General features: G+C 40.6%; 8 protein-coding genes and 1 long non-coding RNA gene across 10 annotated transcripts in view; 1 reads left to right on the top strand and 8 right to left on the bottom strand.

Annotated features, from left to right (window-relative positions):
• Nucleotides 1-880, bottom strand: part of LOC135943767 (papilin-like) — a 5,091-nt gene extending 4,211 nt beyond the window's left edge. The window contains exon 1 of the mRNA XM_065490430.1: nucleotides 858-880. Within this exon, the coding sequence (XP_065346502.1) occupies nucleotides 858-880 (23 nt within the window). The remainder of the gene's footprint in view (nucleotides 1-857) is intronic.
• Nucleotides 881-2,787: 1,907 nt separating this feature from the next.
• Nucleotides 2,788-6,198, bottom strand: LOC135944063 (uncharacterized). Of its 2 annotated transcripts, XM_065490759.1 has the most exons (6): nucleotides 6,095-6,198; nucleotides 5,105-5,178; nucleotides 4,613-4,697; nucleotides 3,985-4,203; nucleotides 3,812-3,906; nucleotides 2,788-3,182 (listed from the first exon to the last, which is right to left on the bottom strand). In XM_065490759.1, the coding sequence occupies exons 2-6, from the start codon at nucleotides 5,162-5,164 to the stop codon at nucleotides 3,105-3,107; spliced, it is 537 nt and encodes a 178-aa protein (XP_065346831.1). In that variant the 5' UTR covers nucleotides 5,165-5,178; nucleotides 6,095-6,198; the 3' UTR covers nucleotides 2,788-3,104. The 2 variants fall into 2 exon arrangements, with proteins under 2 accessions (XP_065346831.1, XP_065346830.1); XM_065490758.1 differs by having other exon boundaries at nucleotides 3,812-4,203.
• A 3,196-nt stretch (nucleotides 6,199-9,394) lies between these two features.
• Nucleotides 9,395-11,308, bottom strand: LOC135943766 (putative ankyrin repeat protein RF_0381). Its single transcript, XM_065490429.1, has 4 exons — nucleotides 11,257-11,308; nucleotides 10,599-10,941; nucleotides 10,258-10,478; nucleotides 9,395-10,146 (listed from the first exon to the last, which is right to left on the bottom strand). Exons 1-4 carry the CDS (start codon nucleotides 11,306-11,308, stop codon nucleotides 9,395-9,397), a joined length of 1,368 nt encoding a protein of 455 aa, XP_065346501.1.
• A 5,769-nt stretch (nucleotides 11,309-17,077) lies between these two features.
• On the bottom strand, nucleotides 17,078-18,616 carry LOC135942350 (uncharacterized). The gene is made up of 3 exons (XR_010575089.1): nucleotides 18,535-18,616; nucleotides 17,568-17,641; nucleotides 17,078-17,162 (listed from the first exon to the last, which is right to left on the bottom strand). It is a non-coding gene; the product is annotated as an uncharacterized LOC135942350 (long non-coding RNA).
• A 3,065-nt stretch (nucleotides 18,617-21,681) lies between these two features.
• Nucleotides 21,682-23,591, bottom strand: LOC135943765 (putative ankyrin repeat protein RF_0381). The gene is made up of 4 exons (XM_065490428.1): nucleotides 23,540-23,591; nucleotides 22,886-23,228; nucleotides 22,545-22,765; nucleotides 21,682-22,433 (listed from the first exon to the last, which is right to left on the bottom strand). The coding sequence occupies exons 1-4, from the start codon at nucleotides 23,589-23,591 to the stop codon at nucleotides 21,682-21,684; spliced, it is 1,368 nt and encodes a 455-aa protein (XP_065346500.1).
• Nucleotides 23,592-28,378: 4,787 nt separating this feature from the next.
• Nucleotides 28,379-29,952, top strand: LOC135943764 (putative ankyrin repeat protein RF_0381). The gene is made up of 2 exons (XM_065490427.1): nucleotides 28,379-28,433; nucleotides 28,496-29,952. Exons 1-2 carry the CDS (start codon nucleotides 28,379-28,381, stop codon nucleotides 29,950-29,952), a joined length of 1,512 nt encoding a protein of 503 aa, XP_065346499.1.
• Nucleotides 29,953-30,507: 555 nt separating this feature from the next.
• Nucleotides 30,508-31,877, bottom strand: LOC135943763 (putative ankyrin repeat protein RF_0381). The gene is made up of 3 exons (XM_065490426.1): nucleotides 31,844-31,877; nucleotides 31,338-31,785; nucleotides 30,508-31,282 (listed from the first exon to the last, which is right to left on the bottom strand). Exons 1-3 carry the CDS (start codon nucleotides 31,875-31,877, stop codon nucleotides 30,508-30,510), a joined length of 1,257 nt encoding a protein of 418 aa, XP_065346498.1.
• Nucleotides 31,878-32,587: 710 nt separating this feature from the next.
• On the bottom strand, nucleotides 32,588-33,901 carry LOC135943762 (putative ankyrin repeat protein RF_0381). Its single transcript, XM_065490425.1, has one exon. It carries the CDS (start codon nucleotides 33,899-33,901, stop codon nucleotides 32,588-32,590), a length of 1,314 nt encoding a protein of 437 aa, XP_065346497.1.
• Nucleotides 33,902-54,746: 20,845 nt separating this feature from the next.
• Nucleotides 54,747-55,430, bottom strand: LOC135941726 (uncharacterized). The gene is made up of 2 exons (XM_065487406.1): nucleotides 55,364-55,430; nucleotides 54,747-55,306 (listed from the first exon to the last, which is right to left on the bottom strand). Exons 1-2 carry the CDS (start codon nucleotides 55,425-55,427, stop codon nucleotides 54,828-54,830), a joined length of 543 nt encoding a protein of 180 aa, XP_065343478.1. The 5' UTR covers nucleotides 55,428-55,430; the 3' UTR covers nucleotides 54,747-54,827.
• Between the last annotated feature and the right edge of the window lie 13,947 nt (nucleotides 55,431-69,377).

Genomic DNA, 69,377 nt, shown 5'->3' with positions numbered 1-69,377 from the left:
CTGGCACACGTCTCGTCTCCCTAGCCAGGGTAATTGGCAGAGCAACATTTCAGGGCGCATTCAAACCAAGCCAAAATGAGGCTCTCGACTGCTCTTTAATTATCCATACAAATGACGCGCAAATTGAAGCATAAATCCAAGAGCTAGCCACCTCGTAACATCTTAAAATTAATATTTCATTAATTAATTCTTAAATTATTCGCGAAGAGTCAATTTTTTTACTCGCCTAGAAATTATAGCGAATATTACACAACCTCCAGTATAAGTGGGTGTCAGACTTCCGTCGATAACACCGCCGTCAATTCTCAAATCTCAGCCGGCGCTGAAATATCACACGGCGAATCACTTCCTTGTAAAATATTGTGCATAAGTTTGCCGCGATAATTAGGGCACATTTTTCCGCCTGGAATAAACTCGAATCTCTGAAAGGGACTAGAGAGCCTCTCGGCCGCTTTTTTCCCTCAAGAGCTGCTGACTGAAATTACTATTTCTTCTTGGAGGGCCGTGCGGCTGCAGGGAAATCATGCGTCGACGAGTATGACTGATGTGTGGTGGACACATCACCTTGCATAATTGATTTTTCTTTATAAAGTTGGTGGAAAAAAATGAATCACTCAAACCGCTAAGCTGAGTAATAAATTTATATTTTGATTTCAAACACGTTTACTTTTAATGCGATTTAAAAAAAAGTGAACAACATTTTAATGCAGTTAAAATTTCCAAGGATGATTATCAAAAAAATCAAAATCAAATCTCATTCAGCAGTAAAAGTTGCAACTTCCTATATATAATCTCCTCAGGAAAAATTGGCGCAAAAAATCTCCATTGAGAATGGTGAGAGAAGAAAAGGGGCTTACCTGAGATGCCGGTGAAGGTCCATGGTGGACGCGTAATCCCTGGTGATGCTGGCTCGCCACCGCTCGAGACACACACTTCGACTGCGGCCACTGCCGGAGCAGAGAGATCCCGAGAGGACGCCGCGCCTCCGCGAGACGCTGCGGCCCCCTCTTTCCCCCATGAGCGAGCGAGAGCGCTCGGCAAATTCTGTATTGAGTGTGAAATTCGCCGCACTCGGCGGAATTTTAAGCTGCAGAGAGTGACTTGCATTTCCTTATAAATAAGACCTTTTTGCTCAGCCGGCACGGCGCGGCGCTGCATACACGAGCGTAAAGTGTATAAATAAGTGAAGCGGAGTAAAAAGTGGGCTGGGCTGTAGCACTACTCGGCTTTTTCTCCCTATGCTGGCCATGCAAAATGCCCTCGCGCAATCGCCTCCCAAAGCACTCTCGATTCGCGAAAAAAATTTTCGTTGGTACCAATGGATAGCTGAAGATTTGCACTTCAACATGTGTCAAAACCAAAATCGAAAAAATGAACAGGTTTTGAGAAATCGGCGATTACTTTTCATGCTCTTTCGCGCGAGAAGGCTCGGTCACGTGACTCGGGCGAGCGCGCTGATTGGTTGCTGGTCGCAGCACATCTGTCCTGCTGCGACTGGAAGCTCAACAGCTGGAGGAAAAGCATACGTAGAAAATGCGCAGAGTGGAAAAAGAAAAAGGAATGATGAATCAAAGCCATCAGAACCCCGGAGTAAGAAAAGATAGATTGATAAAAGGAAGTAACCAGGTTCGAGGACATTTATTTCATGTAGATTGTTTGCCTATTAAAATTTGTACTGTAATAACTTTCTCTCCCGTTATTTTTTCATGAGCCCGTGACTCTCTGTGTTGCAAATTAAATTTTATTGCTTGATTTTTGTTCAGAATATTGCCATTAAAATATTTTTCCTTGCCTCATGAGCAGAACTTTTTGCTGGAGTCTTAAAAATATTAGAGATACACCGGAGATGCATACAAACAGACGTACCGATTTAAGCGAAAAAGTCTTGCAGTAACATAATTACTATTTCGATATTTTTGTATTTTTCAGTGTAAACATGACGCACATACATAATCAGTTTATAAGTTTGCCTTGGGCAGGGTACAAAAATACAGGGCACGGTCGTGCCGTGTACAAAATTAGAGCCGAAAATCTGACTGAATAATATGTAAACACTGCCGAGACTGTGTTGTGACTGAAAATGTAGGCGCGACCAGCAACCAATCAGCGCGCTCGCCCGAGTCACGTGACCGAGCCTTCTCGCGCGAAAGAGCATGAAATGTAATCGCCGATTTCTCAAAACCTGTTCATTTTTTCGATTTTGGTTTTGACACATGTTGAAGTGCAAATCTTCAGCTATCCATTGGTACCAACGAAAATTTTTTTCGCGAATCGAGAGTGCTTTGAGAGGCGATTGCGCGAGGGCATTTTGCATGGCCAGCATAGGGAGAAAAAGCCGAGTAGTGCTACAGCCCAGCCCACTTTTTACTCCGCTTCACTTATTTATACACTTTACACGAGCGCGGTTAGCCAAATGATCTGCACTCGTTGATTGAATTAGGATTGTATTAAATTTAAAATAATTATGACCTGCACGCCTGCAGGCTGAAAATTTCTTAATATTTCAGAATGGTGTTGGTTTCGGTTGTCAAAAATTTCTCCACTCAGGAAAATATCCGTAATTTGGAATCGTTGAAATCGACGGAATTTAAAGTTCAGGTTTTAAATATGAACCATTAAGTTCAGGTTTCGATTTTTCTTTAGATTTTTATGAATTTTACCCCTCCGCGCAGTGATCAGTTAAAAGCTAACTTTCTGTGCTTTAAATAATTTTGCATTATTACAAAAATAAGCATCACGTCTTTCAGGATTAATATATTAAAAAAATTGCAACGATTCAAAGGCTGATTAATTGATCTAAAATTATATTCAGGTTTCATCGTAGTAGTTTGACAGGATTAAGGATTATTTTTAAAATTTCATCGCGGAATAGAAAATTATCGAAAGCTGTTCATCCATATTGAGAGTAAAAAACTGGCCGTCTGCATGCTCACTTAGGATAAAGCTGCTGAGGGTGGCAGTGCTGTGTGTTGGTGGTTTTGAGAGCGGCAGAAACTCTTCCTTGGATGCTTCCGCCGCGACAGTCTCCAGCGCCTCTTTCGTAGGTTTGGGCTCATCAACCGGTCCGTCCGTCTATCTACGATCACAGGCGCCAAGGCCGGCTCTTAGGGTTTTGAGACGTCTTTAGCAGCGATTTCCACCTTGGCGGCAAAATCGGCTGACAAGTCGTCATCCACCTGATCCTGCGTTGCAAACAAAGAGAGTCAGGTCAAAATATTTATAGGAATTCAATTAAAATAAATACGATCAGTAGAGAAAAATCTGCTCATTCTAAAGGGATTATTTGTTTTAAGGGAATAAACCTTAGAATGATGGGAATCAAAGACAATGGATGAGGGGGATGATTTATTTCAGGATAAAATACTTCAAACCTCCCTCATGTTTGCCATGAGCCTCTTAAAGAATGTTTTCGACGAAGTATGTATCTGAGCACTTCAATCGATTCTCGAGGGCTGAATTGGGTTAAGTGGATGTTTTTCCCGCCAAAACAATATGAATGAGAGAACTGCGCATGCGTGAGAGCTGGTTGAATCTGAAAAAGTAGCCATTCGTACAGGCGGTCTCTCTGCAAGTGCTCAAACCCGCTCTCACGCATGCGCACTTCTCGCAAGTGCGTTCATATCGATTTGGCGGGAAAAAAAAGCATTTTTTGATCGGAAAAACATCCACTTTACCTAATTCGACCCTCCAGAATCGATTGGTGTGCCCAGAAACTTCGTCAAAGACAGGGTCCTCAAGTTGATAGAGCAAAGAATTTCCCAATCGAGGAATTCAACTACAGCCTAATTTTACATTCAAATTTGAAACTGACCGGCTCAGGAGTCTGCCTGTCGCTGGAGTCTGCAGAGCTGGAGTCTGCAGAGCTGGGCGGCGTAGATTCGTCTGTGTCCGTTTCACTCTCAGTATCTAGTGAAACAGGTTCGAGAGTTAACGGAAAGATGATTTCCATCGGACGGCGCCGTGGTGTAATGGGCAGGTTCCTACCACTGCGACTTAGACTCGGGGGAACACTGTAGCCAGGCGGTGTGGGAGGTGATAAGTCTGTAGGTTCGTCTCTGTCCGTTTCACCCTGAGTATCAAGTGAAACAGGTTCGAGAGTTAAGGGATCGATGATATCGATCGCACGGCGCAGTGGTACAACGGGCTGGATCCAACCACTTAGCCTCGGAACACTGTAGCCAGACGGTAGGGGAAGTGCTGAGTCTGTAAATGAAATATACTTCATGAGACGTGAAGCTAGCGAATGTGCCGAATTTGATTCAAATTGGGAATTCATTTTAACCATCAACAAACACACGTTGCTATTTTTTTGTTGACTGCGTAGAATAGCTTTCTAAAAAAACTTGGAAGGAAACGGCCGTTCTTTAGAAATTAAAAAGCAATGAATTGTTTAAGGCATGCAGAATTGCAGACTTTTGTTTTTCCATTTAAGTATTAATCTATCGCACTTCTTGTAGCTCCAAAAGGTTTCTTCTGTGGACAGGAGTTGTGATGATAGTGATAGTGATTAAATTTGTTCATATTAATCTGGTGGTCAGTCCTTTGACAAAGGCGGCCAATAATTCTCATGTTTAAGGGTTTCAGTTGTTCAAATGTTAAGGTAATCACTCACAATACGGTTGATGAACCCTCGCATCCATGGTGGGACCATCTCTTATCTGTTTTAAGCAACATTCTATCAGCGGTTGGGGTGCATTCTGGAATCAGATTACATTTGGCGATTTAGAAGAGATTCTTCAACGTACATGTGTGGTCCTTGTAACCCAGCGTGCCACTACCACGCATGGTCCATGGCGCGGCCTTTATATCCAAAAACCAAGATTTAAGGGAAGAGTGCCGGGCGGCCTCAGGCCGTTGCGACGCCTAGCGTTGAGATTGCGAGGTGAAAGGGGAAGCGGGGTGGGAAGGGAGGGCTAGAGCGAGCGGGCAATGCACTGTGTGACGTCAGGTTCGTCGCACGGTGCACTGAACCACCACAAGAATTTAATAATTGCGTAATAATAGAAATCCTGCCATATTGTTAACATTCCAGGAGGCAAAATAAAACTAAATAAGCCTGGTAACACACTATTTTCGGTTTGAAGCTATCGTCGAGCATACTAACCGAGACATCTTGGGAATTTTGCGAGTCCGCAGTTGCTCCGGAATTGACCGTATCGCTCATATTGATGGCGGCAACTGAAACAGGATAACAGAGAGGACGCTATGAAATTTAGTATAAAAGAGTCCAGGTTAAGGAGAGTATTAAATTTGGTAACAGAGCTGATGCCCTACTATATGCACGTCAGCTTTATTTGCACAGTGTTAGTGTGTTGCTAAGCAATGCGACTGATTGTAAGTAAACAATCCCTGAAATCTCACATTCGGGACGGTGATAGACCTTCGGACAGTCGGATGGAACTCGTCAATAACCTGGACACTAAAGCTGTTATTGGGGAGTTCCATCCGACTGTCCGAAGGTGTGTCACCGTCCCGCACGCGAGGTTTCAGGGATTGTTTACTTGCAATCAGTCGCATTGCTTAGCAACACACTAACACCGTGCAAATAAAGCTTACGTGCATATAGTAGGAATACCAAAAAATGTCGCCTTATCAGAGGCGAGAAGCGAAAATATAAATTTAATCGCACAGCACGCCACAAACTAAATTAAAATAGTCAATAGAACCAACAGCAGGGCACTGAGATAGAAAAAAAGAGTGGCGACATCCTAAAATTATATCACGTGATGGGAAGACGGGCTGCAGGTTTTCTCCTCTTATGCACACCAACTTACGTGCAAATAACAAATCCGTATTTAAAAACGTTATCCCGAATATCCCCTTGAATCCAATGATTTCCCTGACTTTTATCCTTTCGCTGATGTAATTCCTTCACTAAACATAATATCTACGGAGAAAAACTGCAGTAAAAGCCTCGAATTACTAGAAATTTCGGCTTTCTGCCGTCCGACATCACGCACATAATGGTGCGTAAAGTCGAGACGATTTTGATCCACTAGGCCAATATTTGACGCCGCAGGAACCCGGCTTCACGTTTTTAGCAATCACTGAGGCTTAACGGAGTTGATTTTATCAATATTAATTGAGAACTTACCTTATATTCTGTTGAAATCAAAGAAATTCGAAGCCAGACCAGCGAACAAGCACGCGACTCTCGGATAGCGTCAGGAGATGATGTAAACAAAAACAAAACACAAACGGTATAGTTACGACTTTACAACTTGGTGGCGCTGCATGGTGAGAGCAAGGGATCTAGGGTTGCCTTTAAAATCTGAATTTGCCAAGTGATTAAATCCTGAAACCGGGCATTTTACTGTCAAAACTGGAAAATATAATTACATCGAGCAGATTTTCGGGCTTTTGCTTCAACCTTTAACGATTTTGAGAACACTTCATGCTGATTTATACATGTGGCATCCCTAGGATTGTCACGCCAGTTGTTTGCCTGAGCTTGATGGGCGGGAAAATATAAGCCGCATTTTACCATCGCAACACCTGGAAGCCTCTATATTATTGATATTTTTCATTATTCCTGCAGAAATTTCATGCTCACACTGTGTTTTTGCTTCTGGTTAAGTAGGAATTTTCTGTAAAAATATAATGAATAAAAATAAACACCGAGGAAGCTGCTTCTAATTTTAAATGAACGTATTACGACGACTCTGAGTGCATCTTTTGCCTTCATTGGCAACATATATTTACAAAAAAATATATTTTTTTTTATTAAATGAGCAAAATATTATTTTAAATAAAAACACCTAACCAAATATTAAGATGTTTTCACTGCAACATGTATTGTCAAGCTAAAAATGCCATATGGTGCGGCATATAGGGCGCAGGTCGGTTAGCAAAATTATAATTCAAGTAAAAATTCATTATGCCTGAACAACATTAATTATTAGTTTATCCTTATATCTTTTTTGTAAATAAATATATTTATGTATTTATCTTATTCAGGTAGCAAGCAAACATTTTTTCCTTTATTTAATTTGTTTCTGTTGAACTTCTTGAACTCGTCGAGAATATTTGTGGAGGCTCTCGTCTTTCCTGAGTCCACCGAATAAAGGACTGAAAGGGTAAGAGGAAAGCAGGCACTTCATCACAGAGAACTGGACGTCAATCAGGTTGGGCATAAAGGCCGAAGCAACCTTTGCCAGAGAAACAGAAGGCGCCGAATTGATCAGATATGGTTTGCAAGTTATAATGGCGGAATTCTCTCTGGAGAATGTGCTGCCTCAGGATCTTTCTCTCCCTGATCTGAGCAGTGACCTTCTCCAGGGCGTCCAGGTTGAATACCACCTCCAGGCAAACCTTCTGCAATCAGGGCGAAGTCAGGATACTGGCCACCACCTCGCAGGCCTCACTACTGCGTAATTTAATTATTTCAATTTCAAAACCTTATTAACTAAATTAAACCAACGAGGACACTCTTCACGCGAACTCTCCAAGCTCAGGAAAGTTGTCCACGTCAGTTTCCTCTATGAGCAAGACGCCTTCCAAAGTTATAACTTTTCCGGTCGAGGACAGAGCTTCATGAGACAACACACTATTGTAGCCAGTCACCAGTTTCGGACGCCAGCGGCAGGTAATTGACACGTAGCGTGTGCAGATTCGGACCAAAGGTGGCCAGGAAGCGGTCCATGGTCCATGACGTACTGGTCCACAGACAATTTTCAGCGCCAGGACCCAGATTTTGGTCAGCTGCAACACAGACTCGGGCCGGTACTTTTCAAACCTGGCGCAGATGATCTGAAAATAAATGGTTTATTAATTAGAAATTAATATAAAAGGGTGAAATAAACAGATGCCTTCAGATGAGTGCTTGATTTGCTCGTCTCCGCCTCCATTGTGGGAATGGTCCAACGTGTAGTGTGAAGGTGAAGGTGGTGCTCCGTCTCCGAACAAAATCGAATCAGGTGTTTTTCCTGAGCATCATCTCGCCGCGGCTTCAGATTTTGCGACCTGGCCCTCTTCATCCGACGAGTCAATTTTATCCTGCTCGAGACGACCTGAAAAAAAAGGGGTGAGCACACGAAATTGCACTATGTAAATGAATATTTTACTGAAAATTCGTAGGCTGCAAATACATGCATAGAAGTGCACAAAAATAAATCACGACATGAAAAATCAAAGATGGACGAAAGTCGAGTCGATTTCATGAGGATGACGGCGCCAGGAAGGAATTTTGCTGCGATGTAAATTGAGAATACTGCAGGTTCAATTTATATTAATTTACGTTTTATCTCTTTGGGTGTTTCCGAAGTATCATTAATCGCCTCTTAAATCCATTATTTTCTTCCGCGGCCGCACTCATAATCAGGGCTCAGGCCGCGCTTTACCGTGAATAAGGAGAGTAAAGGTAGGAGATGCGAATAAACAGACAGAGTCACCAAAAGTGGGGAAGGGGTGGGGGCGAACAACCAGCGAACAAGCGACGTTCACCCCCACCCCTTCCCCTCTTTTGGTGACTCTGGCTGTTTATTCGCATCTCCTACCTTTACTCTCCTTAACCGTGAATACCGGCACTGTGTCCGTGTCCCTGTGTTTTGGTTTTCATCAGCTGACAGCAGGTTCAGCCAATGGGCGTGGCCTTAGCGTCACGTTCTGACGTTCTCATTGGCTGGCTTCAGGGAAATAATTGCAGGAAAATGCTCGCGGCGCCAAAACCTCTGCGTCACAACTAACAGGGCGCATAAACGCATAATTATTATGCCACCACGCATGGCACGCACCACGCCTACGTGGCCAGACAAGAGTGCAAGTGAGAAGTGAGCCAAGCCCAGGCCAAGCCGGCAGCGCGGCAGCGTCAGCTGATGGTCAACTATAAACAACAACATTTTACGAGGGGTATTAATCATTAGGGGCGGTCTGCCCACGTCCTTACCTCGCTTTGATCCAGTCCAGCAGCTCTATGATCATGTTGAAGGAGAAAGTCTATTTTCAAATAAAAGGTTCTTAAACGTCAAATTTATAATAATCTTCCCGATAAATTAGTTGAAATATAAATATATTTAATTTTTATAAAACAAATTGGAATTTTGGTCTCATCTCTGCTCAGAAAATACTCGTTTTTTTTAAATTTATGCAAAATACCCATTTCTTATCAAAGGTTGATTCTAAAAAAATCAAAGATATTTATAGAAAGGTACACAGCAGGAAGTAAATATTTTTCAAATTTCTGAAATATCCTCCGTTCGGGCCACGCATTCATCCAATCTATACGATTCTGCGCTCAGTAGAAAAGTTAAACTTTACAATTTTACTGGTGTTGATTTAAAAATAATAGTTTAAAATATTTTTTATCTTTTATTCCAGTACAGTTAATCAGAGAACATCATTATTTTGAATCAGAACAGTGCGATTTTATTAGTTGAATTGATTCTTGAAATAATTTCTACTTCTTGGTTGTGATCAACGATTCAAGGCCCTTCTTGGCCTCCTCGCTGGAAGTAGATTCAAGCACCGATTTTCCTCCGACGGTAATTTCTTGGGGATCAGCTCCCTCGTCCCTCACCAGCCATGCGCATATTTCTTCATTAAAGTTGTCAGCAGCAAGGTGCAGTGTGGTTTTGCCTCCTTCTCCCTTTTCCTTGATCTGATTTTTATCCTTGGCATGCACGAATTTTGCACATTCCAACTTGCCCAAAACGATGCAGAAGTGAAGAAAGTTGTTTCCTTTCCTTTTCACGCTCAAATCAGCACCGAGTTCAAGCAATACCTCTGCAACCTCAACGTGTCTTTCGTTGAGTATGGCGTAATGGAGTGGAGTGTAGACGTTTTCGTCGATTTGGTTCACGATTCCGCGCAAGTTATGTCCAAATTCTTGAATGATCGAATCTCCAAAAAATCTGTTTTGAGCAGCGTAGTGGAGAAAGTTGGCAAAGGATTGTTTGTTCACGGCGTTGATGTCTTGGCCCTGATCCACCAGCCACTGGCACACATCGACGCCTGCAAATCGTGCTGCGAGGTGGAGAATTGTCGCTCCGTCTTCATTGATCTCATTGATGAGGTCTCCGTCCTTTTCGTGCACGAATTTTGCAGCGTCTAAAGTAAGCACAGTCTTTGAAAAACAATGGTGCAACAAACTGTTGCCCTCTATTTTGATCTTTGTGTCAGCAACTCTCTTGAACAACTCTTCTGCCTCTTCTGCACAGAAGGGATATTCACCTAATTTATATAAAAAAGCTGACTTATAGGCATTCCTTTGTTGATCACCGGTGAATTCAAACTTTGAGAAAAAGTATCGAAGGATCTTACTTGCTTCGTTTTTTAGATTATGGGCAACTTGGTCAAGAACTTGGTCTTTCCAATTAACCTCATTAAACTTGTTGACGTCGATTTTGACTTCTTCTAGCAACCACTTGCACATCTCCAGATCTCCAAACTTGCAAGCCGTATCAAGCATGGAAAAATGACTTGGGCGTTTGCTCAATATCTCACATCTCTTATTATTGTACAAGAACTTCGCGAAGTTCAAGCTATTTTGCATCAAGCAAAAACGTAGAACACTACGAATACTTGCTTTTCCTGAATTGCGTTTCTGAGAGAGCATATGCATTCGCATTGCAAGCTTGAAATTTTCAACTCGGAGGGCATACTTGATAGCTTTATCATAATGAGCATCTTCTACATCAATGTCGCACCCTTTTTCAAGGAAATAATCGATCAGACCTTCTCCGTGGGATGCGTTCATAGCGGCGTAGTGCAGGGGAGTGGCGCCTCGAACGCCGTATTTTTCGTTGACGTCGGCGCCCTGCTCCACGAGGCGCCGACAAACGTCAACATCGGACACCCTTGCCGCGAAATGGAGAGCGGGTATCTCACCTTTGTTCTTTTCGACAAATTTCAGCTTGATCTTGATCAGCTTTTCGTACTGCTCATCTAACGTCATTTTCTTCTCCTCTCGCGGAGTTTGTGGCTCTGTCTCATGTTGTCGTTTTCCTGAAATAATTAACTAATTTAAACTATATATGAATCTTTGATAAAGCCGCGAAGTTTTGGATGCACTGAGATAAGCTTAAGCCAAATTCATCCCGGATGTGATATCAAAATCAAATTTATAATTTTTTATTTTACGTTTTATGCTACTGCCAATATAACGTCACAGAGGGCCGGAAATAAATGTATTCCTGGCTCCTGGGTCATTTTTCCGCGGTATCAAATTTTAAACCCGCTTATCAAACCATGGTTTATGGCTGACCATGTTGACCAAAAATAAACCTTTGTAGTATAATGGCTATAAAAATCGATACTCACTGCTTGTGCTGGCATTTTCTGGACTTTCTACTTCCACTTTTATGTTGTTCATTTTGTAGTTTTGTCAACTGGGAACAAATGGAATTAAATTATTAACTTAATTATCAATTATTACACGTTTTAAACTGAATATTTATCATGTCTAAATTATTTAAGTTCCAAAATCAATGTCAAAAAATTGCACTGTTGGGGAGATTTCCCTCCTACGATTTATTTTCAAAACAACCCACTATAAATTGGGATTTTCAACGTACCAGTAACTTAAAAACAGGCACATATATTATACTAGTAAAACAGAATATAAATGTTAATTTGAGTGAAACATACCCTAGCTGCTCCATTATGAACAAATTACAAGCTTTATGCGCTTGCGCATGGGGGTGGGTAGTTTGTCGTTTGGTTTTTAACGATAAAAGTTAGCGGAGTTGCAAAAGTGCATGGTGGTGGTATCGGAAAAACCGCGAAAAGTGGCCCCTGAACAGACCTCAGGGTGGGGTACCCTGAATAAGATCATCAGGGTGGATCAAATAAATTTAGGAAAAAAGACCTGTCCGATGAGAGGTCATGGTCAATGATGCGAATGCGTACGAATTATAATAATAAAAATAGACATTGCGGCAGATCACGGCAACGTTTTCTAGCGTGACCTTCAAGGTCGAGCTAGAGGGTGATTTTTTTTCTCCATTTACTTTCATTGTTTACCAAAAGGCGTTGATGGCCGCCCAGGCGAAAATGGTTTACCTTTTATAAAAATTCGTCAGATTGATGGATTTCAAGTCACGAAGTCTCAAACGAAAGGTCTCGCAAACCCTTACCACCCGACTTACCCTGACGACTATTTTCAGGGTAACCCACCCTGAGATCAATCCCGGGGCCATTTTTCGCGATTTTTCCGACGCAGCCACCCTCCTATATAATCGCCAACAGTTTTTCGTTAAAAAACAACACACCTACCCCCACGAACAAGCGCGAAGAGCTTGTTTTTTTAATTATTGAGACGGAAATTATATATTAAAAAGAAACAATAATAGTTAGAGAGAAGCAGATGAATTAAATTAAAAACTGTAAAGAAAAATTGACTTACGAGTATAATTGAGGCCGCGACTGGCGAATAGATGTAAACAGGGAAGAGGCGATAGCTGCTCGAGGCACACAGGTTGACTGCTGACTCTAAAGTGTGAGGAGAGAGGAGAGAATTCTCCTGAGCCGACGGCAGCGGTGGCGAGAGCGATGAATGAGGGTTGAGGAGAAAAGCCAGCGCTCCGCTGGCTTCTCACGATCAGGCTATTATGCTACAAAGCCAATAGAGTCGATTCAGAGTCACGCGCATTCGTCCTGTGCAGATCCACAAAATCAATCTTTTCCCATGTTAAAAGACTTTTCGTTTTTGGCCCAGTTTCAAAATGAGGACTCTAGAGGAAGCACTGAGCTGAGCAGAGATCATCTCTTTGGGCTCTTCCGCCTTCATTCCTACCTGAAAGGAATCAGTTTTCTTAATCCAACAAACCACACCACGCCCTTGAAGAGGAAAACCTTGAGGCATCTTAGGCGTTGATCAAACTCTGAGTGAAACTCCGGGTAAAAGAACGAAAACAATAAAAATCGTGCTCGTGAAAGGCAAATATTTGATCAGGGAGAAGGATTATTAATTCGCTCAAGATATATTTGTCCGGAGATGTAATTATTAGATTTTGTTTCAATTTTTAATATTACTTTGAAACTAAAATGGATAAAAAAATTACATTTTATTACTAGCTTTTCTATAAAAATAAATAAAAAAACTGGTCCCAGATGTGTATCGAGATAAATTTACATTTTTTGTGCAGTTATAGTAGGTCAATTAAAAATACCAAACTTTAATCAGGAATATTAAAAAACAAACTATTTTCCCTATTTTCATGTGTTGCTGTACATAAATAAGTGCAGCACGCGAAGGGAAAAAATGATCTTTTATGTTTCTATTCCTTGAATTCCTTCTTCCCACGGTCACACGGCCTTTTATTCTTTTTTCCTCTTTTATCATTCTCCGTGAGGGTTCCTTTACCTGAGTGTAAGAAGATCTATTGTCCAGTCGCTTTTGTTCCAGTCAGCATTTTCAGCCCAAGAAAGCGCATCGGCACGGCACGGCACGTCTCGCTGCCGTAAATGACTTCCAAGATAAATGGCCAACCTTGAGGCAAACGAATTTTTTTTCACGAGCCTTCTTCTACCTGCGTTCTGCGTTGCTCAAGCAGCCGACTTTCGCCACGGCTGCAGCGACTTGAGCGCATCTGGAGGTTTTTCTCCTAACTTTTTGCCGGCCAGCCAGCGGCCACACGGCCTTACCTCTGCCGGATGCTGTTAAGGAGTTAGCAACAGCAGAGCCGGACTGGCGTTGTTAAACGATGGCGCAGTGACTGCATCTTTTATTCATTTTTTTTGACAGGTTGCGTTATTTCCGTGATCCGCCACATGGACATCGATATTTTGAAGACGATAATATTGATATTAAAAAATTGGCCATAAAAATAACACGATTAGTCATCACTCATCACCAAAATGTTTCTGACTATCGATATAAATCGATATTTATCGTCTGAAAAAATATCGATATTGCCTTCATTGGGGCAAGAATAATTTAATTCTTAAATTATACACCAAGTCAATTTTGTTTACTCGCCTTGAAAATATAATAGCGAATATTACACAACCTCCAGTATTAGTAGGTGTCACGATTTCCGTCGATAACATTGCCGTCAATTCTCAATTCTCAGCTGGCGCTGAGATATCACACGACGAATCACTTCCTCATGAACTATTATGCCGCGATAATTAGGGCACATTTTTCCGTCTGGAATAAACTCGAATCTCTGAAAGGGACTAGAGAGAGCCTCTCGGCCGCTTTTTCCCCCATGAGCTGCTGACTGAAATTCATATTTCTTCTTCTTGGAGGGTCGTGGAAAATTTGCTTGCAATGAAACCCGCCTCGCGTATTCATGCGTCGTCGAGAATGACTGATGTGTCAATTTAATTAGGATGTGCCGGAAATTAACGCCGTCGGGTTTCAGATGGAATTATTTACTAATAATTGATTCATTCGCAGCATCCAGAAGGTGGAACATCACCTTGCATAATTGATTTTTCTATTTAAATTGGGTGGAAAAAATTAACTCACTCCAACCGCTAAGCTGAGCAATAAATTTATATTTTAATTTTAAACGTTAATTTATAATGCGATTTGAAAATAAAGTGAACAACACTTTATTGCAGTTAAAATTTCCAAGGATGATAAACAACCCCATTGAAATCGAATCTCATTCCCTTAGATGAAGCAGTAAAAGTTGCAACTTCCCATATAATCTCCTCAGGAAAAATTGGCGCGAAAAATCTCCATTGAGAATGGCGAGAGAAGAAAAAGGGGGCTTACCTGAGATGCCGGTGAAGGTCCATGGTGGACGCGTATAATCCCTGGTGATGCTGGCTCGCCACCGCTCGAGACACTGCCGGAGCACAGAGATCCCAAGAGGAAAGAGGACGCTGCGGCTCCCTCACTCTCCCATCAGCGAGCGAGTGCGCTCGGAAAATTCTGTATTGAGTGTAAAATCCTGCTGAATTTTAAGCTGCTGTTTCCTTTAGGCGGTGCAGAGAGTGACTTGCATTTCCTCATAAATAAAAAGATCTTTTTGCCCAGGCAAGGCGCAGCGCTGCACACAAAAACGCGGTTAGCCAAATGATCCACACTCGTTGATTGAATTAGGATTGAATTGAATTAAAATTATGCCCTGCACGCCTGCAGGCTGACATTTTCTCAATATTTCAGATTGGTGTTGGTTTCTTGGTTTCAGTTGTCAAAAATTTCCAATTAGGAAAGTTTACGTGTTTTGGAATTGAAATCGACGGAATTTAAAGTTCAGGTTTGAAATAAGAGTTTAACTCCTCCGCGCAGTGATCAGTTAAAAGCTAACTTTCTGTGCTTTTGCATTATTTAAAAAATAAGCATCACGTCTTGCAGGATAATTATATTAAAAAAATCGCAACGATTCAAATGCTGATTAATTGATCTAAATTATATTCAGGTTGTATCGTAGTAGTTAGACAGGATTATTATTAAAGTTTCATCGCGGAATAGTAAATTATCGAAAGCTGTTCATCCATATTGAGTAAAAAAAACTGGCCGTCTGCATGCTCATTCAGGACAGTGCTGCTCTTCGTGGAGGGTGGCAGTGCCGAGTGTTGGTGGTTTTTCCTCTTCCTTGGATGCTTCCGACGCGACAGTCTCCAGCGCCTCTTTTGTAGGTTTGGGCTCTTCAACCGGTCCGTCCGAATATCTACGATCACAGGCGCCAAGGCTGGCTCTTAGGGTTTTGAGACGTCCTTAGCAGCGATTTCCACCTTGGCGGTAAAATCGGCAGACAAGTCGTCATCCACCTGACCCTGCGTTACAAAAAAAAAGAAAGTCAGGTCAAAATATTTATAGGATTAGGGACTCTATAGCGACTTGAATTAAAATAAATACGAGTAGAGAAGATGCCATGGCAAGAATGATGGGAATCAAAGACAATGGATGAGGTTGATGATTTATTTTTAGATAAAAAACTTCAAACCTCCCTCATGTTTGCCATGAGCCTCTTAAAGAATGTCTTCGACGAAGTATCTGAGCACTTCAATCGATTCTTGATGGTCGAATTTGATAAAGTGGATTTTTCCCCGCCAAAACAATATGAATGTGAGAACTGCGCATGCGTGAGAGCTGGCTGAATCTAACAAAGTAGCTATTCGTACAAGCGGTCTCTCTGCAACCAGCTCTCACGCATGCGCACTTCTCGCAAGTGCGTTCATATCGATTTGGCGGGAAAAAAGTCACTCTTTGATTGGAAAAACATCCACTTTACCTAATTCGACCCTCCAGAATCGATTGGTATGTCCAGAAACTTCGTCAAAGACAGGGTCCTTAAGTGTCAGAGCAAAGAATTTCCCAATCGAGGAATTCAACTACAGCCTAATTTTAGTTTCAAAATTTAAGTTTATTATGGGCTTACAATTTTACATTCAAATTTGAAACTGACCGGCTCAGGAGTCTGCCTGGCGCTGGAGTCTGCAGAGCTGGGCGGCGTAGATTCGTCTGTGTCCGTTTCACTCTCAGTATCAAGTGAAACAGGTTCGAGAGTTAAGGGAAAGACGATTTCCATCGGACGGCGCCGTGGTTTAATGGGCAGGTTCCTACCACTGCGACTTCGACTCGGGGGAACACTGTAGCCAGGCGGTGTGGGAGGTGATAAGTCTGTAGGTTCGTCTCTGTCCGTTTCACCCGGAATGAAAATTGAAACAGGTTTGAGAGTTAAGGGATCGATGATTTGGATCACACGGGGCTGGAGCGTGCGACTTAGCCTCGGGGGAACACTGTAGCCAAACAGTGTGGGAGGTGCTGAGTCTGTAAATGAAATATACTTCATGAGACGTAAAACTAGCGAATGTGCCGAATTTGATTTAAATTGGGAATTTATTTTAACCATCAACAAACACACGTTGCTATTTTTTTGTTGACTGCGTAGATTAGCTTTATAAAAAAAAACTTAGAAGGAAACGGCCGTTCTTTAGAAATTAAAAAGCAATGAATTGTTTAAGGCATGCAGAATTGCAGACTTTTGTTTATCCATTTAAGTATTAATCTATCGCACTTCTTGTAGTTCCAAAAGGTTTCTTCTGTGGACAGGAGTTGGGATGATATTGATAGTGATTAAATTAGTTCATTTTAATCTGGTGGTCAGTCCTTTGACAAAGGCGGCCAATAATTCTCATGTTTAAGGGTTTCAGTTGTTCAAATGTTAAGGTAATCACTCACAATACGGTTGATGAACCCTCGCATCCATGGTGGGAGCATCTCTTATCTGTTTTAAGCAACATTCTATCAGCGGTTGGGGTGCATTCTGGAATCAGATTACATTTGGCGATTTAGAAGAGAATCTTTAACGTACATGTGTGGTCCTTGTAACCCAGCGTGCCACTACCACGCATGGTCCATGGCGGCCTTTATATCCAAAAACCAAGATTGAAGGGAAGAGTGCCGGGCGGCCCCAGGCCGTTGCGACGCCTAGCGTTGAGATTGCAAGGTGAAAGGGGAAGCGGGGTGGGAAGGGAAGGCTAGAGCGAGCGGGCAATGCACTGTGTGACGTCATCTGCGTCGCACGGTGCACTGAACCACCACAAGAATTTAATAATTGCGTAATAATAGAAATCCTGCCATATTGTTAACATTCCAGGAGGCAAAATAAAACTAAATAAGCCTGGCAACACACTATTTTCGGTTTGAAGCTATCGTCGAGCATACTAACCGAGACATCTTGGGAATTTTGCGAGTCCGCAGTTGCTCCGGAATTGACCGTATCGCTCATATTGATGGCGGCAACTGAAACAGGATAACAGAAAGGACGCTATGAAATTTAGTATAAAAGAGTCCAGGTTAAGGAGAGTATTAAATTTGGTAACAGAGCTGATGCCCTACTATATGCACGTCAGCTTTATTTGCACAGTGTTAGTGTGTTGCTAAGCAATGCGACTGATTGTAAGTAAACAATCCCTGAAATCTCACATTCGGGACGGTGATAGACCTTCGGACAGTCGGATGGAACTCGTCAATAACCTGGACACTAAAGCTGTTATTGGGGAGTTCCATCCGACTGTCCGAAGGTCTGTCACCGTCTTAAACGCGAGGTTTCAGGGATTGTTTACTTACAATCAGTCGCATTGCTCAGCAACACACTAACACCGTGCAAATAAAGCTGACGTGCATATAGTAGGAATCAGAGGCGAGAAGCAAAAATACAAATTTAATCGCACAGCACGCCACAAACTAAATTAAAATAGTCAATAGAACCAACAGCAGGGCACTGAGATAGAAAAAAAAGAGTGGCGACATCACGTGATGGGAAGACGGGCTGCAGGTTTTCTCCTCTTATGCACACCAACTTACGTGCAAATAACAAATCCGTATTTAAAAACGTTATCCCGAATATCCCCTTGAATCCAATGATTTCCCTGACTTTTATCCTTTCGCTGATGTAATTCCTTCACTAAACATAATATCTACGGAGAAAAACTGCAGTAAAAGCCTCGAATTACTAGAAATTTCAGAAATTTCGGCTTTCTGCCGTCCGACATCACGCACATAATGGTGCGTAAAGTCGAGACGATTTTGATCCACTTGGCCAATATTTGACGCCGCAGGAACCCGGCTTCACGTTTTTAGCAATCACTGAGGCTTAACGGATTTGATTTTATCAATATTAATTGAGAACTTACCTTATATTCTGTTGAAATCAAAGAAATTCGAAGCCAGACCAGCGAACAAGCACGCGACTCTCGGACTGCTCTCGGATAGCGTCAGGAGATGATGTAAACAAAAACAAAACACGAACGGTATAGTTACGACTTTAAAACTTGGTGGCGCTGCATGGTGAGAGCAAGGGATCTAGGGTTACCTTTAAAATCTGAATTTTCCAAGTGTTTAAATCCTGAAACCGGGCATTTTACTGTCAAAGCTGGAAAATCTATTTCCATTGAGCATATTTTTGGGCTTTTGCTTCAACCTTTAACGATTTTGAGAACACTTCATGCTGATTTATACATGTGGCATCCCTAGGATTGTCACGCCAGTTGTTTGCCTGAGCTTGATGGGCGGGAAAATATAAGCCGCATTTTACCATCGCAACACCTGGAAGCCTCTATATTATTGATATTTTTCATTATTCCTGCAGAAATTTCATGCTCACACTATATGTTTCGGCTTCTGGTTTAGCAGGAATTTCTGTAAAAATATAATGAATAAAAATAAACACCGAGGAAGCTGCTTCTAATTTTAAATGAACGTATTACGACGACTCTGAGTGAGTGCATCTTTTGCCTTCATTGGCAACATTTACAAAAAATGCAAAAAAATAATAAATTTTTTATTAAATGGGCAAAATATTATTTTAAATAAAAACACCTAACCAAATATTAAGATGTTTTCACTGCAACATGTATTGTGAAGCTAAAAATGCCATATGGTGCGGCATAGGGCACAGCTCGGGCAGCAAAATTATAAAATTCAAGTAAAAATTAATTATGCCTGAACAACATTAATTATTAGTTTATCTTTAAATCTTTTTTGTAAATAAATATATTTATGTATTAAATTTATCTTATTCAGGTATCAAGTAAACATTTTTTCCTTTATTTAATTTGTTTCTGTTGATGAACTTCTTGAACTCGTCGATAATATTTGTCGAGGCTCTCGTCTTTCCTGAGTCCACCGAATAAAGGACTGAAAGGGAAAGAGGGAAGCAGGCACTTCATCACAGAGAACTGGACGTCAATCAGGTACTGGGCAAAAAGGCCGAAGCAACCTTTGCGAGAGAAGCAGAGGCGCTGAATTGGTCAGACATGGTTTGCAAGTTGTAATGGCGGAATTCTCTCTGGAGAATGTGCTACCTCAGGATCTTTCTCTCCCTGATCTGAGCAGTGACCTTCTTCAGGGCGTCCAGGTTGAATGCCACCTCCAGGCAAACCTTCTGCAATTAGGGCGAAGTCAGGATATTGGCCACCATCTCGCAGGCCTCACTACTGCGTAATTTAATTATTTCAATTTCAAAACCTTATTAACTAAATTAAACCAACGAGGACACTCTTCACGCGAACTCTCCAAGCTCAGGAAAGTTGTCCACGTCAGTTTCCTCTATGAGCAAGACGCCTTCCAAAGTTATAGCTTTTCCGGTCGAGGACAGAGCTTCATGAGACAACGCACTTGTAGCCAGTCACCAGTTTCGGACGCCAGCGGCAAGTACTTGACACGTAGCGTGTGCAGATTCGGAACAAAGGTGGCCAGGAAGCGGTCCATGATCCATGACGTACTGGTCCACGGAAATTTCCAGCGCCAGGGCCCAGATTTTGGTCAGCTGCAACACAGACTCAGGCCGATACTTTTCAACCCTGGCGCAGATAATCTGAAAATAAATGGTTTATTAATTAGAAATTAATATAAAAGGGTGAAATAAACAGATACCTTCAGATGAGTGGTGTTTGGGAGCTTGATGTGCTCGTCTCCTCCATTGGGGGAATGGTCCAACGTGGTGTGAAGGTGAAGGTGGTGCCCCGTCTCCGAACAAATCGAATCTGGTGTTTTTTCCTGAGCATCATCTCTCGCCGCGGCTTCAGATTTTGCAACCTCTGGCCTTCTTCATCCGACGAGTCCATTCTCCTGCTCGAGACGACCTGAAAAAAAACAAGGGGCGAGCGCACGAAATTGCACTAAATGAATTTTACTGAAAATTCGTAGGCTGCAAATACATGCATACAAGTGCGAATAAATAAATCACGACATGAAAAATCAAAGATGGACGAAAGCCGAGTCGATTTCATTAGGATGACGGCGCCAGGAAGGAATTTTGCTGCGATGTAAATTGAGAATACTGCAGGTTCAATTTATTATTAATTTACGTTTTATCTTTTTGGGTGTTTCCGAAGTATCATTAATCGCCTCTTCAATCCATAATTTTCTTCCGCGGCCGCGCTCATAATCAGTAAAATCAGGGCTCAGGCCGCGCCGGAGCCGCGCTTGACCGTTTCCGTGAATTGCCCTGAATACCGTCACTGTGTCCGTGTCCCTGTGTTTTGGTTTTCATCAGCTGACAGCTGGTTCAGCGTCACGTTCTCATTGGCTGGCTTGCTTCGGGGAAATAATGCAGGAAAATGCCCGCGGCGCCAAAACCGCAGGGCGCGCATACGCATTATACCACGCACGCACGGCACGCACCACGCTAACGTGGCCAGACAAGAGTGCAAGAAGTGAGACAAGCCGGCAGCGCGGCAGCGTCAGCTGATGGTCAACTATAAACAACAACATTTTACGAGGGGTAAATAATAATCATTAGGGGCGGTCTGCCCTGTACCGTCCTTACCTCGCTTTGTCTCCAGTCCAGCAGCTCTATGATCCTGTTGAAGGAGAAAGTCTATTTTCAAATAAAAGGTTCTTAAACGTTAAATTTATAATAATCATCCCGATAAATTAGTTGAAATATATATTTTATTGAACGAATTGGAATTTTGCTCTCATCTCTGCTCAGAAAATTATAGCGTTTTTTAAATTTTATGCAAAATACCCATTTTTTATCAAAGGTTGATTAAAAAAAAATCAAAGATATTCATAGAAAGGTACACAGCAGGAAAGTAAATATTTTTCAAATTTCCGAAATATCCTCCGGGTGGGCCACGCATTCATCCAATCTATACGATTCTGCGCTCAGTAGAAAAGTTTAACTTTACAATTTTAATGGTGTTGATTTAAAATAATAATTTAAAATATTTTTTATATATCTTTTATTCCAGTATATTATTAATCAGAGAACATCATTATTTTGAATCATGAGAAGAGTGCGATTTTATTCATTGAATTGATTCTTGAAATAATTTCTATTTCTTAGTTGTGATCAACGATTGGAGGCACTTCTTGGCCTCCTCACTGGAAGTAGATTCAAGCACCGATTTTCCTCCGACGGTAATTTCTTGGGGATCAGCTCCCTCGTCCCTCACCAGCCATGCGCATATTTCTTCATTAAAGTTGTCAGCAGCAAGGTGCAGTGTGGTTTTGCCTCCTTCTCCCTTTTCCTTGATCTGATTTTTATCCTTGGCATGCACGAATTTTGCACATTCCAACTTGCCCATAACGATGCAGAAGTGAAGGAAGTTGTTTCCTTTTCTTTTCACGCTCAAATCAGCACCGACTTCAAGCAATACCTCTGCAACCTCAACGTGTCTTTCGTTGAGTATGGCGTAATGGAGTGGAGTGTAGACGTTTTCGTCGATTTGGTTCACGATTCCGCGCAAGTTATGTCCAAATTCTTGAATGATCGAATCTCCAAAAAATCTGTTTTGAGCAGCGTAGTGGAGAAAGTTGGCAAAGGATTGTTTGTTCACGGCGTTGATGTCTTGGCCCTGATCCACCAGCCACTGGCACACATCGACGCCTGCAAATCGTGCTGCGAGGTGGAGAATTGTCGCTCCGTCTTCATTGATCTCATTGATGAGGTCTCCGTCCTTTTCGTGCACGAATTTTGCAGCGTCTAAACTAAGCACAGTCTTTGAAAAACAATGGTGCAACAAACTGTTGCCCTCTATTTTGATCTTTGTGTCAGCAACTCTCTTGAACAACTCTTCTGCCTCTTCTGCACAGAAGGGATATTCACCTAATTTATATAAAAAAGCTGACTTATAGGCATTCCTTTGTTGATCAGCGGTGAATTCAAACTTTGAGAAAAAGTATCGGAGGATCTTACTTGCTTCGTTTTGCCTATTATGGGCAACTTGGTCAAGAACTTGGTCTTTCCAATTAACCTCATTAAACTTGTTGACGTCGATTTTGACTTCTTCTAGCAACCACTTGCACATCTCCAGATCTCCAAACTTGCAAGCCATATCAAGCATGGAAAAATGACATAGGCGTTTGCTCAATATCTCACATCTCTTATTATTGTACAAGAACTTCGCGAAGTTCAAGCTATTGTGCATCAAGCAAAAACGTAGAACACTACGAATACTTGCTTTTCCTGAATTGCGTTTCTGAGAGAGCATATGCATTCGCATTGCAAGCTTGAAATTTTCAACTCGGAGGGCATACTTGATAGCTTTATCATAATGAGCATCTTCTACATCAATGTCGCACCCTTTTTCAAGGAAATAATCGATCAGACCTTCTCCGTGGGATGCGTTCATAGCGGCGTAGTGCAGGGGAGTGGCGCCTCGAACGCCGTATTTTTCGTTGACGTCGGCGCCCTGCTCCACGAGGCGCCGACAAACGTCAACATCGGACACCCTTGCCGCGAAATGGAGAGCGGGTATCTCACCTTTGTTCTTTTCGACAAATTTCAGCTTGATCTTGATCAGCTTTTCGTACTGCTCATCTAACGTCATTTTCTTCTCCTCTCGCGGAGTTTGTGGCTCTGTCTCATGTTGTCGTTTTCCTGAAATAATAAACTTATTTAAACTATATGCATCTTTGATAAAGCCGCGAAGTTTTGGATGCACTGATAAGCTTAAGCTAAATTCATCCCGGATGTGATATTAAAATCAAATTTATAATTTTTTATTTTACGTTTTATGCTACTGCCAATATAACGTCACAGAGGGCCGGAAATAAATGTATTCCTGGCTCCTGGGTCATTTTTCCGCGGTATCAAATTTTAAACCCGCTTATCAAACCATGGTTGATGGCTGACCATGTTGACCAAAAATAAGCCTTTGTAGTATAATGGCTATAAAAATCGATACTCACTGCTTGCGCTGGAATCTTCTGGACTTTCTACTTCCACTTTTATGTTATTCATTTTGTAGTTGTGTCAACTGGGAACAAAAGGAATTAAATTATTAACTTAATTATCAATTATTACACGTTTTAAACTGAATATTTATCATGTCTAAATTATTTAAGTTCCAAAATCAATGTCAAAAAATTGCACTGTTGGGGAGATTTCCCTCCTACGATTTATTTTCAAAACAACCCACTATAAATTTGGATTTTCAACGTAACAGTAACTTAAAAACAGGAACATATATATACTAGTAAAACAGAATATAAATGTTTGTTTGAGTGACACATACCCTAGCTGCTCCATTATGAACAAGTTACAAGCTTTATGCGCTTGCGCATGGGCGTGGGTCGTGTGTCGTTTGGTTTTTACGATAAAAGTTAGCGGAGTTGCAAAAGTGCATGGTGGTGGTATCGGAAAAACCGCGAAAAGTGCCCCTGAACAGACCTCAGGGTGGGGTACCCTAAATAAGATCATCAGGGTGGATCAAATAAATTTAGGAAAAAAGACCTGTCCGATGAGAGGTCATGGTCAATGATGCGAATGCGTACGAATTATAATAATAAAAATAGACATTGCGGCAGATCACGGCAACGTTTTCTAGCTTGACCTTCAAGGTCGAGCTAGAGGGTGATTTTTTCTCCATTTACTTTCATTGTTTACCAAAAGGCGTTGATGGCCGCCCAGGCGAAAATGGTTTACCTTTTATAAAAATTCGTCAGATTGATGGATTTCAAGTCACGAAGTCTCAAACGAAAGGTCTCGCAAACCCTTACCACCCGACTTACCCTGACGACTATTTTCAGGGTAACCCACCCTGAGATCAATCCCGGGGCCATTTTTCGCGATTTTTCCGACGCAGCCACCCTCCTATATAATCGCCAACAGTTTTTCGTTAAAAAACAACACACCTACCCCCACGAACAAGCGCGAAGAGCTTGTTTTTTTAATTATTGAGACGGAAATTATATATTAAAAAGAAACAATAATAGTTAGAGAGAAGCAGATGAATTAAATTAAAAACTGTAAAGAAAAATTGACTTACGAGTATAATTGAGGCCGCGACTGGCGAATAGATGTAACAAGGAAAGAGGCGATAGCTGCTCGAGGCACACAGGTTGACTGCTGACTCTAAAGTGTGAGGAGAGAGGAGAGAATTCTCCTGAGCCGACGGCAGCGGTGGCGAGAGCGATGAATGAGGGTTAAGGAGAAAACCAGCGCTCCGCTGGCTTCTCACGATCAGGCTATTATGCTACAAAGCCAATAGAGTCGATTCAGAGTCACGCGCATTCGTCCTGTGCAGATCCACAAAATCAATCTTTTCCCATGTTAAAAGACTTTTCGTTTTTGGCCCAGTTTCAAAATGAGGACTCTAGAGGAAGCACTGAGCTGAGCAGAGATCGTCTCTTTGGGCCCTTCCGCCTTCATTCCTACCTGAACAGAATCAGTTTTCTTTATCCAACAAACCACACCACGCCCTTGAAGAGGAAAACCATGAGGCATCTTAGGCGTTGATCAAACTCTGAGTGAAACTCCGGGTAAAAGAACGAAAACAATAAAAATCGTGCTCGTGAAAGGCAAATATTTGATCAGGGAGAAGGATTATTAATTCGCTCAAGATATATTTGTCCGGAGATGTAATTATTAGATTTTGTTTCAATTTTTAATATTACTTTGAAACTAAAATGGATAAAAAAATTACATTTTATTACTAGCTTTTCTATAAAAATAAATAAAAAAACTGGTCCCAGATGTGTATCGAGATAAATTTACATTTTTTGTGCAGTTATAGTAGGTCAATTAAAAATACCAAACTTTAATCAGGAATATTAAAAAACAAACTATTTTCCCTATTTTCATGTGTTGCTGGACATAAATAAGTGCAGCACGCGAAGGGAAAAAATGCTCTTTTATGTTTCTATTCCTTGAATTCCTTCTTCCCACGGTCACACGGCCTTTTATTCTTTTTTCCTCTTTTATCATTCTCCGTGAGGGTTCCTTTACCTGAGTGTAAGAAGATCTATTGTCCAGTCGCTTTTGTTCCAGTCAGCATTTTCAGCCCAAGAAAGCGCGTCGCATCGGCACGGCACGTCTCGCTGCCGTAAATGACTTCCAAGATAAATTGCCAACCTTTGAGGCAAACCAATTTTTTACGAGCTTTCTTCTTCTACCTGCGTTCTGCGTTGCTCAAGCAGCCGACTTTCGCCACGGCTGCAGCGACTTGAGCGCATCTGGAGGTTTTTCTCCTAACTTTTTGCCGGCCAGCCAGCGGCCACACGGCCTTACCTCTGCCGGATGCTGTTAAGGAGTTAGCAACAGCAGAGCCGGACTACTGGCGTTGTTAAACGATGGCGCAGTGACTGCATCTTTTATTCATTTTTTTTGACAGGTTGCGTTATTTCCGTGATCCGCCTCATGGACATCGATATTTTGAAGACGATAATACTGATATTAAAAAATTGGCCCTAAAAACACGATTATAGTCATCACTCATCACCAAATGATTCTGACTATCGATATAAATCAATATTTATCGTCTGAAAAAATATCGATATTGCCTTCATTGGAAACATATTTACAAAAAAATAATAATTGCACTAAATGAATATTTTACTGAAAATTCGTAGGCTGCAAATACATGCGCATAGAGTGCGAATAAATAAATCACGACATGAAAAATCAAAGATGGACGAAAGTCGAGTCGATTTCATTATTAGGATGACGGCGCCAGGAAGGAATTTTGCTGCGATGTAAATTGAGAATACTGCAGGTTCAATTTATTATTAATTTACGTTTAATCTTTTTGGGTGTTTCCGAAGTATCATTAATCGCCTCTTAAATCCATAATTTTCTTCCGCGGCCACGCTCATAATCAGGCGGCTCAGGGCGCACCAGGGCCGCGCTTTACCGTAAATTGCCGTGAATACGGTCCCTGTGTCCGTGTCTCTGTCTCTGTGTTTTGGTTTTCATCAGCTGACAGCTGACAGCTGGTTCAGCCAATGGGCGTGGCCTTCGCGTCACGTTCTCATTGGCTGGCTTGAGGGAAATAATGCAGGAAAATGCTCGCGGCGCCAAAACCTCTGCGTCACAACAGGGCGCGCATACAACCACACACCACGCCAACCACCAACCACCAACGTGACCAGACAAGTGCAAGTGGAAGTGAGCCAAGCCGGCAGCGTCAGCTGACGGTCAACTATAAACAACAACATTTTACGAGGGGTAAATAATAATCATTAGGGGCGGTCTGCCTGATGGCAGTTTGTTATTCTTGCAATTCATTTAGGTTAGTAATCTTTTTGTTTGCATTGCATGCACTTTGTCGTGTTCCGTTGTACTGTACTTGAACAAAATTTTGAAAATTTTGGACCAGAACCGGATAACAATAAAAGTCCAATTTTATTTCTGGAGATATCAGGATCAAACCGGGAGGTTGGCGCAACTCTACTTAGGAATCATCTATTAAAAACAAAAAATCTGACTTCTTGGCTGGCCGCGAAATCCAGCACAGACCTTCCGTCCAGGGTCAGGGCCTCAGGGTCAGCCCCTTAGCCCTAGCAGCCACCGACACAAATGCGTCCAGGTCGGCGCACTCCGCGGCCAGTTGCAGGACGTACTTTCCATCTTGCCCCATTTCTTTTACGATATTCTCATATTATTGTTTCTCAGTTAAACGAATTTCAGATATGAAATGCGCGCGTATTTTTATTTTTGTATTTCCCGCCCTCGCTTCCGCCAATGATATTTCTCTCAAAATCAGCTGATTGTGAGAGTGAGAGCCAGCTGATAGAAGAAGGCAGGCGAGTGAGCACGTAAGCTGAGTCAGCAGTAACCTGAGCTAGCCCTGAGCAACCCCGTTTGCAGCTGCGCAGCAGGTAAACACTATCTTGATTGTTACAACTAACAATTGTGTGATCGATTCATCAGATTGCCATCCTTAGATCTTGGATAACGCCGCAATATCGCTGTATCTTTAATTTAAATCTCACGCAGGGGTGAATTTTAGGGTGTAATCGGTTCCTCAAGGCGCTTTAGAACCTGAGATTAGGACTGCTAAGGGTCCATTTCAGATCCTTGAGATATTTATTTGTGCTGATTTTGGCTTGGAAGGTTTATTTCTTACCACTATTCACACATTTTATTCTGATTAAGGGTGAAAATCTTTAACAGCGGGAGTCAGATGTGCGATAAAATTAGTTCCAACTGCGCAGATGCAAGATGGCGTCTGAATGTGGGAAAAATAGCCCTCTTTGGATTGTTGTACGAGTTTCAAGAGTTTGTTTTCACGGTCCAATAAAAGACACAATTAGTACAATTAATGCAAATTATGTGTCAAAATATTGAACAAAACTCGGTTCTTTTCGCGTATTTCACGTGACCGTTTTTTCGCGCCATTCACCACCAGACGCCATATCTGCGCGTCGCACGAATCTGGCCCCCGCTGATCTTTAAAATTTTTTACTGCAGAAGAATACTTTTTTGCTAAAAAATCACGAGTTGGGAAATTTTAATTGTTCGAAACGGCCCACTGATGGCACCGCTGTTATATTCATAACTTTATGGAATATGAAATGCAATTTCAGGTAAATTCTCGAATAAAAATAAAGTTATTTTGACGGTTTAAAAATTTAAATTATATTATAGCAACAAATTGCGGTATTTTTTTACTTTTGCCTTGTAAATTTACTCTAAAAGGAATGCAATCCTACCCTGTCAAAATGTCAACCCTCTTCCTTGATTTTTACTAAAATTGTTATCTTTTATTTTCCAGGAATTTTTGAATTCTCTGGACGTAACCCTACAAAATGGAAAAAGATCGATTGACCAAGTTGACGGACTCGTCAAACCAAAAGGCGAGCAGTGAGTTTTAAATTCCTTTCATTGACGAATTTATTCTAACATTCCAATTCCTTACATTGTAGAAAAACGACCTCTTGAGACACCCTCTAGTCCAGGGAAGCAGAAAATTCCTCGACTGGAGTTCCCCGCGACGGCATCTTTGGAAGAAAAGGAGGAATTCGTCTTGAAAAACAGAGGTGAAACTCCGATGCTGCTTTTCGCCTCAGAAGTGGGTGATTTGGAAATTTGCCGCCATTTCGTGGGAAAAGGGACCCACGTCGTCGGCACCGTGGACGAAAAAGGCTCCAACGTGTTCCACTACGCCGCCAGAAACGCCACGCACGGCTTAGAACTGCTCGAATACTTCGAAAGCCTCGGAGAAGACATCGAAAGAAGAAATGACGATGGTGAGCAAGCAGTCAAAGTTGCCGTTAAGGAGGGAAACTTCGACTTCGCCATCACACTGTACAACAAAAGATTGCGGGATATGAGCTTCCTATCATACTGCATCGGCAAAGCGATCGGACTGGACATATTGAAGTCTTTATACGAGAAAAACGCGTCCCTGGTCAACGTGGAAAACAAATTCGACTTGAAATATCTGATTCCCGTAACGGCAGCGTTCGGGGACTTGGACATCATGAAGTGGGTCATCGAGATCTGCAGAAGCAGCTTGGAAAATCATGTAGATGTAAGAAACGAAGTGCTCTATTACGGTATAAAGGCATGCGGCGACAACATGAAGCACGGCGAGCAAATCGTTAGTTTCTTAATGGATGAGTACAGTCTGCAACTTTTGCCGAGGGATTTGGAGTCTCCTCTAAAATACGCATTTGTGAAAGGAAACATTCCCGTGGCAGATTATCTTATGAAGAAGCATGGCGCTTGTATACCGGATAAAAAATCGTTTTTGGAAGAACTCATCTGCAATGAATTCGTGAAGGCCGAGATCATTGGAGATTTCCTCAACCTGGTCGAGAAGAAGGTGGATGATATCCTTACCTATCCTCTCCACTTTGCTTCTCAGTATTCGAGGCCTGAAGTGTGCGAATGGATGGTCCGTCAGGGTTTGGACGTGGCCGCTGTCGTGAAAGAATCGTTGTGCACGGTTCTCCACTTTGCTGTTTTGAATGAGTCTCACGGATTGGCGCACATTCGGTTCTTTGCCCAGAAAATGTCCGCGAATGACGTGAATCGAAAGGATTCGCAAGGCCAAACGGCGCTTCACGTAGCCCTCGGCAATGCAAGACTGGACGCTGCCGAGGAACTGATCAAATACGGCGCCGATTTGGACGTCGAATTTAAAAAATGCAATCTGCTGCTTTATTGCGTGGGCAAAAACCAGTTCCCCAGCGCCAAGTTTGTATACGGAAAGAAGAAAAGCCTGGTCGAAGGACTAGGACCAGAAGGAAAGGTCGCTTTGCACATCGCCACCGAGTTCGAAAACAAGCCCATGATCCAGTGGCTGAATAAAATCGTCAACGATACCCTCAACTCCAGAATTAGGGATATTTTTCTCAACAATATTCACTCACTCTAGATGACTCCGGCAATATTTAACCGTCCTGAAAATTCACTGTAATCCTTTACACTAAAATTCCTGAAATAAAAATTTAGCTAATATGATCTCAAGATGCAAATCATCTCTTTGATTTCAGTCCATTCTAAAATCTGGGAGCTGGCATAAAAAGAGAAAAATCGAGGGATAAAAGAGATCGAAAGTTCTTGACTTTGCACTCGGGTTTCAAGGCTTTTCAGGAGTCAATGAATTGATATCAGGGCAGTCACACCCATCAGGTCTTTCACACCTGAAATTTTTGATCGTACAAGAAACGAAGAAGGGTATGTAAAGGAACAAGGAGCCCACGCAGAGGGGATTGCAGAATCTATTATTTAATTATGAAGCATTGACCATATCCGTTTGGAATTTCTTTTAGACTTGTTTTGAAAACAAAAACACCAATCATGTGGATCAAAGTATTATTAAATAAAAGAGTCTAAAAAGAATCATTTTACACGCCGCAAATTTATTCATTTTTTCTCAAAATAAATCACGAATAAAGACGACATCATTAAAGTGTTTCTTGGATGAGTTTTAAATTTCTTTTGACATTTGTACGGCGTGGAATAAATTCTTAACTTCTTGGCTGGCCGCGAAGTCCAGCACGGACCTTCCGTCCGAGGTCAGGGCCTCAAGGTCAGCCCCTTGGTTGATCAGCCACTGACACATGTCCAGGTCGGCATGCTCCGCGGCCAGATGCAGGACGTATTTCCCATCTTGCCCCATTTCTTTTATCAGATCCTTGTTTCTCGAGTGAACGAGCTTCGCACTTTCCAAATTGTTCTTCACCACACAAAAGTGCAGGTAGTTTATTTTGTTCATCTTCTCGTCGAAATTCAACTCGAACAACTTTCCTACTAAGGGCATACATTTCTGTTCGAGTGCGACTTGCAGCAAATTTTGGTCCCTTCCAATATCGTTTGGATAACGACTGCTTCTGATCGAACTAGACTCGCGTGTCTCCTCCTCATTTGCCCTGTTTCTGTAGATTTGCCACGCAGTTTCCGGATCGATGTCCACTTCCATGATAGCGCCATGTATTAGCAAAGCAAAGGCGACGCCTCTGTTTCCCGTCGCCATGGCGTGGCTGTAGGGCGTGTGGTGCAAAAACAAGCTCCTCTCCTCAACGTTGATTTTGTAATTTTCCAGCAGGAAGCGTGTGATTTTCTCTCCGTGCTTCAAGTTTCTGGTGGCGGCGAACAAAATCTCTTCCTTCCAGTTTGAGGATTGGTCGCTGTCCAGGTCCACGTTGGCCAGGCATTCTTTGAAAAGCCACTGGCACAATTTCTCGTCAGCACGCTCCACCGCTCTGATCAGGAGGTTATCAGTCTTAGCTTTGGACAACGATGCGTCCTTTCTCAAACACATATTTGCAGAAATCTAAAGCATTCATATCGATGCACCAGTCCAGAATATTTCCGTTGTAATCGATTTCCTGCTTCAGAAGCTCGAACAATTTGAGAGAAACTTCGAAATTTCTCATCTGAAGAGCGTATTCGAGTGGAATTTTTTTATTCTTGTCCTTATCGTTGATTTTTGCACCGTGTCCGTGGAACAATTCTACGAGTTCCAACCCAGAGGTGTTCATGCCGACGTAGTGCAAGGCGTTGGCGCCATTTTTGTCTAAGATTTTGGAAACGTCAGCGCCATCTGCGATGAGCTGCCGGCAAACCTCCTCATCTGCGTATTTCGCCGCGAAAAGAAATGGAGGAATTTCCCCCCTGTTCTTTTCTATGAAATTCAGTTTTTCATCCAAGCGAGTTAACTCGTTGAATTCCAATCTTTTCTCATACTCTGAGTCGGGAGTTTGGTCTACAGAAAAATAGAATTCAAGAATTTGTGAACAAAAGAAAATATTTCAAACATTTACCAGTTTCTTTTGGGGTTTTCTTGTTGGATTCCATTCTTTGTTCATCAAGAGCAGATTCTTTAGATTCCAATGCACAAATCTCGAGATGTTCTATTGTGACAGTTTTCACGAATGTTGGAATAAATTACTATTCAACTCACTGCTGCTCAATTTTTCTTTCAATCAGCCTAAATCAAAGCAGAATCTGCGGAAACAAATATAAAAACGTTATCAAATTCATTAAAATCCCAAACATGAATAACTCACAACAAATATTACGCTTTTAACCGACAATTAAAGAGGAACGACCTGCTCTCTTCTCCACGACTCAGCTATAAAGACTGGGCTTCTCAGGAGTTGAACTTGCAAAGTGGAAGGGATTATCCACGGCCGGACTGGCCTATCAGGCGTTGCGAGCACGGGGAAAGGCTTCTTTGTGTGCCGATAGATGGCGCCATCGTATATTTTCAAAATTCGGGGTTTTCATTTTGATTTCAGATTCAAAACCTAGATGTCCCGCAGTTCTTTGAGCGCATAAGAAGAAAAATCCAGTTTTCTAAGATTCGTATATTTTTATTTTCTGAAATTCGGACAGTTAATGCAGTTTCTGGTGCATAGCAATGAATTATTTCTGATATTTGTTATTGTATCTTAGCTGAAAGGGGGAAATTAACGTTTTCTCCAGATGTTTTACGTTTAAATGTGAATTCACACGAGTCTTCAAAGTAATTCTAAAGGGTTAATATTTTCGTACCATCTTCCGCTCTACGACAGATCATTGAAATACGTCCACACGTCTTCATTTTTCCTGGCCAGGTTCAGTACGGTCTCTCCCTGACAGGTCGTATGCTTCGGGTTAACGCCCTGTTCCACGAGCCACAGGCAAAGTTCCAGGTCAGCACGCTCAGCTGCAACGTGCAGAGCATTCTTCCCTCCAGGGCCCCTGATCAGGATCAACTTTCCATTTTGTTTGTGGACCAATTTTGCGCTGTCTAGCTGGTTGTGCATCACGCAGAAGTGAAGCAGGTTCAATTTGCGCGTTTTGACGCTCAGGTCGGCGTTGTATTCCTTGATCAAATGGCTCGCCACTTCGACGTTTCCCGACTTGAGGGCGCAGTGCAGCGGGGTTTCGCCGAATTGGTTCTTGTGGTGCACCTGTTTAAGGACAACGTCGCGACCAAGGAAGTCGATGATCTCAATTCCGCGTTTCTTGTTGAACGCGGCGTAGTGGGTGACAGTCGCGTTGAACTTGTTGCAGATGGCCTCCTTCTTTTCTCCCATCTTGTCGTGGAGCCACTCGCACATCTCCTTGGTCCCAAACATGGCAGCCGCCATGAGAATGCTTTCTCCGTTTACTGAAGACTGCTTGACCAAAACCCGCTTGTTTAATTCGTACAGGAATGTCATGCTGTCCGTCAGGCTGTTGATGGTGCAGATCTGCAGCAGATTGTAGCCTTCGATTCTGAATTTTAAATTCGCTCCAATCTTGATCAGCTGCTCTGCCGCCCTGATGTTCTGGTCGGCCAGAGCGATGGTCAGAGGAGTTTTCTTGGCCACCAAATTGTTCACGTGGAACTTGTAGCGAGAAAGGAGGGGAATGACGTCTTGTCCATGCTCTTTGTTGCTGGCGGCGAAGTGCAAGATGAAATTTTTCCATTGAGAGCCCAAGGAACCGTCGTCGACGGTGTTTCTGAACAACCACTTGAACATCTTTCCGTCTGCGTACCTGGCAGCCAGCAACAGGGTGTTTGAGCTCACTAACTGCTCACGGTCAAACTGGAGGACAAACTCTGCCCACTCCAGATTGTTGGACCTTACGCAAAAGTCCAGCAGACTGCGAACATTCAAGGCGGAAGTGTTGATATGATTGAAAAGGAGCTTGGCAGCTTTGATGTTCTTCGCACCGAGCGCGTGTTCGAGTGAAATTTTGCCTTTGGCGTCTGGACGGTCGCAGCTCCTCGGACCTGGCTGGATGGAGTAGATCATGGTGGATCCGAATTTGACGGAGGCGGCGTGGTGAATGGCATTGGCACTGTTTTCGTCGCAGCAGTAGTCACGTATCATTCCTACCATACCCATGATGCTACTGACGGACCCATACCCATAATAATCCCTTCTCACGCGGGAAATGCGTTCGAGAAAACCGTGCAGGTCAAAAGCTTCAGAGTCCATTCTCCGTTGTTTAATGTTTTTTTCTCCTGAATCGAAAGATTCTGCTCTGGGCCTCTTTCCTGAAAGATGCAACAAATAATTAAATGTTATTGGAAAACCTTTTTTAATTTAAACTCACTCATTGTGCCCATATTTCGTAGGGAAAATTCCATAGGTTCTACTCTCGTAGCTTTGAACCTGGCAAACTGAAAGAATAAAATAATCGAATTATAAAAACGTGCCTATTGTAAATAAAAATAAATTAGAATTGACCAGTTGCATAAACCCTTAGTTTTCGAAGCTGCCAACAGATGACGCAACCACAGACTTTCTTAAAAATTTTGTTTTAAGCGGTTTTAAGGCATTTCCGCTGCGATTTCACACTCAATCCTGCTATTTTGCTTTTTTTAATTAATTTGCTTTTTTTGACGAGCTGAAAACCAAAATCGGTTCAGCCATTCGCCGTAGAAACGTTGGAAAATATTTTTTTATTTCAAAAAATAGTTTTTCACGATTCTACGGCGATTGGCTGAACCGATTTTGGTTTTCAGTACGTCAAAAATTAGCAAATTAATTGAAGAATGCACAGTAGCTAGATTGAGTCTGAAATCGCAGCGGAAGTGCCTTAAAATCGAAAGTCTACGCTGGCGCCATCTGTTAATTGGCGGCTTCGAACACTTAGGGTTTATGCAACTGGTGAATAGAAGAGTTTAACGAGAGAGCACTGAATACTAAGGCCTCAATCCTTTTTGAAAAATTTCTCTTGAAAATCAGGGTTACAACCCTATTCAAGTTCAAACCTGTAGAAAATTCATTACCCATAAGTTGTATAATATTGCCGCTGGCTAGTTTTCCCGTCTGCCGCTAGGCGGCTATTCAAAAGTGAACATGATTGATATATAGGGGCCTGTTATTTTGTCAGAATATTTTTCGAAAATTCTTTCCCAACAGCAACTTTTCGTGGTATTTAAGGATGGAGAAAATACTCGGGCGTTATATTATTTCAAAAATTCAAGTTATTAATGGAAATTTTCGAAAGTTTTTCGCACTTTTCGACAATTCTTTAATTCACCTGTTTACCTGCTTCAAATCTTAATAATCTTTAAAATAATAAAAATTCCAACTACTGGTCAGTCGTTTCAATTAATAAAATTCTTTGGATATCAGAAATCATAAAAATGCCTGGACAAAAATCTTAACAATTTACTCACTATATTTCAATGCGGTTTGTGGCGAGAATTTTTCTGCTGCGTCGCTGAGACAGGAATGAGTGAGTGAGTGAGTGTTTTTCTGACAGAAGCTGCCGACGCACTGCCGCACTCTCTGATGCTTGAGCTTATTCTGTTCGCTAGCAAGACGGAGAGAAATAATTTTTTCTCCTTCCACAAATGTAACGTTTTTAGAATATTCCCCGCAACCGGAGCATAAAAAGTGCACTAAAATATGAACTAATTAATATAATCTCTCATTGCTGCACTGTGTGGAACCCCAAGAATTTATTTCACTCCTATTTCAATTAATTGTAATTAATTAATTTGCAAATTATACCATTGACTGACAAGAAACAATCTATTCTTGAAATTTCACGCTTTGCTTGTGCTTTTATATATTTTTGAGAAAAATCCGTAGTTTTTCCCCTCCTGCGCCGAGGGTTTTAATTATTCATGGCCTCCTCTTTTGTGTAAAATTATTACTGTCTCATTTTTTTATATATTCACAAAACCTATATTTTATCATATTTATTAATAGTCAGAACAAAAATTCCTGTGCTTAACAGAAAATATTTTGACGTAGAATATAAGGAGAGTGAGAAGCTCTAAGCCCGCACTGTTGCCTCGATCTCTTGTGGATGGCAATGTGGGGGCTGGGGGGGGGGGGGGGGGTTATTCTCCCAGCAGCAAGCATCATGAGGAAACTCACAGTGATAAAACACACGTGTTCTAAGAAAAACATTATTTATTGGTTATAAGGATCCACATTTTCTGCTTCTCTCAGCAGAATAAATCTCATAATTTGCTGAGGCGATATCTCCATTCAGAGCTTGAAGCCGTCACTCTTCACAACAGCATTCGTGTGCCCCATGCATAGCTTCAAAAACAGTCGTAATCTCCAAAAGATTCATCATCATCATCACTCTCGTTGGTAGTGTTATTTTCACCGATCGACTCATCTAAAAAATCCGCCTGGGATTTGAATTCCTTAAATGGTATATGCGCAAAAACTTCCTCCAGCGATGTGAATGAGGTTTTTTTCGGGATCAAAATGTCTTCATCTTCTAATGGAGATTATGAGATGGTATTTTTTTTAATTATGTGTTAATAAGATTCAAAATCCTACCATAGAAGCAACCCCATACGTAAACTTCATCTGCTTCTGTGACCGCAGCACTAACAAATTCTTCGTAATATGTGGCTACGTCTCTAACTCTATTAGAAACAAAATTATTATAGATTTGTACAAATTTTTTCAGGTAAACATTTCATTAATCATGAATAAGTATTGCCCTTTTAATTTTCATCTGACCTGCCAACAATTCCAGATACCAAAGTTGGTTGGTGTGAACTTATTCCTAAAGTTCCATTTCCAAGCTGGCCCAAAAAATTACATCCCCAAGAATAGACTTTTCCGTCGTTGGACAAAGCTAGGACATGATTTGTGCCACAAACAATTCTTGTAATTGTGATGCCATTCAAGCCGGGCACTCTACAAGGAATATTTTGATCCTGTACTTCTTCACTTTGGCCCAAAATGCCATCTGGATTGTCTCCCCAAGCAAATACCTTTAAAATTAATGATTGAATAATTAAGAAAACATACATATCGAGAAATAGCAGCCGCTTTGAAAAACACGATACTGCTTTCGAAGAAGACACATATAATAGATATTAAATTCACCTCTCCGGTGTCTAGGAGTGCTAAAGATGAGAAATTATCACAAGCGATGGAGGTCACAACTCTCCCAGCAGCAGGAAAGTCCAATTTCATCGGAAGATTTTGTTTTCTTCCGTGTCCCAGGCCTAACTGCCCGTCTTGATTAAAACTAAACGAGAAGACCTTATTTTGAAACTGTTAGTTTTTTTTTAATTATTTTGATTTTTATTTAAACCTCTCCTTCTGATGTCAAAGCCAGAGTATGGCAATGACTGCAGGCCACTTGCACAACTCTTTTTGTTGCCAAAATTCCTTCGATTTTGGTAGGAATCCAGGTGTTTTCATATGTACCCAATCCAAGCTGGCCGTCATCAGCATTTCTTCCCCAGGCGAAAACTGAGCCGGAAGCAGAAATCGCAAAAAATGTGTATTCTGAGAATTGCAAATCTGAAGAAAAACACTCCATGTTATTTTAGGGAGCCACACCAATAATTTTCCTTAACCATCACCTTGAATATTTTGTCCGCATAATTGATCAATTTTCGTGTGCTCTGTGCGTGGTTTCCTGTCGCCAGTACCCAGAAATCCAAATAAGTTTTTCCCAAAGCCGAAAACTTCATCATCTTTCGTCACGTAAATTGCGCTATCATCTTTAAAAAAACGTTAATTAGTAAAAATGAGAGTATGCATGTTGAAACTGAGGATTTATCAACGCTCAAAACAAAATTACAAAAAGCTTTGAATTTAGCTACAGGCAATGGAAATTAAATGAATATACTTTTGTCAAAAATAAGGTTCCAGAAATTGAACATAATATTTTCAATTTTCTTCCTTGGTTTGGCCGCAGTTCAATAAGCTTTATAAAACATTTTTATACTTTTAAAGCTCACCATTTGCAAATGCATGTCTGATATTCCGTTTCAGTTCGTCGCTCAGCGTCTTAAAAATGTCCCACTTGTCCAAAATGTCCAACATCGTGGCAGCAGTAGACTATCCCCGCACCAAATCGAAAGTTCACTTCAGCACTGGTGTTTTCTTGGCGACGAGTCGATGAACGTGTGTCGTCCGCCTGAATGCGCAATCGAATTTTATTCATAAAATCGGAAAACACGCCACCATGAAAACAGGAAAAAAGGTTTTTAATTTCTTTTGAATTCCAAAAAATATATTTATCAAGCCTAACGACTGGACTATTAAATACTCATTTAGTACTTACTATTCATGATGCATTAGTTCCTTATTTAAAATTTACCATATATTTTGTGGTTCTAACCAAAAGGTTCAGCGTTATTTTTGTCTCTTAGCTTTTTAATTTTAAAAGAGCCATCCTACAGGACGAATTAATTTGCAGGAAAGTGATAAATAATTGAGTTCCAGTACTGCAATTAACACAATTTGAAAAGCTGTTGTTAGTTAAAAAAGTTTCATCACGGTATTTCCTATTTTTTCATTTTGCTAGCTTTTACATAATTTTTAGGATTTTATTTTCGTTCTGCGCGGTACGAATGTATAAAATTAATTGATAATTGGACAATTTATTGAGGGTTTTTTGTTTTAATCTGCTTAACCTGATTAACTCTAGAAACTTAGACATGTATATAGCAGTTACGCAAAAGGTGAGTTGGTGATAATATCTTTTAAAAAGGGAAGCCCACCGATTCTTAACGATTTTAAGCAGCTTTCATTGGATATCAATAAAGGATGACAATTAATTAAGAAAAATAGGGTACATAAAATAATTATTAAAAAGTTGATGTATATTTTCTTTTTATTTCCTTAAAATATACATCCAGCATTACAAAATTAGTCATACTTGTCAAGAATGCTGATCAGTTCCTCATCAACAAACTGTTCGATGTCTTCCTGAATATTTTGCAGTTGGACGCCTTCGAAAAACAGTGCAATGCCTGGAATTTCCTCATTCGTCAGCCTCCTATCCCGCAAGCTTTTGGCTAGCAACGAGTAGCCAAAATTAGAGACGTCCAGGTCATATTTGACCATCGTCAATGTTGGCAGTGAAGCAACAGCACATTTGATTAACCTGGACATTTCACGTACTATATCGAAATTGACACTGACGAAGAGGCGGAGTTTAGTGACAATTCTAAGAGATTTTAGCCGTTGCAGGATTTTCTTTTCGGTCAACAAAGTGGTCACGTTCCTAATTAACGTGCCGTCCAACACTACTGCACCCAGCGTCAGTTTCTCTAAGTTTGGCGCGTGCAGAATAGATTCCAGCGGAAATTCGTCCATCGGAATCCTAAAAAACGTTGATATATTTAGAAGACACCTTTCAAAATCTTAGTTGAAATACTTACATGACCAGTTCTAGCTCTTTTAATGTGGTGTATAAAGCAATGGGCTCCTCCATTGGTTCACAAAAGCGTTCTCCTTTTAGCACCAGTTTTTCCAGACTCGGACACAGAGTCAGTATCTCGTGGGGAGACAAATTTAATAAGGGAGTCCCGCTAGAGCGGAAGTTCATGATGTACAGTGTTTTCAGGCCATGTCCGTATTTTCCAAGGAAGAGCAAGACAACGGATGGAGGTATCCAGCCGAGATTCAAACTTATGATGTTGTCAAACAGCATCAGGTATTTCTCATAGTTTTTAATGTCCATCTGTCTTTCCGGCTCGCTGTCCTCCCTGGATATAATCTTAACCTGTAACAGATTTGAAAAATAAAGTTTGACAACATGTATAAATTAAAAATCAAATCACATTACGATATAGGAAACCTTTTGATAAACAAGGCTTTCGCTGCGACACGCAAACAAACTAAAATATACTATTATATGCTCTCATATATGTTCTACTCTTTTGCTGAATATCGGAATTTGTGATATTAATATGCTGCAGTTTTTTGTGCGATTTTGTTCGTACACGGGAGTTGGCCGAAAATTGCAAAATAAATGTGCGGCGTCAGCGTTTGCAAACGTCCTAACGAAATAAATATTCTTCAAATTTTATGATAATTACCTCAAGGTGAAGGACGTGAGGAAATCTCCGAAGAATTTGAGAGCCAGGGCGAAAGAAAAAGGTACTCTTGTTATGTACAGCAACTTTAAAGTTACGTAAATTTTGTGTATGTACGTAATTTTGCCGAGTGATGTCTTCCGTCATAGCTTCGAAATGGTTTCGATATACTATATTATTCTCATCACAATAGTCAATGATATGAACGTTGCACAGATGCAGCATGAAAAAGAAGTAAAGTTCCAACTCAATCGGTCTGTTTTCTCGGGTTTCTCTATCATATATGAGTACTTTCAATTTTCGCAAGCTCATATTCAACTGTGCGACTATAGGGTCTTGATGGTTGAAGGTTCTAAGATTCATATCCTCCTCCAAGATGATGGAGAGGCTCTGAAGATTCGGTAGTTGATTGCCAAGATTAATCAAGTCACGCAGACGGAACTTAAACTTTTCCCTGATACTCAGAGTTTTCAGCTGACTTAGTTGGCCTAACGCATCCAATATTTCACTGTCCACGAGGATGCAATCGACATATCTGGTAGGTTCGTGTACTTCCCATAGCAGTTCCTCTACTTGCGGAACATTTCTAGATATTGCAGCCAATGCCTGTAATGGATGACAAAGCAGGGAATTATAGTATAAAAAGCGTTGAAATAATTATATTAATTTGGCACCACTATTAATTTGAATAACATCATTTTGTTTAAACTTTAAAGCCAAAAATCTAAATCTTCATCTCACCCCTATATGCTTAATTTAGAAAAGGGTTTTTTCTCAAATTCAAAATAGGAAAAATAATAAATTTTGCCATGTATATTTACAAATCCCAGAAATTAGCTGGCACTTTGGGAAATTCTACTAAAAAAACTCGTCATATTAGAAAATAGGGAAAATAGATTATTTTACCTCTTTGAAGAAATTATATTTATGGCTTCTGGGAGAAAATGACATGAACGCCGTCAAGTCGATCACCTTTGGCATGTTGGCAAGCCACAGTTGGAAAGCAGGCATCATAACAATGTTCATATCATCAACAGTGCGATCCAGACTGGAGCAGTTTTTGGTCATTAAATGGCCGACCACCTTCAAAATCAATTCCTTTGCTGCAATAAGAAAAAATAACTGTTGGATTTGCAGCTGCAGACATTGAGTTTATAATATTGATAATAATTAACATAATTAATCAATATTATTATAAACAATGATGTCGAGCTCATATATTAATTAAACTCTTCCGAAAATATCCTATTAACAATGGATATTAACTGAGTAAAACCTAAATAACTCTACAATATAACTTAGAGATTTTTGATATAACTATAGAGATCCAAACGTTACTTTAGCTAGGGTGCTCCCTTAATTACCCCAACAGCCGGAGTATAACTAAGAAAAATCGAAAGTTTATAGGAAAAATCGGGCCGCTATACCAAACTTCACGTCTAGAAACTTCCTAATTTGTATTGAAGTTTGCCTCTCTCAGAATATTTTAATATAGAATTGACCAGTTGCATATAAACCCTTAGTGTTCGAAGCCGCCAACAGATGACGCAACCACAGGCTTTCTTAAAAAATTGTGTTTTAAGCGATTTTCAGGCATTTCCGCTGCGATTTCAGACTCGATCAAGCTATTTTGCATTCTTTTATTAATTTGCTTTTTTTTGACGTACTGAAAACCAAAATCGGTTCAGCCATTCGCCGTAGAAACGTTTTGGAAAATATTTTTTTATTTCGTAAAATAGTTTTTCACGATTCCACGGCGATTGGCTGAACCGATTTTGGTTTTCAGCTCGTCAAAAATTAGCAAATTAATTGAAGAATGCACAGTAGCTCGATTGAGTCTGAAATCGCAGCGGAAGTGCCTTAAAATCGAAAGTCTACGGTGGCGCCATCTGTTGGCAGCTTCGAACACTTAGGGTTTATGCAACTGCGGTGAATTGAAATATTTTTAATGGAAGAAATACTCACGCAAATCCACAATTTTATGGGCTTCAAAGTCGAGGGTGAGACAAACTCCATACTGCCATGCGATCCGTCTGATTTTGTTCGCGGCAATTTGTCTCTGCCGCAGGTGCTCGGCTTCTTTCACCAAACCCTGGTCCAAGTCCATGGCCAAAACCTACGTGGCTTACGTTCGTAACGCGTAAAATTCGATTTTTACTCGATTATAAGACGAAAAGTATTTGATCAAATCACGCACGTCGCACGGGTGGTTTTCACCTTGAGGCAGTTCAGCTGTTTGGAGGGACAGTAAACACCGTAGTTGCATCAACTAACCTTCAGGTGGCGCACTATGGCGGTTCAATTATTCATGCTACAAAGTTTAAATAGTGCAGCAATTGCGGTAATATCTTGGAGCAGAAAAAAACTCTCGAAACAAGATGAGCTGGGCTCTGCGTGGCCAGTATTTTTCGTATTTTTGCCTCGCTGCACCTTCATTGAAACGCCTGCTTCTATATAAAAGCTGCGCGTGCTCAAAAGCTGCGAAAAATATCGAGCAGTAGAAGGTCGGTCCTCCGGAGCACCTCTCGGCCTGTTATTGTACTTCTTGGATATTTAGATTTATTTAAGAAGACAATTAGTGCGCCTCATCGGACATTACAAACCATAAAAATATAATTATTGTTTTTTTTAATTTGGGCCTTTTGTTTTTATGAAATAAAAAATTATATACTGCAGTGATTTTTATAAATTAATTGCATTTCTAATATGATCAATATTTTATTGTTTTTTCCTTTGCCAATTTTCTCCCTGCTTGATCTCTAGGAATCCAAATAATAAATTTAATTACCGTTGAAGTGAAATGCGGTTTGGAGGCCCAAGTTGCCGCCAATTTTAAGTTTTATTCAACATAAATGGAGTTTTTTTATTATTAATTTGATTAATTTAATACAGCAAATGAAATTTAAGAAGTGAGTTTCTTAGTTTCCGACACAAACATCTGTTGGTAGAAAAACTGTTTTTGTTCAAATTTAACCGCTGTTAATATGCGATTTTCTGCCTGAGAGCGGCGCTTCAATCACCTAGCCACCTGCAACCTTCAATTCAGGTTCAGGTGGTCTAGCTGAAATGTCGTTGCAAAAGACGCTGTGCGTGATCTGTGAGCGTCCAACGGTGGACGGCGCTGTCCACGTGGACAAGGACAAATTGCAGACTTGGTTCCTCAACGTCTGCGAACACGAGTTGGCCGAAGAAATCGAGGACGAGGACGAAATTTGCTGCTTTTGTCTCTGGCATGCCGAGTGAGTCTTTAAAAGGAATTCAAGGAATATTTTTTTTATTTTGTGGAATTTTTACCAAGGTTTCTCTCTAAATTCGACGAAATGGCGGACGATGCTTTGGTTTGGTGGCCCAGGAATTTAGACTATTTTGACGATGCATTGAAGGAACTGCGGAATTACTATTTTGGTAAAATTCAAGCTTTGGAAGCCCGATGGTTTTGTTAATTTTTTATTCTTTTTAGAGGGGAGATTGGAGCAGTGTTGGGTGCAGTTGGAGAAAATTGAGCTTCCGAAAAGTGCTGACGATGAAGAGAGACGAATTGATGAAGGTGAAATGCAGCAGAGGCAATGGAAATGCATCTACTGCGGGAAAAGATTTAAATATTCTAACGTTATGTCCAAGCATGTGAAGAAAATGCACAAGGATGCCATCAGATGTGATAATTACAATTGTGCTACTTATTTCCACACTCTTGAAGAAAAAGAAGAGCACAACAAGAATGTCCACGAAAAATCACAGGAACGAGAAAAATTCAATTGCACCTTTTGTGAGAAGGAATTTGAGGGACCACAGAACTACAACATTCATGTTCGCCGTGCTCACAAAGAGTTTCCTGTAAAATGTTCTCATCGTGGTTGCTTGTCATTTTTCAAAACAAAAATTGAAATGAAAACTCACTTTGATTCTGCTCACGAAAAAGATGACATGACAAGAAAATTCAGATGCAATGATTGCGATTACAAAACTATGAAAAAATCTCACTTGGAAGCGCATATAGCTAGGAAACACTTGCTTAAATCCATGAAATGTAAAATGTGTGATAATCTGTTTTCCGATCGATATGAATTGAAAAATCATGAGGATCGCTCTCACAATTTTGAGGTTTGTCCTTTATGCAAACTGGCTTTGAGTGTTTATAACAAAAAATATTGTCACTTGAAAATTACAAAGTGCAATCGCTGCAAGAGCAAATTCCGATGTTTAGGTTTGTATAAATCACACTTAAAATCTTGCAAAAATCGGACAAATTGATGAACAAAAATTTGAAAACATAGAAGAAGAGACATTATCTGGAAACACCCACATTCATATATAGAATTTAAGTCAAAATGTGAATATATATGCTTATAACATTTTCTTTGAGTTGTTTTCGTTAAAAGTGCAATACAATTCATAATACTGTTTCAAAAATTCATAATTTTTATAAATAAAAAACAAATAACAATATTTTGCTGCATTTTCATTTATGTTAAAAAGTGAGTGAAGCTGACGTTTATAAGAGGTGTGCGCGTTGCCTCCAAAAGTCGTGCTGGCAGAAATTTTGGCGCGGCAATTGCGTCCGCGATTAAATAGATAAATAAATGTGGCTACTGCGGACGAGGTGGTTATTAATTTGCCATGACAGAGGCTAATAAATATTAATGTCCAGTACTCGTGATGATTCATTTGACCGCAAATTGCACAAAGTTTGCAATCCGTGGTGCGAAAGGCAGAGGAAAAAGAATTATTGACCGTACACAGTGATTCAACTGTTTGCCGCCCCGGTAATAAATCTTTTCGGCCAGCGATCTTTTCCTCCAGGATCGCCGCCGAGCATTAGAATAGTCTGCCCCAGCCCCTCCTAGATAAACAGCTGTGTATAGGAATATTTTCCATCAGATCTCAAAAAGTTCATTCGTGGCAGAACATTTAGCACGTTTTGTGATTGTGATTTATAGTGTAGTCATTTTCCGACTCAATCTTTTGATTTGCCGACATTTAAGCGAGTTAATACAAGCGTTAAAGGTAGTGTATTTTTGCTAATTGTTCATTGAATATTAAAATGCCACATTCGGCATTAATCTAATTTATTATTTCATATATCACTCAAAAACTAAATAACGATTTTGGATACACATTACAACTTTATTGAAAAATGCGGATGTCAAATAAAAAAACACGAAGATATATATTAAAAAATGTTTTGGTCTGAACTGGTTATTTTTTTTTAATTAAAGTATCGTCTCATCTACTAATATTTATTCTTTTTATTGGGTTGAAGAGTGAAATTATAAACATACTAAATGCTAATAAAATGTTGCACAAAAGCAGTGAATTTGAATTTGAGTCTTTATGTTCTATATTATATTTACTGTTTGTGTTTTTTCCCATGTGAAAAGCAAGGTGGCATTCGTAGTTGTATGAATTTGAGCGCTTTGTCATATTTAAATCATGTCTTTCTGCATGACTTCAAGTGCGATTGGTATAGACCTGAACATTCGAATTTGCTCTTGCACTGACTGCACTTTTTAATATTCAGATGAAAACTTGACATATTGGTAGAAACATCCAATTTGCAATATGTACAAACCTTGAAATTGTGGACTCGATTTACATGCATCCTTAGACTAAATTCAGTTGAGTACATCTTGTCACAATTTTTGCATTTCATATATTTTGGCAAGTGCTTGCAAGCTATATGCGCTTCCAAATGAGATTTTTTCGTAGTTTTGTAATCACAATCATTGCATTTGAACATTCTTGTCTTGTCATCATCCCCGTGAAAAGAGTCAAAGTGTGTTTCCATTTCGATTTTTGTTTTGTAAAAAGACAAGCAACCAATACGAGAGCATTTTATGGGAAACTCTTTGTGAACATGACGAACATGACAGTTGTAGTTTTGTGGTCCCTCAAATTCCTTTCCACAAAAAATGCAATCGAATTTTTCTCGTTCCTTTGATTTTTCGTGAATATTCTTTGTGTGCTCTTGTTTTTCTTCAAGAGTGTTGAAATAGGTAGCACATTGGTGATTTTCACATCTGATTGCTTTCTTGTGCATTTTCTTCACATGCTTGGACAATTGATAAGAATGTTTAAATCTTTTCCCGCAGTAGAAGCATTTCCATCGCCTCTGCAGAGTTTCAGCTTGCACGATTCGTCTCTCTTCAGCGTCATTTTTCGGCAGCTCAATTTTCTCCAACTGCACCACCCAACACTGCTCCAATTTCCCCTCTTAAAACGAATAAAAAATTGAACAAAGTGAGCTTCTATAGAGGCGTGAATTTTACCAAAATAGTATATAATTCCGCAGCTCTTTCGTAGCTTCGTCCGAATAATCCGAATTCCTGGGCCACCAAACAAAATCCTCGTCTGACATTCCATTGAATTTCCAGAGGAACCTTTGGGGAAAATTCCTCAGATAAAAAATAAAAATTCCGGAATTCTTTTGAACTCACTCGGCTTGCCAGATGCAATAGTAGCAAATTTTGTCCTCGTCCTCGATTTCCTCAGCCAACTCTTGTCCACAGACGTTGAGAAACCAATTCTGCAGTTTTTCCTTGTTCAGGTGGACAGCGAGGACAGCGCCGTCCGCCGTCGGAAGCTCGCAAATCAAGCACAACGCTCTTTGCAACGACATTACTAATTGAACACCTGAACCTGAGTTAAAGGATGGAAGGTTGCAGGTGGCTAGTAAGCGATCACAGCGTCGCCCTCGGGGAAGAAATATAATTAGGAAATTTTAAATGGTTGTAGCGCCATTTAAATAAATAAGGAAATAATACGTTGATGTGTTTCTTTGGCCGCGGAAATTTCCGAAGCTACGAGCAAATAATATGCAAATTTGTTTTATATAAATATTATTTTGAAATTTTCCCTCTTCTCGAAAATTTACAATTCGATTAGGAGCAGCGAATCTCATTCCTTTTTGTTGATAGTTAACCAAGCACCGTTCGTTTTATTCCCTTTCTGCACGTGGTGAAATTTAACGGAAATATAAAATGCTCCTCGCTCGTTCAGCAGCTATCTGAATTGGGCTTCCAGACGTGTAAAATTATTTTATGGCCGTTTAGTTTGATATTTGAGACTCTGCTCACACGTCATTAATTTTAATTTGAATGGTTGCACCAGCGAATCTTTTTGCAAATAAACGTTAACATTGCCAATCTCCTGCGCGGCGTACAGCTGGCAACCAGAACTACACAGAAGCTTCGCGGGTTGCATTTTGCCGCTGAATAATTACGATAATTACAATTCCTGCTGCAGCGCAGAGCTGCGTTCGAATAAATGCGCCTTTGCCGAAAAACTGCGCGGCAGCCCTCAGCAGCAGTTTGTGCCGCATCTAACCACGCCATGAATATTACCACCCGCAGTGCCGTCTCTGCTTATTTTTTTTCATTTTTTTGCGGAACCAATTTGGCAGCAAACGTGTCGGCCGGATCTCGCGTACCGTACAGAAAATGACCTCAGCGCTCGATTTCACCCAAGGAAGATAATTATATAACATTGTTTCCATCGCTGATTATGCTTCTTTAAGTCGGTTTAATTCACAAGTTGCATAGACCCTTAAGTGTTCGAAGCCGGCAACAGATGGCGCCACCGTAGACTTTCGATTTTAAGGCACTTCCGCTGCGATTTCAGACTCAATCTAGCCACTGTGCAGTCTTCACTTAAAATGCTTTCTTTTGACGTGCTGAAAACCAAAATCGGTTCATAGCCAATCGCCGTAGAATCGTGAAAAACTATTTTTTGAAATAAAAAAATCTTTTCCAACGTTTATACGGCGAATGGCTGAACCGATTTTGGTTTTCAGCACGTCAATAAAAAGCAAATTAATTAAACAAAAGCTAAATAGCTAGATTGGGTCTGAAATCGCGGCGGAAATGCCTTAAAACCGCTTAAAGCAAAATTTTTAAGAAAGTCTGTGGTTGCGCCATCTGTTGGCGGCTTTGAACACTAAGGGTTTATGCAACTGGTCAGTTCGCGTTTAATTTACTCGATGAGTCTGTAATTAATTGCTGAAAGAAGATCGCTTTATAGGCCACCAAGGTATCCCGGATTTTCCAACGTCGTCAAGCTATTTGGATAATAATTAAATTAAGAAGTTATATTAATAAATTTAGCGAAGCTGTTTATACATTTCTTTATTTGACCAATAATAAATTGTTCCTATTCCTAGGTGCGTTTTTTGTCACTTATCTCCAGTTAAATGTACGCGCAAAATAACTATCTATGTATTATTTCAAATTTATTTGAAGACCATTTTAACAGTTTTATTTCCTCGGCAACACAATCATGATAACACAAAATTAAATTCGGCCAATTTTGCAATGCGTAAAAATGCAGCATTGTTTTTTTTGCGCTAAAAAAGAAACTCTGATGTGTACGCATTTTTTATTAATTTTCATTGGAACAAGAAAACCATAGAATAAGCATCATAAAAAAGTATTAATTTAAATAGGAAAGAATCATATCATGGTCCAAGACAAGATACTGACACCGGAATCCGGTCCTTATCACATGGAACACTAGCAATATTTTAACTGGAATTAACAGGCCCGGACGAGATTTTCAAGATAAATAGATATTTCTGGTTTTACCCCTTTCAAATAATAATTATGCCCCGCATCCAAAAAGTAGGCTGAAAATTTCAGAGTGGAGTTATTTTTAGTTTTGGGTATTTTTCCTAAAACATTTTTCAAATTTTTGGGTTTGTGGCACCCCCATATCTCGGGTTCTAACTCTCAGAATATTGCGAAAGCTACCCACCGTTTGGCTCATCGCGACCTTCTCTGACCCGCCGAAGGGTTAAGGAGGTGTATAAACCCATCCCCATAGAATCAAGCGACGACCGTTATGGCGCCGCTCGCGTTTGCATATCTTTCACACTGTATGGCAACTTAAGGGGTGGAGAGCGAACACCCACAAACCCTTCAGTTTCTTAGAGTAGTTTGAGACGAGTCCAACGAACAGTGGGTAATTTACGCAGTTCTGATGCTTAGCTCCGGAGAATATTCGTGGCGGCGCCTGTCCATCAGCCACGGCGTCGCGATGCTCCGGAGAATCTGTATAGCGGCGCCTGGTTATGTCAGCCATGTTGAAACTTGCGCGGGAACTGCTGACGTGCGTCTGTGCCAACATATCATCGTGGATAATTATATAAGAGAATTCTTGCTGCTTGCTCTGACTTACGTGACTTCAGTCGTATTTTACCGATTAAAAAAATAATTTTAATGTGTTGAATGCTTTTGGCGGCATTTATGAGTACGTTTTGTCTCTTTGTAACTCTAGTCTCTGCTATATTGTCAAAGAAAAACATAACTGTGATGCAGAGGCTTTATAATTATAGTCTCAGATCAGATGACAGTTAAAAACAAAGTTTATTATCCTGCAAGACGAATTATGCGCGGAAGAGTCCGAATTGGACAGCGGTGGCATAATTTTGTCATTTCTGGTCAATCAGAAAATAAAATAGATCGCGTTTCGACTTGTTAACTGCCCAACCGTGAAAAATTCGCTTTCGAGGGAATGAAATAAATGATGTTTTTTTTATTTAAAATTAAACCTAAATTGGATGTGTTTCAAGCAGTGTTTAATCTCATAAAGCCTAAATTTTACACTGAAAATTACTTAATGAGCTCAAAGTTGTGTGCGGATTCCTCAGATCTTTTACAATGAGTAAATTTTTTTAATTAGAAACAGTTCTGCTACCTTCATTTAGAGGTTGAGGAGATAAATTTGCATTTCTTTGGGCACCTAAAGAATCTTTAACTTGTTTGCCACTTAATTTGCACCTAATTCTGGAGGATGCCTGGTGCGGATTAGTGCACTTACTTAAAAACAATAGCAGATTTTTTTTTTAAAAAAAGATCCATCAATTTTTCAATTCCACATCACAAAATTAGATCTATTCACAGACTAAATATCAAAATTTATGGTTTGAAACCAACAAACACCTCTGAATTTCTCAAACTCCTTGATCACCTTGTCTAAAGCCTCATCTTCAAAGTCATCGCACAAATCCTGTCGTGCTTGGCGACTACGGAGATGTCGGAGATGGAAGCAGTTGTAATTCATGGAGAGAGAGAGATGTCGATCAGTGAAGGAAGGAACGCAGAGGCCATCTTGGCCAGGCGTGTGGCAGCCCTGAAGTGGACAAAATTAAAGACTCGGTCCATGGTGTACACCGGGAACATACACCAGGACTGCAACTGCCTCAGGATCTTCTTCTGCTTAATAAGGGTTGCTACGCCCTTCAAGTCCTTCACCTTGTAATTTCCTTCCAGAGTAATCTTCTCCAGTTTAGGTGAGGACGGGATGCTCGATCGCAGAAATCATCACTGTGGATAAAATATATTATACTATTTGCGATTACATATTAAAACAAAAATTAACCCATTTTGCCCGATGAAAGAGCGATGCGCAGAGAAGGGATTCGCGACTTCATTTGGAATGTTGACGTTTTGCAAGCCAAGTTCTTCCAGTCGCGGACAGCACTCCAAAATGCGTCCAAACGTGAGTCCTTCCATTGCAGTGTCCCAGTCGTCCACGATGTGGAGTGTGCGTGTGCGCAGGTTCCCTCCGTAAACTCTCATCATGTTATCCATGTCAGTCAATGTGCAGGTGTCCAACACCAAAGTCTTCAAGGTTGAAAACTTATCCAAAGTGTCCACTCCAAATTTCGTGATGAAGGAGCCATCCACCTACAAAACAAGATTATTATTCACGCAAAATTGTATTTTAAAATAAAAATTGCCTGAAAGTAAGTGATGAATGGGTGCTTGCCAGGGAGGTCCTCCTTGCCATCAAAGAACTGAGCAGCCGTGTACAAATATAAGAATTTTCTGATTCAGCGTCCTCTTGCAGACGGGCAGTTGTGTAATTTCCCCACTGCCAGGAGTCAATTTAGTCCAGCTGAGGGGCAGCCTTTGAGAAAAACGATAGGTAAATGGGGTTCAAAACACCTACTTTCTACACTCTCAGGTGCTGCAGATCTCTTGAAATATTATTGTTATCCAAAAATCCTTAACCAGATTCTTCGACAGCGAGGTATTTGACGCCTAACCTAACACCCGAAGGCTTGGCACAGCTCCAGGAATCCTTTATAGTCAAATTCGCAGCATCCAAGCTTCAAAATCTGCAGCTTCTTCTGCATTCTTGTCAGCGGCTGCAGCAGGTCCGGAATGAGAAGATCTCCGGACAGACGAGAGCACTCTTCATCGACAGTTTTTCGATGTTTGGCGCTGCTCGAGCCAACAACTCGCAGACCTTTAACAGAGCCAGTTACAAAATCATAATACATAATTAAAGATGAAATAGAAAATCTGCACACCTCGATAAACGAGCTGTTGATTTTTCGAGCTGGGCATAAGGAGAACATGTTTGAAAAGTCGACCGAGACGGTCCTCTCGCCGACCAGGTGTGGCAGCAACTGCATTGTCCTTTCAAACTGCTCCAAATTTCCTTCATATCTATAGGACAAACCATCTCCACTCCAAAATCCTTTGCAATAATTTTTCGCGAATTTCCGTAGCTGTGAAACAGACAGAAATTTAAAATCTAGGCGTACAAAACTGATAATGAACATACGCAGGTTGAAGTCTTTATAAAGTTGGAAATTTGCAGCAAATGAACTGCAGCGCCGGCCAGATCCTCCAGCCTTAGCTTCCTCGCCAGCCTCTGGAGCCTGGAGCCTGACTTTGGTCAACTCAACCAACTGATCGTCTTCTCGTTGCTTGGCGCTCATACTGTGGAAAATTTACGTCATATTAATTAGTCAATCTATCTATGTACTGCTATTTCATTGACGATCGAAACGATCTAGCCTCCTGCATTAAATTTGGTGATCTTAATAAATTCTCTCAATAATCACAGAATTAGAGAAAAAAACACACGAGGATCGCAGCTGATACGGTTTTGGGTATTTACGCAGCAACATATTTACCTGAACTGACGCAAAATAATGCTCATTTGCTCAAATTCGTGAGAGAATTTACAATTTACAGATAAAATTGTATCAATCAATCGTAAACACAAACACAATTGTTGTCAAACATGGCCGACGCCCACACGCCGATACAAAAGGGATTTGAACTAGGAATAAGAGTAAAGCTTGAACAATCTCCAAAAAGCATCAAATTTCGATCGAAAATGTCACACTTACAGATTTAACAATAAATTCTCAATATTATGAAATGAAATAAATCTCATTAATCATTCTTGGAACTCACATGAAAAGCTGCTATACTCTTCTCCGCAACGCACACCCCTACACCAAAAGTTAGTGCTGAACTCAAGGGCTGGGTTCAGCCAAGAGGTGTGTGACGGATCAGCATCTTCTTGTGATTTTCAGCAGCGGGGGGCCAGATTCGTGCGACGCGCAGATATGGCGTCCGGTGGAGTATGGCGCGCAAAAACGGTCATGTGAAAATGCGCGAAACTGTGACATAATTTGCATTACTCCTGTGTCTTTTGGATCGTAAAAACAAACTCTTGACACTCGTACGGCAATCCAAACCAGAGCTTTTTGATTCCCACATTCAGACGCCATCTTGGATCTGCGCAGTGGAAACCAATTTTATCGCAAATCTGGTCCTCGCTGATATTCTGCCGATCACATACACATTTGTTGCAGTGAAAACATCTTATTTGGTTTTAGGTGTTGTTATTTTAAATAACATTTTGCCCATTTAATAAAAAAGATTAATTGTTTTTTTTTAAATGTTGCCAATGAAGGCAAAAGATGCACTCAGAGCCGTCGTAAAATGTTCATTTAAAATTAAAAGCAGCTTCCTTGGTGTTTATTCCTATTCATTACATTTAAACAGAAAATTCCTGCTTAACAAGGAGCCGAAACATAGTGTGAGCATGGAATTTCTGTAGGAATAATGAAAAATATCAAAAATATAGAGGCTTCCAGGTGTTGCGATGGTAAAATGCGGCTTATATTTTCCTACCCAAGCTCTGGCAAACAACTCTGGCGTTACAATTCTAGGGTTGTCACATGCACAAATTAGCACGAAGTGTTCTCAAAATCGTTAATGGCTGAAGCAAAAGCCCGAAAATCTGCCCAGTAATTAGATTTTCCAGTTTTGACAGTAAAATGCCGGTTTTCAGGATTTAAGCACTTGGAAAATTCAGATTTTAAAGGCAACCTTACTCGCCAACGCCACCAGAGCTCTCCAAGTGGTAGAGCTCTCCGAGTACTATCGCGTAGAGCTAACTTCACTCCGATCAGCTGACTCGTTTGCGCGATGGAGAGGGATGAAAGAGTGGGCGAGGCGAGCGATCGCTCAAATTTCCGCGACAAGAACGAATTCTTATTTGCACCAGATCTGGTGTAAATAGTTTTATTCTACAAAAAGAACCGCTCGCGTGTTCTGTTTGTTTATGTTTTGGTCTTCTAAATCAGCTGTCAGCAGGGTGTCAGCTCAGTGACACGCCCAGCCCCCGCTCTCTCGTATGCCGCGGCACTCACACGTCATTGCATTAATTCGAAGTAGTTCTGTAACCACTCACTGGGTGCAGGGCAAACGCTGTTTTTTGCTTCAGCCAATCAGAAGCCACCAATGCAAAGCCTGGGAAAAGCAGGACATGACAGGTGCTATCTAGGAAGCTTTTCGGCCCTCGATTGGCTGGATGCAGCGCTTGACCTGCTACCTGTGAGTGGCCGCAGAACTATTTACCCTTTTACCCTAAAAAAAACATACTGATGACGACCCTCGCTTCAATGCTGAACAGGCATCAAGGGGAGCAAAGGGGGATTCAATGTTTATCGAGAAAGAGACGCTTTGAGTCTTTGAAGGAACCGAAACATTTATGGACTTTTCTCAGGGGTTTTTCAAGAATTGACCAGTTGTTCGAAGCCGCCAACAGATGGCGCCACCGTAGACTTTCACTCTTAAGGCACTTCCGCTGCGATTTCAGACTCAATCTAGCTACTGTGCATTCTTCAATTAATTTGCTATTTTTTGACGTGCTGAAAACCAAAATCGGTTCAGCCATTCGCCGTAGAAACGTTGGAAAAGATTTTTTATTTCAAAAAATAGTTTTCACGATTCTACGGCGATTGGCTGAACCGATTTTGGATTTCAGCACGTCAAAAGAGAGCAAATTAATTGAAGAATGTACAGTAGCTAGATTGAGTCTGAAATCGCAGCGGAAGTGCCTTAAAATCGAAAGTATACGGTGGCGCCATCTGTTGGCGGCTTCAAACACTTAGGCTTTATGCAACTGGTGAATTGAAAAATATAAATTAGTAGGCTGAAGCGGTGCAATTTTTCTGCAAAGTTATACAAGAAATTCTGTTATCCTGCAATTAGATTTGCCAGAATTACATCGCGGGATTAAAGGAAAATGAATCAGACGCGTTTGTTTACTTCTAGGTTCTTGGCAAATGCTGAATTCCAGTCGCCGGCCTTAAATTACGTGGTTGTGACACTTCTGATGATGAATAAATTTTTTTCTTCCTTAAGATCATTTAAAAATTTAATAAAATTTTTATTTTTGCATGTATTTTAGCTAAAGGAAATAAAAGAGCCACATTAAAACATTTTTAATTATTTGGCAGCTGGTAAACAGCTGTAGAGTTGAGGGATGAATAATGAAATCGCAAAAAAAAGAGTGAAATCAGAGCTCTGCTGCTGCCACTGCAAGAGATCCAATTTCGCAAGTCGTCGCGTATTTGCGTTACGGTCGTCGACAATACAATTACGCAAACTCGAGAGTATTATTTAATAATATGATCGTGTAATTTCGTCACGATTTAAAAGAGGGATTTCCGATGGTGTGATTTTTTCAATAAAATCATGAACATATTCGAGGATTGAAAGACGCAGTCTTTTAATGGGGCTAAAATTAATTTCTACACTTAATACTACTGGCCATTACAAATCATTTAAAAGTAATTTTTAGTTTTTTGGTTTGAACTATACACTATACACAATATTCATGAATATTTCAAGCTTTTTACTCAAAATTGAGTTGTGCAGATTGGTAAAGAAGTTGTCAGAGTTTGAAACTCACAAAAACCACTATTTCCTTTTCTTGCACAAAATCTCATATCTCTCCTCGATTTTTAGAACCTCATCATTCTTCCGAACGAAGAGAATCTTGCGAAAAATCATGCCGACAAGGAAGACGCCGTCGACTTCGCATCGGCCAATTAGATACCATTCGTGCCCTTTGTTCTTGATGGCATATCCGTCAGACGGAGTGCAGTTCCATTTTTTAGAATCGTACGGCCGCCAGAAAAAGTCCTTTCCGATCAAAGCATAGTATTGCTTCCTCTCGATGAAGGGGCTTGCGCAGTCGGGCAAGACCCCGACCACGCCCACCTCGGGCAGCAGCATGCCAGGCACGATGCCGTAATAGGGAGTAAAAATGACCCCCACGTGGGCTGGGTGAACAAAAATGTCTTCGTCGTCGATGCAGAATGCGTTCGCAGGCACACAGCCGTTAGCCGCGTAGGCCCAGTCTTCTGTCTTTTCGTTGTCCGTAGATTGCCCGTGAACTGAAAATTAATGAAGAGGGATGTTAGACTTCCTGGATAATCCCTCAAATAGCATACCTGCACGAGAAGTAGAAGGTCGCTCAAGGTCAAGGAGATGCTTAGAATTAATGGAATTGTCCATGGGCGAATCTGTCGGGAAGAAAAATAATTGTTATTAGCGTACAAGTGGTTAAGATTATCCGGCAGCTTTTATAATTTGAAAATTAATATTTAATGCAAAAGGTTTGAACGGAAATTGCCTCAGATCAAAATTACAAGTCCAGAGAAAATGCCCTAAATTCAGCTTTAACTTTTGCAGCCCGCAGTTAATAAATTCAGGAATTGCTAACCGTCACAATGTTCAAAAGAGGCCATTATAGATGTGTGGTTAACGTGGGTTACAGGAGCACAAATCAATCGTTCTACTCAGGCCGCCGTACAGCAGGATACTGCGGTAGGGGGGCGGATCACGGCAACGCAACCTTGAGAAAATATGGCAACGCTGGGCATAAGGTAAGCATTGTACAGCGTTTCAAGGTCGAGCTAAAAAACGGTGCCGTGATCCGCCCCAGGGATGGGAATATCAAAGTTGATATATCAAAAAAATTTGATATTTCAAATATCATATCAATGGGGCGGATCACGGCAACGCAACCTTGAGAGAAAATGGCAACGCTGGGCATAAGGCAAGCATTGTACAGTGTTTCAAGGTCGAGCTTAAAAACGGTGCCGTGATCCGCGCCATTATCAAGCCTGATATTTGATATATCATATCAGGCTGATATTGATACCAAAGTCAGATATCACGGTTGATATCAGTTGACAATTTTGACCGACAGATGGCATTTTTCATTCCGGTTTTCAAAACAAATTTTGGACTGTACTGTACTTTCCGTCACTGAAAGTGGGCGTTACCAATATTGAAGTTGTCGCAATGCACAAATGGCGCGAAAAATGTCTCTGCTAATCGATCACAGATGGATCTGCTGTCAGCTGTCATCAGCTGGCAGCAATAGCTTGATTAAAAATGAAATTAAATTGTTTGTAAACAATGATTATTGATATAAATGGCAATAATTAAGATAATTAATTTTAACCGAACCAATTAAAAATTGCATTTGCATGTAATATTTTGCGAATATTGCTCTGTAGATGGCAAAGCCTAAATTAAAAATGTATACACTTAAAACAAAACAGCTGCAGTTAAGTGTAATTTTATTCTGATTTCTCACAACTACGTGTATCTCAATTAAACTCAACTATTTATCGCTAGATGAAAGTTGGAGGGCACATTTAAGACGGTGAAAAACCAATATTTTGATTTTAAGATAAATCGACGCTCTTCACATCAGCTGATATTGTGATTGTGTAGTTTTAAAAACTAACAAATTTAATAAACTCATCTTAAATGGCACAAATAAATTATAATATTTTATTAATTACTAACCAACGATATTTAACTGAAACTAATTAAAAACCCCTGTGGAGTAAGGGGGGAAGGGAAAAGCAGCTAGATGTAACTTGTGGTGCCATTTGGCGGGAGCTGCCACACCCCTTTTCCATCATCCGAAGATAAAAAGGCGCGCAAAATTTAAATTATATTTAAACTCATGCCAAAACTGGAGAAAACCGCCAAAATTTCAAAATTTGTCTCAATAAACCGCTATTTATCAAAAAATCGGTCAAAAATACTAAAGTAATCGGTTTTTAAGCCTTAAAAATGGCCATAACCGGTTACGGTTCATCCGGCGGCCATTTTTTTGCTCATCTGGAAATATCAACGTTGATATATCAGAAGTTGATATTTTTTCGGTGGCGCGGATCACGGCACCGTTTTTAAGCTCGACCTTGAAACACTGTACAATGCCTGCCTTATGCCCAGCGTTGCCATTTTCTCTCAAGGTTGCGTTGCCGTGATCCGCCCCGGTGATATATCAAAATTTTGATATCTCAAATATCATATCAATATCGATTATCGATATTGAAATTTTCAAAAGTGCACATCCCTACCAAGCGAAGGGAGAGTCATGAGTCATCAACCCAGCTGATAGAGCAATCCAAGAATCGAAGTGGTGGGAAGGCTTGAGCGATCAGAGGATGCCGCGCCGCGAGTGGCGGAGGCGTTTTGGAATTAATAAATAATCAGAGCGGCACTCTCATTTAACGTGCTCTTGTTTTTGCCGGAGTGGCGCCGCCTTATTCTGTGAGCTCCTCCTCCCTGCATGGTGATTTAAATGAGTGAACATTTTTTAGATTCGTCATAATATATTCGAGCTGGCTATTTTTTTACAAATATATATTATTTTTGTCGAACTGTAAAATTTAAATATTCCTAAAATAAATTAGCCAGCCCACATTGATAAAATTAAAAAACAGGCGCAAATCAGCTGTTCAGCTGACTCGTCTATCTATACGGTAGAGGGTGAAAAGTGAAATTAAAGTGGGCGGAGTAAATAATAACAGGCGAAAGTGTTGCGGCGATAAAGCTGCTATCTTGCACTGTGTGAAGTTGAACTGTTTGTTTTGTGATGAGCATACCATAATACAAACTTTGAAACTAAGCAGTGTGTAAATAAATATTTTAATCAAGTTGAACAAAAATTGCTTACCACGTCAATTCGTGCCCAGTTGTTAATAATTCCTATTTCTGCAGCAAATTCTTTCCGCACGACACACGCCGTTTCTTTCAAACCGTTCAACTGGCGTTCGGCGTTGGCGTGTTTAGATCGGAGAAGAGGATTTGGATTGATACTTAACCTTATTTAATTGTATTTTCTTCAAATTAAATTAAAATATAAATTTCTTTTTAATATTGATATGATTAACTGTGCAGAAACAAAATTTTCCAATAAGAATTGAGAGACAGAGCTTAAGTTCCTTAACTCTTGATTGCACTCACTAAAGAGCAGCTGCCATGCGATCATATGCGGTACTGCGGTAGAGACTGGTAGAGACTAGAGAGCTTCACAAGAGAGGAGTGCACAGGGGAGAGCGCGCGCAGAGCTGCTGTACTTCACAGCGAACTTTTCAGTCCCTTATGAAACGGTTTCGCTTGATCATGCGAGCTTTTTTGGCCGATTTCTGATTCCAACCGTTCGCACGCGGACCAATTTAACGTGGCGTTTATGTTAGACTGAAAAATTCGCTGGGAAGTACAGCAGCTCAGCGCGTTATCTCCTTTGTGCGCTCCTCTGTTGATGATGCACTCTAACGCATGGCAGCCGCCTGCGCTTTAGAGAGTGCAATCAAGAGTTAAGAACCTAAAGCTGTGTCTCTTAATTTTTATTGATAAAGTTTGTTTCTGCACAATTTTTCATTTTTAAATTAAATTAAAATTTCTATTTTAATTTAATTTGAAGAAAACTCAATTAAATCAGATTAAGTACCAATCCAAATCCTCTTCTCCGATCTAAACACGCCAACGCCTACTCCGGGTACTTCCCGCTGGCGCGCTACTCAAACGGTTCGAATGAACCGACGCGGCGACGCGCTACTCCCTGGTTGGTATTGAAATAGTGGGTGATGTGTGGAAGAGAACTTGCTGCAGAAATAGGAATTATAAACGGCTGCTGTAGGCACGAATGGACACGGTAGGCAATTTTTGTTCAACTCGATTAAAATATCTATTTACATACTGCTTAGTTTCAAGGTTTTTCTCCAAATAAAATGATGGTGGATGAGTGATGAGTCATTGAAGTGGTGGCCGTAAATGCATTGAGAACTCAACGAAATTGCGTCGTAAATATCTCAGTAAATTTTAAATTAATTTTATATTAAAATTTTGGCATTTCGTTTACTTTATTCAGTTCCAAAGGAAAAGTGGAGAAAATCTGAGTCCAAGCTGGAAGAAATCGAGCTGTCAAAGGGCAGAAAACCTGAAGACATTCAGGTAGGTACAATTAAAAATCGTCTACATTCTGGTTTTAAAAGTTATTTATTCTTTTGCACTATCGGTAAAATTTAAATGTTGCAAACAAGACTGGAGCTGCCACACTGCAACGCAAATAGAGGTTTGAGCCGCCCAATTTTGTCGGCTGCTGACTAAACCGCCTTAAAGTGGAATGATAGTGAATTACCCCGCAAAATCCTTTAACACACATACAGATTGGGTCCTAAAAATCATGTACAGTTAAAAAAATACATAAGCAGCACTGTAAATTTGTGAGAAAATCGGCCTCAAACTTAGCATTGTTTTAAATGGAGAATTTTAAACGGAATTGTGTAATCGCGATTTTCTCTGAAATTCCGCATTTCCCCAAAAAAGACTCTGGCTGTCAGATAGATCTCGATGAGAGGATTTTAAATCATGTGAGAAAACATAGTGCAGCGCTGTAAATTTCGGAGAAAATTGGCAAAAACAATCTGATTGGTCAGCGCCCAGCGCTGCTGGCCAACAGAGGGGGGCGTTTCACGCCGTCTCTTCTGGTTGCATTACAGAAGGTGGCCGGCGCGCAACTCAATTATCATTTTAATGACGTTTTCAATATCACAAAAATTAGAAATTTTCAAACATGGTAATCAATAAATCTGTCCTTGAAAATCAATAAAAAATTTATCTATATTATACGCAGTCTCTGATAGCCATAAAGGTCCGAGTTTGCCTCTGAGAATCATTGAAATTATTAAAATGAAAAAAATATTTTTTCTGATATGATTCTTGAATAAATTAACTTAATTTTGGGTATTTTAATTTTTCCCAAAAAAATTTAAATGTTCTTTATCGGCCAGCTGAAATTTTCAGACGGTTTTTTTCGAAAATAGTAAATTTGAGCAAATTTTGCTGAGTGGGGGAAAACTGGAAATTTAATCAGCTTTCAGAATTTAGGCAGTATTTAACGCTACTATGAACTGGTGAATTTTAATGAAGCGAAACACAGGCCCCTTTTGAAAATCTGCAATTTTTGGAGATAAAAATCTTGCAAGACTCAAAAGCACTATTTTTTTATTTTCTCACTATTAAATTTTCATAAATTTTCTCACTCCGGAAGCAATTAATTTCCTTTGCTAAAAAAAGAGAGCGTAACCGGTAAAATTCGAAAAATGGGATTTTGGGGCACTTTTGGTCAGAAGTACTTGGAAAAAATAGGTCGGTTTACATGAAATTTCATTTTTTTAAAAAAAAAAAAAAAAAAGAGCCACATTAAAACATTTTAAATTATTTGGCAGCTGGTAAACAGCAGTAGAGTTGAGGGATGAATAATGAAATCGCTAAAAAAGAGTGAAATCAGAGCTCTGCTGCTGCCACTGCAAGAGATTAATTGGGCTAAAATTAATTTCTACACTTGATACTGTCCATTGGAAATCATTTCAAAGTAATTTTTAATTTTTTGGTTGGAACTATATACACAATATTCGTAAATATTTAGAGCTTTTAACTTAAAATTAAGTTGTGCAGATTGGTATAGAAGAAACTCACAAAAACTACTTTTTCTTGCACAGAATCTCATATCTCTCTTCGATTTTAAGAACCTTATCATTCTTCCGAACGTAGAGAATCTCGCCAATAATCATGCCGACAAGGAAGACGCCGTCGACCTCACATCGGCCAATTAGATACCGTACGTGCCCTTCGTTCATGATGAAAAACGCTTCACGCGGAATGAATTTATACCTTTTATAATCGTAAGGCTGCCAGAAGAAATCATTTCCGATCAAAGCGAAATAGTGGTGCCTCTCGGTGAAGGGGTTTTTAGCGTCGTCGGGCAAAACTCCGACCACGCCCACCTCGGGCAGCAGCATGCCAGGGACGAAGCCGAAAATGGGAGTCAAGATGACCCCCACGTGGGCTGGGTGGTCAAAAATGTCGTCGTCGTCGATGCAGAATGCGTTTGCAGGCACACAGCCGTTAACAGAAAAAGCCCAGTTCCGTGTTTCCTTGACCACCGGTTGCTTGCTGACTGAAAATTAATGAAGCGGGATGTTAGACTTCCTGGATAATCCCAAAAATAGCATACCTGCACGAGAAGAAGAAGGACGCTCAAGGTCAAAGAGATACTTAGAATTAACGGAAAGGTCCATGGGCGAATCTGTCGAGAAGAAAAATACTGTTATTAGCGTACTACGTGGTTAAGATTATCCGGCAGCTTTTATAATTTGAAAATTAATATTTAATGCAAAAGGTTTGAACGTAAATTGCCTCTGATCAAAATTATAAGTCCAGAGAAAATGCCCTAAATTCAGCTTTAACTTTTGTAGCCCGCAGTTAATAAATTCAGGAATTCCTTACCGTCACAATACTCAAACGAGGCCATTATAGATGTGTGGTTAGCGTGGGTTACAGGAGCACTAATCAATCGATCTACTCAGGCCGCTGTACAGCACGAGTCAGGAGACTCTGCGGTTGCTAGATCGCTGCGAGTTTCTCTTTCCAGAGAGACGCGCATAAGTTTTAAGCTCTGCGCAACCAGCGCGCGCACTTTGCTCTCTATTATCACAAGATAAATTTCAGAGTTTTTACCACCGGCGCCGTTATTTGATGGTGTCACAAAGCGCACAAGTTGACCTAAAACATAAATCATGACCACAGATTAGTCACATTATAAAGAGACCGAGAAATTCGCGTGCAAAAAGTGTAAAAGCAGCGAGAGTAGTGACATCTGCCATTAAACAGCGAGAGCAGAGAAGTACAGGCAATCCGATCAGTCACGTGACTCAATTTTGCGATCTGATTGGCCAAGAGCACCCGCGCATCTCTTTTTTCCGTCTCAGCCGCGCGCGCCTGGTCTCAGCCAATCAGATGGCGGGATTGAGTCACGTGACTTCTCCTACAGCGTTGTGTTCTTCTATGCACAGACAACAGATGTCTCTGCCGCGCTGGAGGCTTTAAGCATGGCGACGACGAATTGCATGCATGTACGCCGAACGCCTCTCTCTGGTAAACTCACCTCCAAGCGAAGGGAGACTCATGAGTCATCAACCCAGCTGATAGAGCATTCCAAGAATCGAATTGGCGGGATGGCTTGAGCGAAGAGCGATCAGCGAATGCCATGCCGCGAGTGGCGGAGTCATCACCAAATGTTTTTGACTATCGATATAAATCGATATATATCGTCTGAAAAAATATGAATGAATGAAATATTTATTAAACACCAAAAGGTGTACAACAGACATAATAAACAGAGTAATTAAATCACATATCAATGCTCGTTTTTGCTTTGGCGGCTTGGCACAACGTCAGATTGTTCTTGAAATTGTTCTAAAAAATATCGATGTTAAAATATTTTCCCATATAACCAAGGGGCGGATCACGGCACCGTTTTTTAGCTCGACCTTGAAACGCTGTACAACGCTTGCCTTATGCCCAGCGTTGCCATTTTTTCTCAAGGTTGCGTTGCCGTGATCCGCCCCCAATGTAAAGCTACAGAAAATATCGATAAAAATCGATAAATATCGTCCAAAACAATATCATATTAAAAATCGATTTTTATTTGACCATGTATAGGCGAAGGTGTTTGGCGAACTAATCAATAATCAGAGCGGCTATCCCGCTGTGCTCTTGTTTTTGCCGGAGTGGCGCCGCCTTATTTAAGTGAGCTCCTCCTCCCTGCATGGTGATTTAAATGAGTGAACATTTTTTAGATTCGTCATAATATATTCGAGCTTGCCATTTTTTACTAATAAATGATTTTTTATCGAACTGTAAAATTTAATTATTCCTAAAATAAATTAGCCACCCCACATTGATAAAATTAAAGAACAGGTGCAAATCAGCTGTTCAGCTGAGACTCGTCTATCTTTGTGGTAGAGGGTGAAAAGTGAAATCAAGTGAAATTAAAGTGGGCGGAGTAAATATAATTACAGGCGAAAGTGTCGCGGCGATAACGCTGCCATCTTGCACTGTGTGAAGTTGGACTGTTTGTTTTGTGATGTGCATACAAACTTTGAAACTAAGCAATATGTAAATAAATATTTTAATTAAGTTGAACAAAAATTGCTTACCACGTCAATTCGTGCCCAGTTGTTAATAATTCCTATTTCTGCAGCAAATTCACTTTCCGCACGACACCACGCCGTTTCATTCAACCGTTCATTCGTTCAACTGGCGTTCCGCTTTCGGCGTTGGCGTGTTTAGATCGGAGAAGAGAATTTGGATTGATACTTAACCTGATTTAATTGGATTTTCTTCAAATTAAATTAAAATATAAATTTCTTTTTAATATTAAAATGAAAAATCGTGCAGAAACAAAATTTATCAATAAAAATTAAGAGACACAGCTTAAGATTTTTATCTCTCGATTGCATTCTCTAAAGAGCAGCTGCCATGCGATCACATGCGTTACTGCGGTAGAGACTAGAGAGCTTAACAAGAGAGGAGTGCACAGGGGAGAGCGCGCGCAGAGCTGCTGTACTTCACATTGAACTTTTCAGTCCCATATAAAAAGGTTGCGCCTGATTCATGTGAGCTTTTTTGGCCGACGACTGATTTCAATTCTCCGCGCGGACAAATTTAACGTGGCGTTTATATTAGACTGAAAAGTTCGCTGGGAAGTACAGCAGCTCAGCGCGTTCTCTCCTTTGTGCGCTCCTCTGTTGATAAGTTCTCTACCGCAAATTACCGCATGGCAGCCGCCTGCGCTTTAGAGAGTGCAATCGAGAGTTAAGAACCTAAAGCTGCGTTTCTTAATTTTTATTGATATAGTTTGTTTCTGCACAATTTTTTCATTTTAATATTAATTTAAAATTTCCATTTTAATGTAATTTGAAGAAAATCCAATTAAATCAGGTAAAGTATCAATCGAAATCCTCTTCTCCGATCTAATCACGCCAACGCATACTCCGGGTACTTCCCGCTGGCGCGCTACTCAAATGGTTAAAGTGAAACGCCGAATGCTACTCATGGTTGGAATGAAACAGAGTGAGTGATGTGTGGAAAGTGAATTTGCTGCAGAAATAAGAATTATAAACGGCTGCTGTAGGCACGAATGGACACTGTAGGCAATTTTTGTTCATCTCGATTAAAATATCTATTTACACACTGCTTAGTTTCAAGGTTTTTCACCAAATAAGTTGATGGTGGATGAGTGATTAGTCATTGAAGTGCTGGCCGTAATGCATTGAGAACTCAACGAAATTGCTTCATAAATATATCAGTTAAATTTAAATTAATTTTATATTAAAATTGTGGCATTTCGTTTACTACATTCAGTTTCAAAGGAAAAGTGGAGAAAATCTGAGTCCAAGCTGGAAGAAATCGAGCTGTCAAAGGGCAGAAAACATGAAGACATTCAGGTAGGTACAATTAAAAATCGTCTACATTCTGGTTTTAAAAGTTATTTATTTTTGTGCACTATCGGTACTATTTAAATGTTGCAAACAAGTCTGGAGCTGCCGCACTGCGCCGCGCGAGTAGAGGTCTGAGCCGCCCAATTTTTGTAATATGTATTGTTGTGTTATTAAAAAAGGCGGCTGCTGGCTCACGGCGCGGCTCGCGGTGCGGTTTGACTCACTCACAAATAACTTTTTTGAGTTGATTTTTTATTATACTTTAAGATGGTAATTATCAGGTTACACAAATTAACATTTTCAAATATGAATTAACATTTTTGTACCTTTCCTATTTTTAAGTTCTTTATTTTTTAGCACTATCGGTAAAATTCAAATGTTGCATACAAGTGTGAAGCAGCTGCACAAAAAAATATATATGAATATGGCTAAGCAATGCCAGGTATCAGTATAAAATATCAAAAAGTTTTCAATTAAAAAATACAGGAGAAAAATGTTCAAGCACTCACTGAAACTTCAGCCGCCGGTGTAAATGGCCGGCAAAAAATTAGGCTAAGCTGGATACGCCAGCCTTCGCCCTAAATCTTGTGGCTGGAAGCTCTTTTAATGCTTCACTAGCTGACAATTTACTCCTGAATCACTATTTTTTTATGTCCGAGATGTAATTATTTTACAGCAAATTTCTGCTTCAAGGCAGAAACAGGACGCATTAATATCACTTAAAAATTCCTAACTTTAGTATTCAGTTATTTTTCAGCATCCTTGCGTCAACCAACTAGTATTTACGTTTCTTTAAGCTCTTTCTTAACATTCACAGTTAGTTTCCTCTGAATGTCGGCAATTGTTGGTATTTCCCAGCCCGTCAAATGCGAAATATTGAGTGTAATATTTTTCGATGCCGTATTCTCTCTCGAAGTCGGCAATCAGAGAAGAAGCATCGGCAATCAGAGAAGAAGCCTGCAGGATACGAATCCCAGCCGTCGACATTCCTATTGGAATAAGTCTCCATTCGAGGTTGTTTAACTTCTCTCCTCGTCTTACTTCCTTCTAAAACATAAACGACACTAATTAACAAAGTTTCCAAGCACTCTAGAGGTCAAAATTCACTCTTAGTTAAATTAAAAATAAATAAATGATTTCTTATCCTGATCTACCTTATTAAGGACCGTCTAAGACTAAGATTTTGAGCACACTAATCGATTCTTGAGTGTCCAATTAGGTAAAGTGGATCATTTTTCAGACCTATAAAGGTCCAGCGCGATGTGCAAACTTATTTCCCGTCAAAACAATATGAAAGCGAGATCTGCGCATGCGTCAGAGCTGGTTTGAGCACCTGCAGAGAGACCGCCTGTACAAACTTCTTATTTGTCACATCCAGCCAGCTCTGACGCATGCGCACTTCTCGCATTCATATTGTTTTAGCGGTGAAAAAAGTACGCAAGTCACGCTGGATTTATTGGTCGGGAAATTACTTTTTTACCTAATTCGACCATCAAAAATCGATTGGTGTGCTAAGATACTTCTTCGAAAGACGGTATTTGATAATTTTCAAGGTTAAAGTTAAAATTTCTTAGAAAATTGGCTCAAAAGATTGAATAGTAATCAAGAGATGAAAATAAATCTTGATTTTTTCCCAGGAGAAAAATTTTTGTAATCAGGATGTCAAATCAAATAAAATTTCTGGCCTCCATCAATCCAATTTAAAGTCCAAAAATGAGGAATAAACCTACCTCTGTGTACACTATCGGTCTTTCCACGCAATTTTTGCACTGACGGCGTCTCCACTTCTCTTTAGGCTCCCTCCTAGGGTCCACTTGTGAAGGCAGTTGATGATCAGGCTGGGAAACATGCGCCTCTTCTTGAGTTTTTTCTGCTTGCTTTGGTGGTGGAACTGCATTGCTGGAAGAAGGCTGTTGCACAGTGGGTGGGTTTAGTGACATTGTTCTCCCGAGGTGTTTGACCTCAGGGCACTTCCTTTTAGGAGGAGCTGACAAAATATCCACTTTGTCATCAGAACTGGAGGACGAAGACGACTCGAACAGTGTTCTTTTCCTCGATTGAATCGGCAAGTCGTCTATGTTAACGAATCCAAAGGTAATTGAGTTCTTTGGTTGTACTGGAGGAGCAGTATTTGTAGGTTTGGTAACCTTCCTATTAGTATTTGTAGGTGGAGTGCTCACCCCGGCCGAAAAACTGCCGTTATTTGTTTCTTTATCAAAAAAATGTATTGTAATTTTACGGGGGAAGTGTCTCATTTTGTTTTCGAAAGATTTTTCAAGTTTTGCTCCTAGCCTCGCAATTGGTGAGCACGCTCCGTTATATTCAATACAATTACTAATCATTAAATTAAAGTCATCAGTAAGCTGCTGAACTTTTGAGTAGTAATTATTACTAAGATTTTTTTTAATTGTGCTCAGATCCATGGGTTTCTGAATGACTTTAAAGTAGTCCTGAAACAAACAAACAAAAAAAACAACAAGTCAATAAAAATTAAATCCAGACAATTTTGTACTGTTTAAATTATATAATATCTATAATGTTTTTAGAGACTTACGGGAATTTTTAGAAGAACCGGATCAACCGGAACCAGGAATGGGCCGGCACATTTTAGTTTACAAAGCCCATCTAAAGTTTTCTTCAAGAAATCCTGCTGATGCTTGCTCATTTGGCTTTCTTGGCCTTGCTGTGGCCCGCAAGAAGCAAGTTCGCTGCTGCCTTCCATTTTCTGGAAAAACAAAAAAAAGATATATATTACATTGTGTAAACTTATATGGCCCAAAAAATAAGCGACGATGCTAGCAAACCCGAAAAAAGTAGAACTCTGGTTCTAAAAGCAACATTGGCATCATACAAGCGTGAAAAATTCACTCTCGAGCACTGTCTTAAATTGAGTGCTTATAACGAGAGTGAGATGGCTAGGCCGACCGACGCGACTGTGGCCTGCGCACTGCCGCTTCCCTATCTCTCCCCATGTTAAAATGCGCGCACGCGGTTGGCGCTACAGCTAAATTCATGAAGCCATCCGCGGACTTATTGGTGTCAATCGAACGCGCACGAGTCGTTTTATCATATAACTCGGAACCGAGCCTGAAAACAAAAGCGCTTTCGAGAATTCCACCGCTGAAATCTAACCATTTCGCTGCGAGCTCCGACAGCGACGATCGCACCCGAGCGCCAGCGGCTGTCAGCGAAGCACGCATCACCATGGCAACCAGACAACAAGTGAAATACACTTCTTGTTGTCTGGAAATGGTTAGATTTCAGATTTTGACTAGGGCGGGCGGGAACAAGGGGGATCACGGCCACACGTTATAAGCACTCTATGTCCGAGGACCGGAGGACCGGGAAGGGCGCGCACTGTACTAGCACGAATGCTGAAACCCGGGTCCCAATAACACCGCGAACGGATAACATGGGCGCACCGGGCCGCACAGGGACCCAGCCCACTGAAGGGCCACTTGCCTCCGCACCGAGGACTGCTTTGAAACGCTAGACATTCGTCCCGTGAAGCCAAATCCCGCATGCTGGAAAGGTGCAAAGCAGCAAGTAGCGAGTCGGCGCCGGTGCGCCTCCCAGCCCGTTGAGCAATTTGAGCAATTCGAGTCACTAAACTAACCACTTTTTGCCATTTCTGACATTGGGTAGCCAGTATTAGATCTCCGAACTGCTCAAGTACCTCTCATTGCTTTGACACTCCTGAGAGTGCCTTTAACAATGCGAGCCAACGGGCTGGTTTCAATTTTAAAATATATTTAATCAAGCAAAATGACAATTTTATTAAAATGCCACTGCAAGATTTGGTAATATAAAACTTAAAAAAAGGTCTTTTAGAAAAAACAGAATTTTTTCAAAAAACAATACCGAAACAAGATTTTTTTGTCAGAAAAACAATACCAAAACAAGAAAGGTTTGAAAATCAATACAAGACAAGAAAATTTAAAATATTTCCTTTTAAAAACATTACCAGAAATTTTACCAGTTTCGTCAAGAAAAGTTCCAGACAATACAAAAGTTTGGTATTGAAATACACTATATTATAGTCAGGTTTGAATGGAACGGACGAGAGAAATCTCTGGTGTCAGTGAGGCAGTGAGTGCTCGCTGCCTCACTTTTTCAATTTTTAACATTTAGACCCAACAGGCGCTCTGTTATGATAATAAAACATTTTTAATTAAAATTCTATCAAAACTTATCAATTTAGAAGGGCAGCAATAAATAAAGAAAAATGTCCCCAGCAGAATCGGGAGATTTAAAATTCTGATAGCCTCACAAAATGATTTTCCTTTTGCCGAAAAAAATTCGCTGTGTTTCGAAAAATGGTCCGATTTTGGAAAACCGCACACTGGTGGACACGCACCACTGAGGTGCATCGACTGGCGCAAAAATCACCACCCATGCAGCGGCCATCGAGGCCACGGGCAGGCCCAAAAAGCAAAAATTCTGATATGTCACAAACCGCGTTTTTCCTCCTTTAAAAATTCATAGCTCGGCTCCTATGGCTCGTACGATGAAAAACCAATGTTCGCTGCTCTTGCCGTAAAATTTTGTGTATGTTGGGCTTCATTGCCACCCCCGTCCGCCCCTGGGACCGTTTTCAAAGCATTTTTGCCACTTCTCAACTCTCGGAGGCGCACAGAAATGCTCTCTGTGCTTCAAAAAACTGTTTTTGTGCGCGGCCACTGCCGAAACATATGCCAGCACAGCTTTAAAATTTCGTGCGAACTGTCACGTTAAATATTCCTGAGTGGATTGATACTTCAAGAAAGTTCAAATAATAAAAATTATGTTAATTAAAAATTCCATCGTTATTTTCAAATATTTGGTTGACTGATTGGAAGTACAAAATTGATTAATTAGTGGAGCCAAAAGA

Source organism: Cloeon dipterum, chromosome 4, assembly GCF_949628265.1.
Source record: "Cloeon dipterum chromosome 4, ieCloDipt1.1, whole genome shotgun sequence".
Taxonomy (NCBI): Eukaryota; Metazoa; Arthropoda; class Insecta; order Ephemeroptera; family Baetidae; genus Cloeon; species Cloeon dipterum.
Note: the sequence above shows the minus strand (reverse complement) of the source record. Positions and strands in the feature narration are given on the sequence as shown.

What these genes read in the sequence shown, in the direction of transcription:
- LOC135943764 (XM_065490427.1), top strand. Translation starts at nt 28,379, where the DNA reads ATGGAAAAAGATCGATTGACCAAGTTGACGGACTCGTCAAACCAAAAG. An exon ending in GTCAAACCAAAAGGCGAGCA is followed by an intron (nt 28,434 to 28,495) that starts GTGAGTTTTAAA and finishes CTTACATTGTAG; the next exon opens with AAAAACGACCTCTTGAGACA.
- LOC135943765 (XM_065490428.1), bottom strand. Translation starts at nt 23,591, where the DNA reads ATGAATAACATAAAAGTGGAAGTAGAAAGTCCAGAAGATTCCAGCGCA. An exon ending in AGAAGATTCCAGCGCAAGCA is followed by an intron (nt 23,229 to 23,539) that starts GTGAGTATCGAT and finishes TTATTATTTCAG; the next exon opens with GAAAACGACAACATGAGACA. An exon ending in TAATAGGCAAAACGAAGCAA is followed by an intron (nt 22,434 to 22,544) that starts GTAAGATCCTCC and finishes CCTTCTGTGCAG; the next exon opens with AAGAGGCAGAAGAGTTGTTC.
- LOC135943766 (XM_065490429.1), bottom strand. Translation starts at nt 11,308, where the DNA reads ATGAACAACATAAAAGTGGAAGTAGAAAGTCCAGAAAATGCCAGCACA. An exon ending in AGAAAATGCCAGCACAAGCA is followed by an intron (nt 10,942 to 11,256) that starts GTGAGTATCGAT and finishes TAATTATTTCAG; the next exon opens with GAAAACGACAACATGAGACA. An exon ending in TAATCTAAAAAACGAAGCAA is followed by an intron (nt 10,147 to 10,257) that starts GTAAGATCCTTC and finishes CCTTCTGTGCAG; the next exon opens with AAGAGGCAGAAGAGTTGTTC.
- LOC135944063 (XM_065490758.1), bottom strand. Translation starts at nt 5,164, where the DNA reads ATGAGCGATACGGTCAATTCCGGAGCAACTGCGGACTCGCAAAATTCC. An exon ending in AAAATTCCCAAGATGTCTCG is followed by an intron (nt 4,698 to 5,104) that starts GTTAGTATGCTC and finishes ATCTGATTCCAG; the next exon opens with AATGCACCCCAACCGCTGAT. An exon ending in GAGGGTTCATCAACCGTATT is followed by an intron (nt 4,204 to 4,612) that starts GTGAGTGATTAC and finishes TTTCATTTACAG; the next exon opens with ACTCAGCACTTCCCCTACCG.
- LOC135941726 (XM_065487406.1), bottom strand. Translation starts at nt 55,427, where the DNA reads ATGGACAATTCCATTAATTCTAAGCATCTCCTTGACCTTGAGCGACCT. An exon ending in ACCTTCTACTTCTCGTGCAG is followed by an intron (nt 55,307 to 55,363) that starts GTATGCTATTTG and finishes ATTAATTTTCAG; the next exon opens with TTCACGGGCAATCTACGGAC.
- LOC135943763 (XM_065490426.1), bottom strand. Translation starts at nt 31,877, where the DNA reads ATGGAATCCAACAAGAAAACCCCAAAAGAAACTG. An exon ending in GAAAACCCCAAAAGAAACTG is followed by an intron (nt 31,786 to 31,843) that starts GTAAATGTTTGA and finishes ATTTTTCTGTAG; the next exon opens with ACCAAACTCCCGACTCAGAG. An exon ending in TTAGATTTCTGCAAATATGT is followed by an intron (nt 31,283 to 31,337) that starts GTTTGAGAAAGG and finishes CCTCCTGATCAG; the next exon opens with AGCGGTGGAGCGTGCTGACG.
- LOC135943762 (XM_065490425.1), bottom strand. Translation starts at nt 33,901, where the DNA reads ATGGGTATGGTAGGAATGATACGTGACTACTGCTGCGACGAAAACAGT.